General features: G+C 32.9%; 1 protein-coding gene and 1 long non-coding RNA gene across 3 annotated transcripts; one reads left to right on the forward strand and one right to left on the reverse strand.

The window, feature by feature from the left end:
* Positions 1-19020: 19020 nt before the first annotated feature.
* LOC139877639 (uncharacterized) lies at positions 19021-26093 on the reverse strand. Of its 2 annotated transcripts, none has more exons than XM_071865067.1 (10): positions 26064-26093; positions 25359-25597; positions 24057-24261; positions 23804-23894; positions 23561-23706; positions 22719-22962; positions 22496-22600; positions 21421-21603; positions 21135-21336; positions 19021-19605 (listed from the first exon to the last, which is right to left on the reverse strand). In XM_071865067.1, exons 2-10 carry the CDS (start codon positions 25570-25572, stop codon positions 19118-19120), a joined length of 1878 nt encoding a protein of 625 aa, XP_071721168.1. In that variant the 5' UTR covers positions 25573-25597; positions 26064-26093; the 3' UTR covers positions 19021-19117. The 2 variants fall into 2 exon arrangements, with proteins under 2 accessions (XP_071721168.1, XP_071721169.1); XM_071865068.1 differs by lacking the exon at positions 26064-26093 and adding an exon at positions 25997-26011.
* On the forward strand, positions 21500-26267 carry LOC139877640 (uncharacterized). The gene is made up of 3 exons (XR_011768706.1): positions 21500-21555; positions 26037-26087; positions 26191-26267. It is a non-coding gene; the product is annotated as an uncharacterized lncRNA (long non-coding RNA).
* The last annotated feature ends 45822 nt before the right edge of the window (positions 26268-72089 follow it).

The raw sequence follows: 72089 nt of genomic DNA on the forward strand, positions 1-72089 counted from the left end.
GCTCTAGCTCGGATGGGGATATCAAGCCCTATGGATCCATATATAACTACTCGCGCCCACCAGTTCTTATAACTGGCAGTTACTAGTTACCAAAGCTAAGGGATTTTTGGTTTAAACTCGGTGTAGAATTTAGTATGTACTTGTATCCATTGCGTTTAAAATAAAGTACATGTATTCTCAGCCCAAAAATATATATTGCAAAAACAATTAAAAAGGGATCAATGAAACTCACCTTAGCAGCACATAAAGTTGTTCATCGTAATGTGACCGAAACTCGGTATATCAAATAATCGTAGATCTCAACCTAGAGAACATATGTTGGTCAATAAATGTCTATCAAGCTACGTCAGGTCATAGTGTATCACAATCCTAATGCTCGAAATTGACATACAAAAGTTATTCAAAGTTGTTTCAAAAAGTCAATTTTGACAATAGTTCAACAAACGAGACGTACCTTATATAAGGATTCATTTACTCGGTTGGTAATATTCAAAAATCCATTTTATCAATCTCGTAAACAAGTTGTTTAAGTATTAATTGTAGATTCAAAAAGCAATTCCAATTAATGTCAATTATAATTCAGCTGACCATATCTTTTGATTCGTTCCTCGAAACTATTCGATATCTAAATGAAAAGTTATTGATTTTTCTCCAGCTTTCCGAAAACATGTATATCATATACCTTTTACCCGTAATATATGTATTTAATTCGTGATTTATTATAAACTGTTTAACGACGAAATTTAGCATACAAGCATGTATAAATATATACACTTGAGCACTAGTATGTATACACTATTAATTTATAAAATATAAAATATAAATGCTTACGTATTAATATTGAGATTCAATATTGTAGAAAAGTACGTAGACGTAACGGAGATGATAAACACTAAGTTTGATTCACAATTATACCCCAGAACATTACCCATAACCTCCTTGGCAATAACCCATAATTTCCTTAGCTTTAATTCACTCGAAAATCATTTTTGAAATCGTTTGAACATGACCTCGTCGTAGTATTTTATGTATAATGCTAATAAAAATAATATTAATACTACTGATAATAATAAGATTAATATTAATATTAATCTTTAATATTAATAATTATAATAATAATAATAATAATAATAATAATAATAATAATAATATAAATAATATAAATATTACGGAGTATATATCTATATCTGTGTAAGTGTGTGTGATGTTCGAGCAAAACAATTGAATTTATAGTACCTTTTCTGAAAAAGCACCCCATGCGATCGCATGGGATTTGTGCTTCAAGGCCATGTGATCGCATGGCCCTCTGATCCAGCTCACAAACTTTTAACTTTTTGTTTGTCGACATAATTTTATATAATATATATAATATATTTAATTTATATAATTAATTATATATTATATTAAATTCACATGCATAGTTGACTTGTAATTTTTGTTCCGATAAGTCGTACGTCATCACTCGACTTATGTCCCGATTTCGGTTTTTCAAATGTCCTTTCGTACGCTGAGAAAACTTGTATTTTACATTTCGTGTCACGTACCTTTGTCAAAATATAGCCTTAAATTATCCCTAAACTATACCACTCAAAGTATACCTTAAACTTTCGAGTATTTTGATCGTTTACTTCTATAAATCATCGTCTCGCTATTTGTTAATATATATATAATAACAATTCGTTTTTATGACCAAGTTAATATTATATTTTACCGTATTGTTAAATATATATTTTCAATATTAATAAACACGTTTTAAAATACATATCGCAAGTTATTCATATATCTAATTCCAACAGTTGATATTCCTTATTATTGTATGTGTCCAAATTACGTTAATTAAATAAACACTTTACCATTTATTCCGAATACCGTTAAGAATGAATGATTTCCCAAATCAACGTGGACCTTACAACAGAGACCCGTAATAATATCATAATCCTTAAGGGACTCAATAATTATCTTTTAATTCAATCGTTTGGCATAATCTTTTAACTCTGTATCTAAATATATCAATCAGATAATCAAACCAATAAGTTTAATGCACAGTATCATATACTCAACACTTTGTTACGTTTTCAAGTTATGGTATATATATGTATCTATTTACCTATAATTGTTCGCGAATCGTTGAGAACAATCGAAAGGTAATTGAATAGTTCAAAAATTTTGAGATTCAACTTTACAGACTTTGCTTATCGTGTCGGAAACGTTAAAGATTAAGTTTAAATTTGGTCAAAAATTTCTGGGTCATCACAATATTCTCCAAATTGATTACTCGAGCGCGAATCTCGTTGACTTCTTCGATTGCTCCGGGATGATTGGCGGTTGGAACAAGCGGATGAATAAGGTTTAGAATTTGAGATAGTATATAATCATGACGAGATACTCTGGAAATGAGAGAGAAAATGGTATTACGGATAGGTTCACCGGTAAATACTTCAGGTTCATCGTCAAGAGGTGAATTCGGTTGGTGGAAAAGATCGCCTTCTTCTCGTCTCCATCAGTTAAGTCGACTACGAACTCATCAGATGAATTAGGGATGGCTGATTGGTTAATTCATTCTGGTGACACTGCTTTCGGAGCTTAGGTGAAACTCCATATCGGAATAGTTGTCGGAATCCGAGGAATTCGAACTGGTTGAGGGATTCATCCCATACGATCAGATGAAGGATTTTCGATAAGAAATAGATTATAGGATGTAGATTAGTACCCTGCAATACATAATTTACATATGCATATATAATACTAAAATCCCATAAGTTACGGAGGAATCTACGAAAGCTGTCAGGCAAAGGTAACAATAACAGATACACTAAGATATGGATTTATCTATACACTGTCTATGCAATAGAGGCAATAAGACGTGTCTAGACTTTAAGGATGATAAACAAATAATTTTTCGACACTAAATAATAAGCAAAATTTTGACATGCAAACACGGTCGAAGTCCAGACTCACTAATGCATCTAAACAACTATCAGTTAGACACACTAATGCAGGACCTGGTTCGCTAAGACCACTGCTCTGATACCACCTGTAAAGACCTATCCTAATCCATAAGAACGAATACAATAACATTTGGTTACATCGCGAGGTACTTGACCTCTATATGATACATTTTACAAACACTGCATTCGTTTTTAGAAAACAAACTTTCATTACATCACAGGTTGACAGCATGCATACCATTTCATAATATATCCAACTATAATTGACTTAATAATAATCTTGATGAACTCAACGACTCAAATGCAACGTCATTTGAAATATGTCATGAATGAATCCAAGTAATATCTCTAATATGAGCAAATGCACAGCGGAAGATTTCTTTCATACCTGAGAATAAACATGCTTTAAAGTGTCAACTAAAAGGTTGGTGAGTTCATTAGTTTATCATAATCAATCATTTTCATCATTTTAATAGACCACAAGATTTTCATTTCCATTTCTCATAAATATACGTCCCATGCATAGAGACAAAAATCATTCATATGGATTGAACACCTGGTAACCGACCTTAACAAGATGCATATAAGAATATCCCCTATCATTTCGGGACATCCATCGAACATGATAAAACAACATCAAAGTACTAAAGCATCCGCTACAACGGATGGGGTTTGTTAGGCCCAATAGATCTATCTTTAGGATTCGCGTCAATTAGGCGTGCACTAATTCTCAAAATTAGTGATGTTCCCTAATTCTTAGTCTACCAAGCAAAAAGGGGCATATTCGGCTTCGATCATTCAACCATATAATGTAGTTTCGATTACTTGTGTTTATTTCGTAAAACAGTTATAAAAAGCGCATGTATTCTCAGTCCCAAAAATATATATTGCAAAAGCATTTAAAAAGGGAGTAATGAAACTCACAATACTGTATTTTGTAGTAAAAATATTCATACGACGATACTGAACAATGCAGGGTTGGCTTCGGATTCACGAACCTATATCATTTATATATATTAATACATGTAATTGTAACTGAACAAATTTATATATATATTTATCAGTTATATTATTTTTATATTAATAACATATATGTTTCCTATGTTCATTTTTATATATTAAAGATTCTATTAATAACAATGATAGTTTTAAATAATAAAGGTAATCTTTTTTTAAAAATGTAAATTTTAATACAACTAATAATTTTAATATTTTTAACAATAAGACTGATAATAATAATAGTAATAATAATAATAACTATCATATCTATAATAACAATGTTTTTACTTATAATGATAATAATAATGATATTAATACTAATAATACTTATAATAATAATAATGATAATGAAAATAATAGTTTTGATTATAATACTTAATACTTAATAATAATAATAATAATAATAATAATAATAATAATAATAATAATAATAATAATAATAATAATAATAATAATAATAGTAATAATAATAATAATTAATAAAAGAAGACTACCTTAAAGAGTGAGTTCCTAAAAAGAAATATGTGTCTTTGCCGGGGTTCGAACCCGCGACCTCTCGCTTATCAAACACACCACTAAACTAATGAGCTGCCATGTCACTTCTTGAACTAACCCACTCATTAAATCAATTAACATATAACGAAACCGTTTATTATTTTCTTTGTTTTAACATCATCTTTATTCATTCATATATATAACATCATCATCCTTTTCCTAGAACATAAACGAGATCATCAACATGAATCACGTATTATCATGTCCTCCCATCATTACTTAACATCACAATTATCATCATAATACACATATCATTATCCATCATCACTTATTATTATGGATACCACTATCATGGAACTTCTTGGACCAATAGGAAAAATAATTCTCGGTCCAACAAGCAAAAGCCCAACACTAGAAACCACGGCACCAAAAATCCATTTGCAACCCACGGCCCAACATCAACAAGAAGGGTTTTGGTTAGCAGTAAATCACGTAGCAACAAACAAGTGTATCAGGTTTGTGTTGTCATTGATTAAGAACCAAAATAGCAAACGATGGGTTTAAGTAGTGGCCCAAGTTATAGCCCGATTTCATGCAGTCCAATTATGTGATCCAATAGCAACAGATATATGCAATCGATTAATAGTAGTGGCAGGTAATAAATTGAACGGATAGGATTTTGCAGTTCAACGAGCAACAGTAGGGATCAATGAGCTTATGGTTCGAATCGTCATCAAAGAAGCAAATTAATAATCCATCAAGAGTAAAACAACATCATTAAAACAACATCCTCATAACTAGCAAATTTTCATCAAACGTCTATAATCATCTTCATTTAATCCTAATCTCGATCACTATCACTATCTAATTATCATTCCTACCATGAACATTATGATAGTCACAACCCACCAACAAACATCTATTATTAACATCACCTTTTTTTTCTCCCACTAACTTAATTTAATCGATCCCTTTTCTGTCACCATGACTTCAACAAAGTGGCTTTATATATAAAAATATAATAAAACCTCACTTGGCCGAGTCCCAAAACAGAATATGAATTTTTCGGCCCACCATGTTTAACACAAGAATAAAGTAACCCTCAGCACACAAAAAAAATAGTCAACATATGTTTTACTTAATAGCAGTCAACTTTATGGTGCTTTGTAATGGTTTCATCGGGAATGAAAACAGAAAACCAGTAGCAGTAAAAAGGCTGTAAAATCAGATATTATGTAGCGGTTGTGTATGGTTTTGAGTTTTTAATTATAGGTCTTATAGTAAACAAATAGCGGCTAGTATTGATTTTGTGGGTTTCGTGATGTTTGATTATAGAAACAGCGTAGCAATAGCAGTCTCTCGGCTGAATATCAAACATGAAAACAGAAATTCGCAGTAGTAGTATAATGATGGCTAAGGTGGTTGTTTAGGTGATGGGTTTGACGGTAGCCATAGGTGATGGTGTCGTTGGTGGTTGTGGGTTCATCGTGAGTTGACAAGAACAATGAGGAACCATGTCATTGTGATGTTTTGGGGTCGAATAATATCATGGAACAGAAATATGAAAGGTAGCAGAAAGCTTCCATGATGAATTGTGATGGTGTTCTTGGTTCACATCGAAACAGATAATAGCTATGACGGAAAAGTAACAGTAATACTTGCCTGTGGGGATGGTGGTGATGTTAACCGAACAACAAAAGCTTCGAATGTGATAGTGGTTTATTGACTTGGTTCAAACTGAAATACTAAACCAAAAACGAAAATCATAAGGATCAATGGTAGTCACTTTTTATGGTTTGTGGGTTCATGGAAGAGAGGAGGAACAAATGGTGGGTGTGAGCCGATGGTGATTAAATGGGTTTGTTGATATTGAGATGCATGAATTAGAAACCGAAACATATAATAGTAGTAATGGTTGATCATATTTGCATATTGGTGATCGATGGTATATCAAGGTGATTGTGGTGAAAGACGATGGTTGGTTGGTGATAGCCGGGAGTGATTGTTGACGGGGAAGATGATTAAGTAGTGTGGTGTGTGTGATTTCTCTCTATTATATGTATAAGTTATATAGATATATACCTAGAGATATTGGTTAGGTAAAGAAACAGAAACAAACAGTAAGTTGTTTGTTAATTTCAACTTCACGGATCAAATAGCTATTATACACTGTCGACACTTATCACGGGGTTATATATCGTGTCCATTGCTAAACAGTAAAAATATAAAAGTGTTTCTAAAAATCCCAAAATTTTAAATTAAGACCATTTATTTATTCAGGTCATTACCTGTTTGAAACCTGATCAAAAAGATTCGATAATTATTTCTTTTCTGTTCCAATTTATATGTACGGAGTACAAAAACTTAGATTGAAAAGGTAAAAAAAATATTTATCAAAACTACTATCTTTTTAATCAAATTTTGGAATAACTTTTATTTTAAAACTTCATATATATATATATATATATATATATATATATATATATATATATATATATATATATATATATATATATATATATATATATATATTAGACCTATTTTAAAATAATTAAACGTCAACCGAAAGTTACCGACATTTACCCTTTAAGCTCAAAATTAATTATGTTTAATATACACTATGTATATATATAAACAGTTTTAAATAACAAAATTTACTACGCACATAAATATATATATTAAATAATTAAATTAAATATTACAATATATATATACAAGAAATATACATATAAAATAATAGTTTTTATTACAATGTATTTTATTGTACATATTTATTTATAACAATAAATTTATATAATAGTTTATTAATGTTCATGTTATTATATATATTATACATATATTTATATATACACATATTTATATATATCCACATATTTACAAGCTATAGTTCGTGAATCATCGGGAGCAGTCGAAGGTCAATTGAATATATGAACATCGTTTCAAAATTTTCTAGACTCAACATTACATACTTTGCTTATCGTATCGAAATCATATAAAGATTAAGTTTAAATTTAGTCGAAAATTCCCGGGTCGTCACATTAGGATGATTGCATAAGTATTTGGTTAAGTTTAAACAAAAGTCAACTTTGATCAAGTCAAAGTCAACACGTTCGGGTCGGGTCCCGAACTATTTTTCTGAGGTTTTTAATCATATATAAGCATGTTAGAACAAGTTACATGTGAATCGGAGGTGCGTAGCATAGCAAACATTTTTTGTAAATTGACAAGGTAGGTCAGTCCCTGAATGCGGCTATTGTCGCGCTGCGACACAGAAAGGCCGTGCCGCGACACTGTGCGGGAACTGGTACTTGGGCTGTTTCAATTGTTCAAGTCTCATCCAAACTTCAATTTATCTTAACTCATGAACCGTAAATACCTAAAACGCATACCATACATCGTTGGAAAGGTAATTTAACGAGGAACACAACTAAACACCTTTCATCAATTAAAAACATCATTTACAAAAATCAAAATCCAAGTTGAATGCTCATTTAATGTTCATCATAAATACTTTCAAGTTCATAAATGCACATTTATGATTCGGGAATTAAATGCACACATATAATACGTCGTTTCGTAGGTAATTACGCATACAATACTACTAAACACTTACAAACAACATTGCAAGGCTTTTAATGCATCAAAGATCACATTTAAGGCCACCAAACCCTAACTAACAATCATAAAATCCTTAATCATGTTAATGAGGCTTTTCCAAGTCAACTTACATACCAAATTGAAGCTAGTGATGCTAGTAACATATTTAATACATGCACTTTTAACATCTAACAACATATGATCAACCAAAACTCAAGATCAAACACACCCATTTCAAGTTTAAGCTAGTTACATCAAAATGACAAGAACGAGCATACAAATCATATATTCATGTTAGACTTGAGCCATAGACACTAATTAACACTTTTATAAGTTGAAAACATCAAGAACAAAGAATCTAGTGATTTTAGAAAGTTACCCAAACTTGATGAAATCGGTATGGAATTGAAGAGGAAGATGCAAGGATTCCAAATATGTAATTTGTTTCAATGTTTGATTGCTAACTTTAAAATGGATGATGAATCTTTGAATTGGAGTTTTGAGAGAAAAGTTGAAAGTATTAAGAAAAATGAAAAAGGAAATGGATAATGAATGGATGAGGAAGGAGTTGACTCTTTGACCTAGTCACTCCTTTTGTCAATTGACAAAATTGGTCCCTCAAGTTTAAAGCGGGTGCGTGTATTACCTAAATGAGTTATTTTAAAACGCGTTTTAACGGAAGATGTTATAATCATATAACGGACTTTTTTATTTAACGGAAGATGTTATAATCATATAACGGACTTTAAATAAATAAACGAAAAGTAAACGGAAAAAGGCGGGATGTTACAATAACTATAACTAATTGTCGTGAACTTTTCCAATGCTTACAATGGCGAACTTGAAAATACCCCCAACTTCGGGGTATTTTGGTAATCTAGTTTTTTTTTTCATTATTTTTTAAAAACTTTTTTCCATTTCTTTTTTCCTTTCAGTTTTCATTCCTTTATATTTTAAACATTTAACTAGGCGACCATTAAAGTCTTTTTCAACGCTAAATTAATCGACTATTAACCGACTAAAACCACTTTGCATCAAAGTTTTTTTTTACTTCCTTGGTTTTTTCCTTCATTTTTCATTCCTTAGTTTTTTTAATATTTAATATTCCGACCGTTCACCGTTCCTATAAAACTTTAAATTAACCGACCGTAACCGACCAATACCACCCGACAGCGATATATATATATATATATATATATATATATATATATATATATATATATATATATATATATATATATATATATATATATATATATATATATATATATATATATATATATATATATGCATGTACATATGTATGCATATATGTATATATGGGTGAGGATCCCATTATAACCTTTTAAGGAGATAACTTTGAGAACTCCCAAATCGATCAAGAATTAAGGTGGGCGAACATTTAGGTTTTGGTCGAACATGTTCTACATGTTTGTTCTACAACATAAAATTGTTTTAACGGACTCAAGATTGTTCTAACAGACACAGAATTGTTCCAATTCACCTTTTTTTGTTTGAATTCAATTTTTTTCTCTAAATTTAGCCCGATTTCAAGTTAAGGATTTAGTGTTTTGGGTTTAGATTCCTAAACCGAAAACCCTAAAATCTAAACCGTTCGTACCCAAAACCCTAAAATCAGGGGCGGAATATATAAGGGGCAGGGCGGAGCACCCGCCCCAGCTGGATTTTTAAAAAAAAGTTTACACTAAAAAAAAAATTATTAAAAAATAAGCTTTTTTTAGTGTTCGCCCCACCTATTAATGAAAAATTTAATAAATTTATACACCCGCCCCATATGTGACCAGGTTCAAGTTCCGCCACTGCATAAAATATAAATTGTTGATATTAAACGCCAAATCTAAACCCTAAACCTATTGTGTTAAACGCTAAATCTAAACCCTAAACCTAAAGGATAAACGAACCGAACAAAGCAACACAAGCAAACAACCAACTAAATATAGTTTATAGTTTTGGTGCATGTTAATCATTTGAAGTTGAATTACTGTACCTTATGATTTTCAATTTCTTATTATTGAAAAAAATGGATGGAAATGATTATCACTTTGGGAAATATTAATCGAATAGTATATCTGAACTGGGCAGTTAAGTTTGAACTGTAACTATAATTCCAGGACAATTGTATTGTGTTATTATATCTCAATCAATAGATTACATCAAATATATATAGGCTAATACAACTTGGAGCCTAAGTCAATACTAAACCAACTTGGAGCCTAAGTCAATACTAAACCAACTTGGAGCCTAAGTCAATACTAAACCCTAAAGCCCATGGGCTTATATATGTCTAATACGCCCCCGCAAGCTAAGGGCGGGGAACTACCTGTAGCTTGGATCTCAGAAATAGAAACCAATTGGTAGGTAATGGCTTTGTAAAGATATCTGCAATCTGGTCATCCGTAGATATGAATTGTACTCTCAAATCTCCTTGAGCAACCTTTTCACGAACAAAGTGAAAGTCGACTTCTATGTGTTTTGTCCGTGCATGAAAGATAGGATTGGCTGATAAGTAGGTTGCACCTAGATTATCGCACCATAGTATAGGTGTTGAAGATGTGCGAATGCCAAGTTCACGAAGAAGAGCTTGAAGCCATGTAAGCTCAACAACTGTGTCAGCAATGGCTTTGTATTCTGATTCAGTAGAAGAACGAGAAACAGTGCGTTGTTTACGGGCAGTCCATGAGATGAGATTAGAGCCTAAATAGATAGCAAATCCCCCCGTGGATCTCCTATCATCTGGACATCCAGCCCAATCAGCATCAGAAAATGCTTCAAGAGAGGATGGTTTCTGTAGTGACCCGAACTTTTCCATGTTTATATATATTAATTGAGATTGATATTTACATGATTAAATGTTTCCAACATGTTAAGCAATCAAACTTGTTAAGACTTGATTAATTGAAATATGTTTCATATAGACAATTGACCACCCAAGTTGACCGGCGATTCACGAACGTTAAAACTTGTAAAAACGACATGACGATATATATATGGATATACATATGGTTAACATGAGATTATGATAAGTAAGTATCTCCATAAGTATATTAACAATGAGTTATATACATATAAACAAGACTACTAACTTAAGGATTTCGAAACGAGACATATATGTAACGATTATCGTTGTAACGACATTTAAATGTATATATATCATATTAAGATATATTAATATATCATAATATCATGATAATATAATAATTTAACATCTCATTAGATATAATAAACAATGGGTTAACAACATTAATTGAGATCGTTAACTTAAAGGTTTCAAAACAACACTTACATGTAACGACTAACGATGACTTAACGACTCAGTTAAAATGTATATACATGTAGTGTATTTAGATGTATTAAAATACTTTTGGAAGACTTCAAGACATATATCAAAACACTCATACTTAACGAAAATGGTTACAGTTACTTTTCCATTCTTTTCTTTCATCAGGAATTCTAGTCGTATTCTTACCCGTATTATACACAGCTTCAAAACGTACTTACTATGAGTATATACCAATAGGAACTAGCATGGGATTCCACTCTTGATTATTTCATGTATGACTAATCAATTTTAACTTCTACCATGAGCTAGTCAACTAACTAGAACTCCTTTTAACCCCACTCACCACTCACCAATTACCACTCATCATTCACTCCATTTCACTTCCAATTCTCTTTCTAATTCTCTCTCAACACACACACACACTATTATGAATGTATTTTTCCAGTAGTTAATCATCATCTTCATCAAAAATCACTTCAAGAATCAAGCTATAATCATCATAGGAAGAACACTTCAAGAACACTTCAAAAATTCCTTCAAGTTTACTAATTTACTTCCAAGCTTTCTAATCCATTCCAAGTAATCATCTAAGATCAAGAAACCTTTGTTATATACAGTAGGTTATCTTTCTTATTCAAGGTAATATTCATATTCAAACTTTGATTCAATTTCTATAACTATAAACTATCTTAATTCGAGTAAAAATCTTACTTGAACTTGTTTTTGTGTCATGATCCTACTTCAAGAACTTTCAAGCCATCCAAGATCCTTTGAAGCTAGATCATTTCTTGTCACTTCCAATAGGTTTACCTACTAAACTTGAGGTAGTAGTTATGTTCATAACATCATTCGATTCATATATATATAACTATCTTATTCGAAGGTTTAAACTCGTAATCACTAGAACATAGTTTAGTTAATTCTAAACTTGTTCGCAAACAAAAGTTAATCCTTCTAACTTGACTTTTAAAATTAACTACACACATGTTCTATATCTATATGATATGCTAACTTAATGATTTCAAACCTGGAAACACGAAAAACACCGTAAAACCGGATTTACGCCGTCGTAGTAACACCGCGGGCTGTTTTGGGTTAGTTAATTAAAAACTATGATAAACTTTGATTTAAAAGTTGTTATTCTGAGAAAATGATTTTTATTATGAACATGAAACTATATCCAAAAATTATGGTTAAACTCAAAGTTGAAGTATGTTTTCTAAAATGGTCATCTAGACGTCGTTCTTTCGACTGAAATGACTACCTTTACAAAAACGACTTGTAACTTATTTTTCTGACTATAAACCTATACTTTTCTATTTAGATTCATAAAATAGAGTTCAATATGAAACCATAGCAATTTGATTCACTCAAAACGGATTTAAAATGAAGAAGTTATGGGTAAAACAAGATTGGATAATTTTTCTCATTTTAGCTACGTGAAAATTGGTAACAAATCTATTCCAACCATAACTTAATCAACTTGTATTGTATATTATGTAATCTTGAGATACCATAGACACGTATACAATGTTTCGACCTATCATGTCGACACATCTATATATATTTCGGAACAACCATAGACACTCTATATGTGAATGTTGGAGTTAGCTATACATGGTTGAGGTTGATTTCAAAATATATATAGTTTGAGTTGTGATCAATACTGAGATACGTATACACTGGGTCGTGGATTGATTCAAGATAATATTTATCGATTTATTTCTGTACATCTAACTGTGGACAACTAGTTGTAGGTTACTAACGAGGACAGCTGACTTAATAAACTTAAAACATCAAAATATATTAAAAGTGTTGTAAATATATTTTAAACATACTTTGATATATATGTATATATTGTTATAGGTTCGTGAATCAACCAGTGGCCAAGTCTTACTTCCCGACGAAGTAAAAATCTGTGAAAGTGAGTTATAGTCCCACTTTTAAAATCTAATATTTTTGGGATGAGAATACATGCAGGTTTTATAAATGATTTACAAAATAGACACAAGTACGTGAAACTACATTCTATGATTGAATTATCGAAATCGAATATGCCCCTTTTTATTAAGTCTGGTAATCTAAGAATTAGGGAACAGACACCCTAATTGACGCGAATCCTAAAGATAGATCTATTGGGCCTAACAAACCCCATTCAAAGTACCAGATGCTTTAGTACTTCGAAATTTATATCATATCCGAAGGGTGTCCCGGAATGATGGGGATATTCTTATATATATGCATCTTGTTAATGTCGGTTACCAGGTGTTCACCATATGAATGATTTTTATCTCTATGTATGGGATGTGTATTGAAATATGAAATCTTGTGGTCTATTGTTACGATTTGATATATATAGGTTAAACCTATAACTCACCAACATTTTTGTTGACATTTAAAGCATGTTTATTCTCAGGTGAATACTAAGAGCTTCCGCTGTTGCATACTAAAATAAGGACAAGATTTGGAGTCCATGTTTGTATGATATTGTGTAAAAACTGCATTCAAGAAACTGATTTCGATGTAACATATTTGTATTGTAAACCATTATGTAATAGTCGTGTGTAAACAGGATATTTTAGATTATCATTATTTGATAATCTACGTAAAGCTTTTTAAACCTTTATTTATGAAATAAAGGTTATGGTTTGTTTTAAAAATGAATGCAGTCTTTGAAAAACGTCTCATATAGAGGTCAAAACCTCGCAACGAAATCAATTAATATGGAACGTTTTTAATCAATAAGAACGGGACATTTCAGTTTCGTGGATGAAGTACCTTGCCAATGACTATCTGTAAATGCCTGAAGAGTAGTGTCGGAGGCTCGACGAATAAGCATACCATGATTTATAGTACCATGAAGATATCTCAATATTCGTTTAACCGCACACCAATGGTTTTGAGTTGGGGCATGCATAAATTGACAGACTTTGTTGACTGCATATGCAATATCTGGCCGAGAAAGAGTAACATATTGGAGTGCACCAACAACTTGTCGATATTTGACCGGATCCGAGAATGTGGCACTATCAGCTAGATGAAGCGGGCTAGATGTAGCCATAGGAGTAGGCATAGATTTTGGCATAGATTTACAGTCAGAGAAGCCAGCTCGTTGTAAAATCTCCAATATGTACTTCCGTTGAGAAAGAATAATGTCAGAACCAAATGGCACAATTTCAACACCCAAAAAATAGTTGAGGGGGCCAATATTCTTTAAAGCAAAAGTAGAGCCAAGCTGTCGAACAAGTCTCTCAATAACATCAGGGTTGTTTCCTGTAACAATGATATCATCCACATAAACAAGAATGTACATGACATTGCCATCACGAGAATAGATAAAAAGAGATGAATCCGTTTTTGAGCTTGTAAAACCGAGATCGTGAAGTGACTTGGAGAGTCGGTGAAACCATGCTCGCGGGGCCTGCTTAAGACCATAAATCGACTTATGCAGTAGACACACGTGATCCGGCCGTTGTGGGTCAATAAAGCCTGGCGGTTGTTTCATATAAACCGTTTCCTTCAGATTGCCATGGAGAAACGCATTTTGTACATCAAGTTGTCTGAGCGGCCAATTATTTGTAACTTCAAGGGATAGGACAACCCTTATAGTTGTTGATTTGACAACAGGACTAAATGTCTCTTGAAAATCAATCCCTGGTTGTTGCCGGAAGCCTTTAGCAACAAATCTCGCTTTGTAACGAGTAATAGCACCATGTTGATCCCGTTTTAACCTGTAAACCCACTTACAATCAACAACATTAGTATTAGGAATACGAGGAACTAAAGTCCAAGTGCCATTTTTAACAAGAGCAGAATATTCTTCGGCCATTGCTTGACGCCACTCGGGATATTTGTTGGCAACGGTAAAAGAGGTGGGTTCCGTAATTGGAGTTTTTGAAGTGATGACATGATTGGATGAGGGATTGTATGGGACATGTTGTTTTGGATTTTGACGTAGATTGGAAGGACGTGGACGAGGTAGTGGTGGTGGTGGTGATTGTAATTGGGAAGTAGATTGGTAGGTACCAGATGTTGTTGTAGGAGTTGGTTCAGGAGTTGTGTGTTGAGTATTAGTAGGTGTAGGCGTGGGTGAAGGTTCTGAAGACGATGTAGTAGGACAAGGTGGCTCAGATAGTTCTTGTGATGGAATTGTATCAGCAACCACGTGTGGTGGTGCCGATGAAGTGTATGGGCATGATGTATTTGGTGATGAAGAAGGTTTTGAGACAACCGCAAACGGAAAGTGATCCTCATCAAAGCGGACATGACGAGCAATATAGAGTCGCTCACTTGATAGATCAAGGCATCTATAACCATGATGAATGGGAATGTAACCAAGGAAGACACATGAAGTTGATCTAAAATCCATTTTGTGACGATTATATGCACGAAGATGTGGAAAGCACAGGCATCCGAAAACACGAAGGAATGAGTAATCAGGGGAACGCTTGAATAGAAACTCGAAAGGTGACTTGTTTGTGGATACTCGAGTTGGCATGCGATTAATAAGATAAACAGCTGTGTCAAAAGCAAAGTGCCAAAAACGGCGAGGAACATTGCCTTGAGCAAGAAGAGTAAGACCAGATTCAACAACATGACGATTGCGACGCTCAACAAATCCGTTTTTCTCACTCGTATGAGGACAAGAATGACGATGGATGATGCCAAGAGATGAGAAAAATGAAGTCAAATTGCGAAATTCACCACCCCAGTCAGTTTGAACATTTTTTATTTTAGTATTGAATTGTCTTTCAACCATGATTACAAAACGTTTGAAAGTATCATAAACATCAGATTTTTGAGTTAAAGGATAAATCCACATGTAACGAGAGTGATGATCTACACACAACATGAAATATCGATGTCCATCAAAAGACAAAACTGGTGCAGGACCCCAAACATCACAATAAATCAAATCTAAAATTTTATTACTTCGAAATGTAGAAACAGGTAAAGATAATTTTGATGATTTTCACATTTGACAAGAACTACACAAAGTTGATAAAGATCTATTTGTAACTGGAAGACAAAATTTAGAAAGCATAAACTGTAAAAGACGCTGATGTGGATGCCCAAGCCGCCTATGCCAAATTGTAGAAGACGTACGAGCAACGGAAAAAGCAACTTTATTGAGTGGCTGAAATTGTGGAAGGTGGAGCGAGTAAAGACCATGTTCACTTGGGCCCGTGAGAAGGGTAGTGCGTGTAGACTCGTCCTTCACAACAAAATAATTAGAGTGAAATTCAAAAAAGACATGATTATCATCACAAAATTTTTGAACAGAAAGAAGATTCTTTTTGATTTCAGGAACATGAAGAATGTTGGATATAGAAAAAGTTTTACGCGGTGAGTAAATTTTAGATGAACCAATATGAAGGATAGGAAGTCCCATACCATTACCAACATGGAGCGCGTCATTGCCATGATATGCCTCAGAACTGTCCATGCTTGCTAAATCTGGAGTGACATGGCTGTTTGCACCCGTGTCTGGAAACCAAGCGTTAGATGCTCCTGTAGAAAACCCGCGACTATCTGCAAAGTTAGCCGTTGGCCTAGCACGAATAGTAGACGGGTCACGATTTGGACACTGTGATGGAATGTGCCCAATCCCACATCGATAACAAGTACCGTAAACAGTGTTTTGGTTGGATGCCCAACTAAAGTTACGACTGTCACCTCGACCACGATTGTTATAACCTCGAGAAGCTCCACGACGACGATTACCACGATTGTTGTTGTTGTTGTTATTAAGCTGACGAGCACCGTAGAAAGCCTGAGAATCTGATGGTGTGGTGGGGGTGACTTGAAGTCCAAGAGCGGCTAATTGTTGTTGTATGGCCAATAGTTGAGATTGTGGTAACGAAGAATGGTTAAGTAAATTTCCGGATCCAGTGTTGGCGGTAAAAGCTTGAGTAACAGATGGAACAGATTCACGAGTCTTACCCAACATATAATCGTGGTCACTAAGAAGAGCATGAAGTTCACTAAACGTAGTCTCAGACTGACGTGTAGCGATGTTAGACTTAAGACCATTGTACTCCTCTCTGAGACCAGAAACTGCAAGCAAGGTGAGGTCTTTATCTTTCATGGTTGCACCAATAGCTGTAAGGGCATCTGCATACTCCTGTACACGATTGATATAAGCATCAATGGTTTCATCTCCTTTCATCTTAATATTGAAAAGTTGTGTTTTCAATGTGTATTCTCGAGAGGAAGTATTGGGTGCATATGCTTTCTCTAGAGAAAGCCAAACATCACGAGAAGTTTCTCCATGTACATGTCGAAAAGAAGCTTCAGAAATCGTCGATATTATCAACATACGGACGTGCGCATCATTAGCAATCCATATTGGATAATTGGGATTATCCTTTTGAGCTACATTAGGTTCGGTTGATTTTAATTCTTTTGAAGGACAAGGAATTGTGCCGTCTACATAACCGAACATATTATTTGTAACAAGGAATGGAGTAATCATTGTCTTCCAATAGCCATAATTAGTTGGTGAAAGAGTAAAACCAAACTTGTGTGAATTATGAGAGGTTTTCTCGGCGGTTGTAAATGCTGCAATCATAACCATTTGAATTATTATCCTGCAATAGAAAAATAAACTAGATGCCTTCTTCTTCTTTTTTTTTTTTTTTTAATCTGGAAGAAGGAAAAAAAAAATAATAATAAAAAATTAGGGTTCCGGCGACTGTAGCGGCTTCCGGTAAAACGTAAATTGAAAAAGGGGTTTTGGTCGGAATTTAACAACGATTCTAACTGTGGTGGCGGTGAACAGAAGCGCACAGGAAAAATCGCAAAAATCGACGAAACAGTCAAAATCCGGCGACGGCTGTGGCGGCGCGTGGCGGCTGTGGCGGAGATGAAATTTCAGGGTTTTATTCGGTTTATCGTTGAGGTTGTAGTGGTATAGGTGGTGTTGTTTAATTTTGAGTGAAACGAAACAGATCTTAAAAGTTAAAACACGGCAGTTGAAATTGCCGGATTTGCTTTCCGGAATTGTGCCGGAATACGAGTCCCGAATTGTGTCGGGTTTTAACCTAGCTCGATACCATATAATTCCAGGACAATTGTATTGTGTTATTATATCTCAATCAATAGATTACATCAAATATATATAGGCTAATACAACTCGGAGCCTAAGTCAATACTAAACCAACTTAGAGCCTAAGTCAATACTAAACCCTAAAGCCCATGGGCTTATATATGTCTAATAGTAACAGAGTTCAAAAATGTATGTTGGGAGTTGAGACCAACAATGATACCATAATAAAATAATCTCGAGTTGCAGTTATTATATTATCAAGCTTTACCAGTTAAATTGGTGATCTTCTTTATGGTTTTGATTACAAATGTTTGATATCTAGTAATCATTTCACATTTGTTTCTGCAGAGAACTTGGATATAGAGTTAGAAATTTGAGATGCAACAATCATCTGAGCATGATGTTGGATAACTTTGGTAGTTCATTCTCTTTAATTTCTTCCTTCATGTTTTCTGTTTATTTGTAGTAAGATATATATATATATATATATATATATATATATATATATATATATATATATATATATATATACATGTTTGCAGTGTATAGAACCTTTTTTATCACGATAATTTAATCGATCATGGTTCAATAATGTTTCTTGATTATCGAGTTTATGAATACCAAATTACCAAGTATTCATTTAATGTTAGACAGGTATACAACAACCAATAATCAAAATCTCAGCTCAATAAGATTATCATGGTAATTTCATACTGATGATGAGTACATTTATGCACCCTTGTTAGGTGATGTGGTCAATCCAAACCCAAACGGGTACAACGGGTCATAATGTGGGTCCCCAACATTCATCGGTAACTGATCAACAGACTTAAACCAAGTACGAGCAAGTTTACCCGTAAAACCATAATCACCAAACAAAACATCTGTCACACCTTGTCCTTCGGTTCCAGGTAGCCAAGCGGCTACAAGTGCGTCAACGGTTCCAACAAACGGTTGCACCACTACGGGTCGACCCGTTATTAACACAACCACACATTTTAATGAGCTGCATATGTTTTTGATGGTGGTTTGGCTTTGTTCAGGGAGTGTAAGATTTGAGTTGTCTCCGAAAGTCTCTGCGTATGGTGGTTCTCCGACAACGACTATAGCGTAGTCAAACGTGTTTGACTTTAGAAAATTTGTGGTGGGATTTTCGGTGTAGATGACTTTTGTGTTTGGGTCAACTGTTTTTTTTACAGCTGAAAGGATCGTGGTACCTGCAAAGTCAAAAGATTTAGTTGCAGTCAAGATGGTAAAATGAGTAGGATGAGTCCAAATGGGTTAAGGTCCAAATGGGTTCAGGTCAAAATGGGTTCAAATGGGTTAAGGTCAAAATGGGTTCAAATGGGTTAAGGTCAAAATGGGTTCAAATGGGTTAAGGTCAAAATGGGTTCTAATCGGTTAAGGTCCAAATGGGTTCAAATGGTTTAAGGTTAAAATGGGTTCAAATGGGTTAAGGTTACAATGGGTTCAAATGTGTTGAGGTTCAAATGGGTTCAAAGCTTAAGTTTCGTGACCCGAAAAAATTTTTCAACGTTTTTCTTTCTTCTAAATTCAAAAGATTTATTTGCAGTGAAGATGGTATGACATGCAAGATGGGTTCTAATGGGTTCAGGTCAAAAGTTGAGAAAAAGATAATCTTTATGACAACTAAGGCCCCGTTTGGCTCGTGGAATTTTTTTGGATGGAATGGAATGTGTCAAAGGAATTGGAATCTGAAAGAATTGAAATTGATAAATTCCAATATTCCATGTAATGTGAAAAAATGTGTTCTATTTGACATGGAATGTAATTGAATTTCATTTTATAAAATAATTAAAAAGTTATAAAAAGAATTACGTTTCTAAATTTTGTGTTCATTTTCAGACTCACTTTAAAAAAAAAAAATAAATAAATAAATTCGCGATTTGAGAACGCAGTCGAAAACGCGCGTTTTCTGATAGGCTGCAAAAAACGCGATCCGGAAAAGCGTGTTTTCCGACGCGCTGTGAAAAAGAGCGTTTTCCGGCGTGTTGCAAGATCGCACGTTTTCGGACGCGGTGCGAGATCGCATGTTTCGTATGCGCTGCGAAAATGCGTTTTTCCGGACGCGCGTTTTTGCAGGGGATCCGGAAATCCGCGTCTCCGGATGCCCTCCGAAAACGCGCATTTCCGGGCGAAAACGCGCGTTTCCGGGCGAGGTGCGGGAACGCGCGTTTCCGGTCGCGGTGCGGGAACGAGCGTTTCTGGGCGCCCGCGAAAACGCGCGTTTCCGGGAGCCCGCGAAAACGCGCGTTTCCAGGAGCCCTGCGAAAACACGCGTTCCCAGATCCCTGCGAAAACGCGCGTATCCGGATCTCTGCGAAAAAAGCCTGCTTCCGGAGCCCTGCGCTGCGAAACACGAGTTGAAATGTACTTAAAATTTAAACGTAAATATTCGAGGATTTTTTATTTTTTCATAGATTAAATGTTGGAAGGAATTCAATTCCATCGACATCTCGAATGAATAACATTCCATAGATGAAGGAATCAAAAGATTCCAAGGAATTTAATTCCTTCAAAAATATGTGAGTCAAACGGGACGGTCTAAGGAATTCAATTCCAATTCCATCAAATTCCTTTGGGATTCCACGAGCCAAACGGGGCCTAAAGGTTTGTGACCCGAAAAACCTTTTGTCAACTTTTCTTGTTTTTTTTCCTTCTAAATTCATCTGAAAAAGGTAACGGGTCGATGTAATTCAAGACTAAGTGATTCAAATATCCGTACCATCAGTAACATTGCCCGAAACGCCTTGCCACTCGATCGTCCACCCGCCACATTGATAACCGAGATTATCGGCATGTGATCCCGCAACTAAAATCTGCGATGTTTTCTTAGGAAGCGGTAACAATGGCTGCGTTAAACGTTTACCATTCTTCAATAACACAAGTGATTTCCTCACTGCTTCTCTTGCTAAGTCTCTGTGTTCCTGCAACCAGTAGATTACATAAATTTAAAAAGACGTTTTTGCCCTCTTAATAAAAGTCAACCGGATTTAAGTTTGAGTTGTTACCTGACATCCCAAGTATTTGGCCATGGTGTAATCGGCTAACGGGTTCTCGAAAAGACCCATTGTGAATTTGACCCGTAGAATTCGTTGTACTGCATCGTCTACTCGGCTCATGGGTACGAACTTATTATTGACCAGGTAAGTCAAACCATCTATAAACTCTGTGTAGTTCATTGGAACCATGATCTGCGTTAGACCATCATTTGTTAGCGTTGGCTAATGTGGTTTGGGCAGGTTGGGTAACTGGTCAAAACGGGTCGAGTAGGGTTGACTGAAATACTGTTAGTGACTTTGACCGTTTCTAATCGATTTTCCTTTTCTTTTATGCATTTGAACCATGAGATGAAACATAATCTGAATCGAGGCAATTAAGTAAATGGGTCAAGATTAAGACCTTAAGTTGAGTTATTTTACTGTTAATAAAACTAAAATATGACTTTATCTAGAGGTGTCATAATCTTCTTGCTGTATTCATATGATGACCATCTTATATTATAAGATAATCAGCTAATTATATTATATTATAATTAGATCATTATATTATATGTATATCCTTTTGAAGTTCTTAACTTTTATTTTGTATCAGAACATATTAGTAATGTATTTCTAATATATTAAACGCGTTACTGGATAAGATTTTTGTTGCTTAGGTTATCGTAAGAGTTGTGAGTCGGGGACGAATCGGTCGGGACGAGTCGCGTGTTGACCGATGTTCACTTTTAATAATAATTATTAAGCATAATATATTCCACATAAATATAAATATAACTATATCAAATATAAAACATAGATATTTCAAACATAGATATAGATATATAGCAATAAATCTAAATTTAAAAAATATAATTGTTTTTTGCTTAACTTTCTCTTTGCCCGACTCAGCCCAACTCATATCGACTTGACCTATTTGATCCGACCTTTTAGCAATGACCAACTTTTAAGGTTTTTTGGGCGAGTCGGGATGGGCCAGTCCCCAGACCGACGTGTCGGCCGACTTTTACAACAGTGTGAATAATGATAATACACCTATTAATTAATACATTAAATAAAATATAAAAAAAGATAAGAGAAAACAAACCATGTCAATGCCAGCATTGATTCCAGCTAATATAGAGTATGTGTAATTAGCATGTGGAGGATTTGTTATCCTATCAATCCCCTGCCAATCTGATATAACAAAACCCTGAAATAATAATAAAACAATTCAAATATCATCTTCATCTTCATCTTAATAATAACTCACCTATATATGTAATAATGCAAAACATATCTAAATCAAAATTGGGTATAAGTTGACATACTTTGAATTTGAGCTTATTTTTGAGGTAGTCGGTAACAAGGTTACGATTAGCGTGCATTTTAACCCCATTCCAGCTCGAATAAGAAGTCATAATAGTAGCTACACCTTTTAGTATTGCATCATTGTATGCAGGCATGTGTATACTGAATAATGTTTTACCATCTACAATAGTATTGCCTTCATTTGTACCTAGGTGTGTTCCTCCATCTCCTATATAATGCTTAGCACAAGCTGCAACCTTTTGGCTGTATAAAAAGTTTAATGAATATCATGAACCAATTAAAATTTCCATTTTTGTGACTTAGAATAAGATAAGATGGTTTAAAGAAGGGTCCAAAGTTGGAACTTGATCTGTACACCATTAAAATTATCTATACACCATTAAACATGCATTATAATATTAGTGGGAATATTTTTTTCCCAAACTTTTTATAAGGAAATACACCTTTTTTTTAAAAAAAAGTTCACAAAATACTCTATTCGTTCGACCCAAAATACTCTATTCACAAAATACCCATTTGACCCATGACCCATTTCAACCCAAAACCATAACCATTATGACCCGTTACCCGAACCGACCCAACCTAACCCGTTTGCCAGGTATAAATTAGTACTCCTATACTTAACCAGAAGAAATGTAACTTTCTGAACTTTTCTTTTTTTTATCAAATCTATTTAACTTTCACAATTTCCCTTGAAGGTAATTGGTTTCTAATACAAACAGTGACCCGAGGTGACTTATGTTGACCTACGTTGACTCTTTTATTGACGTCGTTAGGTATATTAAAATCGAAACTAATAATCATGACTAAAGAATGTGATATGAGTAATGGTATTTCTTACCGTCCTTGTACGAAAGGAGTACCCTTTTTCGAACTATTAACAATATCTCCTTGTAACCCTGGTATGATGTCAGTCATTAGTCTAACTATTTCAGTATCTTCACTATAGCTTTCATAACAACGACCCCATCTCGGATCTCTACAGACCTGTTTAGGATAAAATTATAACTCATTTGATTAATTAATTATTAATTAACTTATATATAATAAAAAGTAAAATAACAGTAAATATTTGATTACTCACTGCAATACAAGGTGCAAAGGCATATTGTATGCCAGTTGCTCTAACTTCAAGTGCTGTTGCTGCCCCAATCTTCTTAACTAAAACAGGGTCCCTGTTCATATGTACACACACATATACAATCATATTCGGTTCATCAAATAGTTATTATACTATTAAACAAGGTTGTAAAAGTCATGAGTCGGGCGTTGACCAACGTTGACTTTTACAACAGAGATATTGAATTCTTTGCATAGATTACGTGTAGTGTACTTGCCTTGTAACTCCAAGGCCAACATTATGAGGAAAGATTGTAGATTTGTAAACGTTATTATGGCCATGGACAGCATCGATCCCATATATCATAGGTATCGCTAAAGGTGTTGATAACGCGCCCTTTTGTAAATCGTTAACCATATCGACCCATGTTTCGGGTGTTGCTTGTTTTGATGGAACACTTCCTCCTCCACTCAAAACACTCCCTAAAATCACCAATTCATCCTACTGATATTAGGGTCATGAAAGTAAATTTGGCAATGTTGACCAGAATTAAATTATGAATAAGTTGATATAGGTTGTGTTTTATCTCTAAAAAGGTCAAAATGGTTAGCTTAAAATGAAACGGGTCAAATTAACAACACGGGTCAAATGGGTTGTAAATCACCCAATTAATTATGAATGAGTTGTTATGGTTATGGTTTATCTTTAAAAAGGTCAAAATGGTTGGCTCAAAAGGAAACGGGTCAAAATAACAACACAGGTCAAACGGGTTGTAAGTCGAAGGGTGAACAATTTTTTGAGGAAAAAATTCGTGTTGATTGTGAGTTGTCTTTAAAAAAAAAAAAAATATACACGAAATAATAAAACGATTTAATCCTTTATGACAAACTATTGATTATATAAGTAATCACCTTTTTCACCCAACCCATTACATGTTGGTGATTTTAGTATCATCCAACTATCATTTTAGCTGACTGTGATTTACTAGAAAGCAGGAGTTGACTAGCGATACTTAACATAGGTTCGGTGAGTGCGGAGTGCACGCGCCATAAGAGTGAACTAGACACTGGCGCACGGTAATGGCGGGGTCAAGGGGGTTGCGCCCCCTTGCGGGGTCCAAGGGGCAGCACCCTTGGCGGGGTCCAAGGAAACATTTAAAAGAAAACGTTTTCCCACTCCTTTTCAACCGTCATAACCGTTCAGAAATAATAACCGCCTAAATTGCCTTATATCATCAGTTTTGGAAAACTGCTTTCATTATCTTTTTTCAATTTCACACAGAAACGTACATACAAATCTATACACTAAATCGCGTTCTTCTTGTCTGGAAACGATTTGCATTTCTAGTCTTATCCCAATTGAAATTTCGTGTAACCAGAGACAAGGAGGGTCGGAATATTCAATTAGGAAAGTGTTTCACGATTCTAGAAATATCCGGATTATCTGTTTACATACCCTGTTTCTAACATTACAACATGTTAATCTTTTCCTCCAATGTCACCACCACTAATAAAACATAAGCTAAAATAATTAAGAGTGAATTCGTATCATAAAATTCAGTTTTGGATAATTTGTATACCTATGAAATACTTCTTCATGACCTCATTTGACGCTACAGATCGTTCGATTTGAGTCATTTGACCAATCTTTTCCTCTAAACTCATCCTCTTCATCAAGTCATTAATCCGAACAGCTAAAGGTTGTTTCGGATCTTTGTATAACATGTACTCTGCTTCAGCCATTGTAGCCCAACAACACATCACCATAATCACCAAAACCAAAAATTTCCCCATACTTTTAACTTCAACAATAACAGTTCTGCAGTTACAGGCAAACAAAAATATCAAATCAGGTCAATTTGTACCAAAAAAATATGAAAAATAACTTTAGCACCAAGAATGTGACATGAAGATAAATGTAGCATGTGATGTAATAACTTTTTAACATTTTGTTGAAAGCATATTGCAATAAAGTTCAAAACTTTAGTTGAAATTTGAGGTGGGTTATAGATGACTTAATTTATTGCACAACACAATTTAGTTAAAGACATTACAGGAAAGAACTGGTGCACCAATGGCTACAAAAGATCCAAGGACATAAGCCATCTTTGTGCACCAAGACTCGATGGCTACAACAAAGATTGGTTCAGTGACTCGAACCCATGACTTAAGTAAGATACAAAGTATTTTGAGCTCATTGTTAGGTTAAAGTTTACACCTTTTGATCAATAATGTAGTTGTATTTTGGGAATATTAAGCTTGCAGAAAGAGGGGTGAGTACTTACAGGGGATGCAGATAAAGGGACAAGGTTTGTTTTGGTTGTAGAGATTTTCTATTATTTTGAATATATATAAAATAAAATATAAATATAAATTTATTTTCAATTTTTCTTAATTTGAAAAATATTGCAGGTTGGCTTGATTGCTGGATAGTCTGTTCTTGGGGGCCACTAAGTTGGAGGTTTTCTTGAATGGTCAGACAATCGCGGGTTAAACGATATTTGCCCTTTTTATTGACTAAAGTTTTGTCTTTGATATTCATATAAAGATCCATAATCGATTTAACTAACGATACATCTTTCCTGGTGAGACAAATAGTCAAAAACAATCGAATACAATCACGAAATATAATCGATTTAGATTTAGATTTAGATTGGGCAGTCTAATAAATTTAAAAGTTAATGTTAAATACGTAAAAAAATAGGCTCTTATAAACATTAAGTTTTTCAATACAGATAAAAACATAATACTAGTAATTACAACTTAAAATCTTTGCCCAAATGATACTTAGTCATGCCAAATCAAACAATTTAAAATGGTGTTTGTTTTTTAAAATATTTTTGCCCGAAGATCGGTGGTTTCTGTAAAAAAATATGACTTCAAGGTTTGTATGCTGAATAGTAAAAATTGTTTGTTGTTTTTATGTCTACAGCAGTTATAAGTATATTTCTAAGTCTACCAAGTTTCAGGTGGTGTTTGTTTTTCAGTCTGCAGATCTTATAATATCTTACGTCTGCACGCTCACAGGCGTTTTTACTGTATACAGTTTATTTTTCTGAAAACATAAGATAAAATAATGTCTTATTATTTTTGCAGCCTCGCAGACTTAGAATTGTGCTTCTAAGTGCTGCAGACATAAAAACAAACGGTCTTCATTATTTAGCATAAAGACATTTAGGCCACATCTTCTTTACAGACATTGTTCGCATATCTTCAGACAAAAACATCTTTAAAACAAACAGCACCTCAGACAAAATAAGACATTATTTTATTTTATGTCTTTAGAAAATAATTAGTGTACAATAAAAACGTCTGCGGACGCACAGTAATAAGACATAATAACATCAACAGACTGAAAAACAAACTACACCTAAATGTTTGATTTGATTTGTTTAATTTGAGTAGGGCTCGTTGTTGAATTCTTTTGTACCGGTTGCATTTGTTGATCTTCGAATCTGTTCTAATGTTATCGTTATTTTACTAATATATATTTTTTTGATATTTTGTCATGCCATATAAATAAATGAATTGTTATATGTCTTTAAAGTTTCAGGTCCTTAAAAAATTATGTTATATACATATATATTGGACTTTTTTGCTCCGTTGATCCTTCATATATAAATGAAATTGCAATCCGAGTCTCTCAAGTTTTTTTTGGGTATTTTCGAGTCCTTAAAATTGCAAAATTTTGCAATCTGAGTCCCTCAGTCTAACTTCCGTCTAAATTGGCCGTTAACCTTTAACATGTGCCATGCATGTGAGGGTAAAATCGTCTTTTTACTCTTTTCTTTTACTTTTTTGCTTCGTTAGTTCTTCGTTTATACACAAAATTGCAATTCGAGTCCCTCAACTTTTTAATTCGAATTATTATCTGTTTTTTTGTCTTTAATTCATACTTTTTATCTTTGATTCGACTTTTTATCATCATCATCTCTCATCTCCTTCTTCCGTATTCCGTTCTCCGTCGCCGTCTCCTACACCAACTCCGTTTTCAACCGCAACTTCGTCATTAGACTCGTCGGAATTACTGTTGTTGATAATGTCATCATCGTCATCTTCTAACTTTCTCCGGCGCTTCGCATTGCCGTCAAGGAACGGGTATGGTTTGTTCGATTTAAACCGCTTGTTAGTTCATGTTTTTCGTCATCTTGTTTGTTCACCATCGTCATCATCTTCATCGAATCATCGTCAAATCTGTGACGACCCGAAAATTTTCGACCAAATTTAAACTTAATCTTAATATGAAATCGACACGATAAGCAAAGTTTGTAATATTGAATCTCGAAAATTTTGAACTGTGTTCATGTATACAATTGACCTTTGACCAGTTCCGACGATTCACGAATAATTAATTGTAACTTGATAGGTATATATATATATATATATATATATATATATATATATATATATATATATATATATACATACATACATACATATATATATAAATAATAATTGGAAACATAATTTTAAATATTGTATTTATTTATGTAACGTAAAATAAAAATAGGATATTATAATAATTATTATTTAAAAAGAATCTATATATATATATATATATATATATATATATATATATATATATATATATATATAGTTTCGAACTTATTTGGAAAATGATTGTAACACTCAATTATCAATCGACTGATAATAAACAAGTTATAAACGAACTTAGGTGATTTTAAAATAAACAGTGATCCGAAAATGAGTTCTATAAATTTTAGGCTTACTAAAAATGTATTTAGGACATAGTTATTAAATTTTAACGCTTTTTACATTTACCCAGAATTGAGAGGGACAGTTGATGTAATTTTTATTTAATAAATTAAGGATCGAATTTTATACCATAATGACCAAAATAAATAAATATAGTTAATTTAAAAATATGGGATTTTTCTGAACACTTTTATCCGCCACGAATTTCGCACGATACACAGTCCGTGAAAACTGTCGGTAACTAAACTCCAATTGATAGGCTGCCTCACTGTTTTAAATTTCCAATTGATTCATTCACTAGCACGTTTTAAATTTTATATTGTATTATAAATATTATTATATAATTTTAAGTTACTGTTTTTGTTCAGTTGTTTCCACTATCTCTATTTTATATATACATGAGTATAATGATAGCCAGGCAGTAACCATTTTCATTTGTATCAACTCCTATTGTTTTTGGGTTGTGCTACTGTTCGAGTAAAACCCACATCACCTTGTTTCTCTCCCAATCTTTTACGACTGCAAACTCTGAACCATCACCATCCTTCTTCAATACAAGAACACCCTCACCACACTCTCTCCCTTCTAGTCTCGTTCGATTACCATATCACCAACCCAACATCAAAACCATTGGCCTTATCATCATTCCTCAAACCCACCATCAACTTTACAACCACCATCATCATCTTACAATTTTACTATTCGGTTTCCTGCTTCTATTTGAATCATGAACTGTGACGATCGCTCCAAATCCATATGGACAATACGTCATTCATTGATTTCATTGCGAGGTATTTGACCTCTATATGATACGTTTTGTAAACATTGCATTATTTTGAAAAGGCACACCATAAATGAATATTTAAATCAAAGATTTTCGACATCTGATGATTTCTACATATAGACAATCACTGTAAATAATAGTTTACAATAGTACTTCCATTGACAATGCAGTCAAAATAAGATACATGGTGATGATTTGGTGAATGCAACGTTTCCTTGAAAAATATGCCATGTATGACTCCATGCACATAGCTTGTCTAACATATAAGCAAACAGCGAAAGACTTCTAGGAAACCTGAGAATAAACATGCTAACAAGTGTCAACACAAAGGTTGGTGAGTTCATAGTTTTAGTGTTTCGCATATCTGTATATAAAAGTGGATCACAAGATTTCAGTTGTTTCATCCAGAAACGTTTATCAATAGATTATATAAAAATGGATCACAAGATTTCAGTTGTTTCATCCAGAAACGTTTATCAATAGATTCTATAAAAGTGGATCACAAGATTTCAGTTGTTTCATCTAGAAACGTTTATCAAAAGTTTGTCAATAGATTCTACGTGTTAGGTACCCGAGAAGGAGTAAAACGTGTTTCCTAGCCTTAAGGAGGATCCTTTATACGAGGGCTATATAAAGGATCCAAGGCTCCCTAGATTAGCTAAGCTTAGCTACTGTTATGTAGAGATATTCAAGAGAGCCGTGGAAAGTCAATCTTGACTGATTGACTTTCTCTCTCAATCTTTATGGTTAATCTTCACATTCATTGATATTCATGTGTCAAGGGTCCTATCAATTGGTTTCAGAGCCTAACCTTCAACGAAACGAAGGAGATCCTATTGAATATCATGAATGTTTTCCCTTCACCTTCAAACCTTCAAACACAAAACACATACATCTTCAACATACCTTCAACCTACCTTCAACCAAAACCTTCAAATCTTCATCATCTTCATCATGAAGATATGAAGATCTTCAAATTTTTTCGAAAAATTTTCGAAAAGTTTTTCGATACCGACTCTCACCAAAACACAAACACAACTAAATGAGATTTATTCATTACCGAATCTCATTTTACCGAATCTAACCGAAACTTATTCAACATCAAATAACTCACAATAAACCAATTCTGAGATTATTTCATTATTATATTCAGATCACAGTAATACAAATTCACAAAACTCATATTCATTTAATCCTCCTGCTACAGTAACAGTTCGTGTTCTTCATACAGCAAAATTTTCAAACTTAATTTTATTGATTCTCAACATGAATTGAATACAGCAACACGATCTCTAGACTACTTCTAAGCTTCGTTGATTATCAATTCATCAAAACAGATTCAGATTCGAGCTAATACAATTTGAGTTCATCATTTTTCAAACACGAAGTGATTTTGGCCTCTAGATCATCTCAGCAAGTTATACATCGAATTATTCATTGATTTGGATTCCTGAAGGAATCAAAGTGAGATAACATTCAAAAATCGAATTTCAATTTTGTGTTCTTCATGGAGTTTTTTCTCTGTTCGTGGTTGATTCTGGTAGATTGGAGCTGTTATGGATCGATTTCCTTCATTAATGATGTTAATCGCTGCATTTGAAAGATATTGTAATCGATTTCAAGCATTAATTTGCTCAAATTGATTTTTGTGTTCATATGAACAAGATGAAGATGGCGGTTATTCCTTGAATCAGATTCGGTATATTGAACTTGCTAACTGATTTGGTTTGTTAGACGATTAGGTATGGCTGTTATGATTTTGATTCAGTATATCTCAGTTCTTGCTTCTGTATTGGTATGGTGATGATCATTCGGTATTGCATTCGGTATGAACTCGGTATTGCATTCGATTATTATATAGATCTAATTAGGTATTGCAGTAACAGAGATAATTGATACTGGATTTAGCCTACCGAATGTACTATCGGGTATGCATCTCTTATTGGGCTTCATGCTTTTGTTGGGCCATCAATCTCACATGGCCTAATATGATGGTAGCATGTTGGGCCTACCGAATTTCATCTTGGGCTTACACTACCGAATCTACAAGTCCATTAAGCGAATTTCAGTTACACTACTGAATCTGCCATGTATTTGATAGAATTTTCACTTTCAGTCCCTACAGTGTTTGAAACTTTTGCAAGATCAGTCCCTTACCGAATCTGACTCATTTTTTGACAGTTTTGACCCCTGAAGCTTATCAGAATTTTCAGGATTAGTCCTTTACTGAATCTGGACCTCCAAAGCATATTTTTCCGATATTTTTGAGGCTCGAATTCACACGGCTTTTCTCATACGCGTTATTTACAATATTTTGGGGATTTTCCTAGCACGTCAACCATTTTATACAATGAAGCTCTTATTTCATGCGAGCATCATTGTGGGGGAGATATGTATATCGTTGATGTGTGTGTGACTTCTATACATGTACGGTATAGGACTCGGACTTCAAAGAAAGAATTGTTTGTTTGGGGGGGAGCTAGAGACTCGAAGAAGATCCTACATCATATGGGGAGTTTTCTTATGACTAGTATCGAAAATACTCTTTGGAACAATGAAAGTTCAAGAGGCGTGTCTCGGTATTGAAACCGACGGTATTTACGTCATGACACTTTGATGGGAGCCCATGTACTTTGAGGGGGGAGCTTCTAAAGTTTCAAAACGACTTCTCAATGCAAGCAAATTCTAAAGACATATCACAACTAAGTCAAGGGAGGGATTGATAGTGTGACAACCCGGAAATTTCCAACCAAATTTAAACTTTAATCTTTATATGTTTCCGACACGATAAGCAATATTTGTTAAGTTAAATTTCAAGAATTTTAAACTATGTTCATACATTCATTCAACCTCGACCAAGTTCCAACGATTCACGAACCATTAAACGAATATGATTATATATGTATATGTGTATATATATTATAACTTGAAACGTAAACAAAATATTAGATTAAATACTTTATATGATTGTATCTGTTTCAAAATATTTATCAATGGAATTAGAAGATAAGATCAAATGATTGAATTATCAGATATATTGAATTATGATTACAAGTCTCTGTTGAAAGGCCCACGTTGATTTAAGAAATCTTTCCATTTTAACAATATTCGGAAAATGGTAAAGTGATTTATAAATAAGAACAAATTGTCTATCATTGAGAACTAGACAAAGGATAGTGGAAGATTGAATCTCATAAAGACTCGATTGATCTATTTAGTTTCAAACGTACAAAAACGTTTTCAGTTTAAAAAGAACTTTATTATTAAAACGTATATAACTTTTATAAATATCTAGAACCACTTTTGACAACTCATTACTTAACTAGTATGATAAAGATAACGATATTTATATTTTATTTTATATATATAACGATTTAAATTAATATTATATATATTTATACGCGTATTATACGTACATAGTTTTATACTTTTACTATACTTAAACTTTACCTTTACTTTATTTTTACTTTACTTTAACTTTAATAATTCACTTTAATAATTCATACTTTAATAATTCACTTTAATAATTCATACTTTAATAATTCACTTTAATAATTCATACTTTAATAATTCATACTTTAATAATTCACTTTAATAATTCAAAAATCTATTATAAATAGAATTCAATAGGTTTCATTATTTCATAGAAACTTGAAAATATTTTTCTCTAAACTCTCTCAATTGATTTACATATATATATTTACTCCGTATTATTTCAAGATATTATTAGTATACATAAAATATTACGACGGAGTGCTGTCCGAGTGATTTCGAAATTTTTTTTCGAGTGGGATAGGATTAAGGAAATTATGGGTTATAGCTATGGAGGTGATTGAGTATGGTTCATGGGTATGCTCGTGAGGTCAATATAGTGTTTATCATTTCCGTTGCGTCTACGTACCTTTCCTGCAATATTGAATCTCAATATTGATACGTGAGTACTCATAATTGAACTTTTACATACTAATAGTGTATCCCTGACTAGTGCTCAAGTATTTAGGATTATGCATGCTTGTACTTTTGATATTGCCCTTAGACAGGTTAGGTTGAATGTTGAATTAGTTACACTTGCGGTTGAGATAAGGTATAAGATATGCATGTCCTTGGAAAACTAGCGGAAAATTAAGAACTTTTCATTTAGATATCGAATGGTTTCGATGAACGGATTAGAAGTTATAATCAATTGAATTTTCGATATTTTTATTAAAAATGATTATTATTATCGTCGTTTTTATCGTCGTTCTAGTTTTATCTTATTATTATCATTATTATTATCTTTATCAATAAAAGGGATTTATCATTAAAAATTGTTATTTTTTTTATTATTACTATCGTTATTATCGTTAAAGTTATAATTAGTATTATTATCATTATCCAATTATTATTATTATTATTATTATTATTATTATTATTATTATTATTATTATTGGTATTATTATTATTATTATTATTATTATTATTATTATTATTATTATTATTATTATTATTATTATTAATATATATATCATTATTTAAAAATGGTTATTGTTATTGTTATTATTATTATTACTATATTATCATTAAGATAATTATTAGTATTATCGTTAATAATGTTATAGTAACTATCATTATTAATATTAGTGTAATTAAAACAAATATCTGTAACACCTAATTATTTTGATTACTATTATTATCATTATTATGAACACGATATAAAAGACGATTAAAAGCTATTAAATGAAACGATTAGGAAATAATGGGTAAGAGTATCATGATGAAATTAAAATATTATAAGATATTGATTTAGATAAAATTATCGTTCTTATTATTTTTATCATTACTATTATTATTAAAAGTATCGTTAGTATTAAAACTATCATTTTAACAAAAATTATCATTTTAATAGAAATGTCATTGTTACTATAAAATATCATTATTATTATTATTATTTTAAATAGAATTATTATTTTAAAGATAATATTAAAAATTATCGTAAATATTAAAGTTATCATAATTAGAATTATCATTTTATCTAATGTCATCTTAGTAATTATAAATATTGATATTTTTATAATAATAATTATTATTACAAAATAATACAACCTTTACTTACTATCATTATAGATATTATTTTATCAAATAAATATGTGATACAAACATATTTTACTACGTGTAATAACTTACTTTAATAATACCTATCATATTATCTTTATGATATTAAATGAACCCTATAAATTTTATTACTTAATATATATAAAAGTATATTTTATTATATAAATTTAATATAAAATTTTATTTATTAATAAATAAATTATATTATTTACTCTAATAAATCTTTTAAAAAAATTTAAAAATATAAAACAACGATATTTAAACTATATATTAATCATGTATAGATTTTTGGAAATTATTTTGAGTCAAATTTACTTTTGTTGACTTTTGCATATTAGTCTCGAGCATTAGGATTGTGGTACACTATGACTTGACCTAATTTGTTAGACAAATATTGACCAACACATAAATATATATAATTAATTTAGGTTCGTGAATCCGAGGCCAACCTTGCACTTGTTCAATGACGTTATATGTATTTTTACTACGAAATACAGTATGGTGAGTTTCATTTGCCTTTTTACCCTTTATATTTTTGGGACTGAGAATACATGCGCTTTTATAAATGTTTGACGAAATAGACACAAGTAATTGAAACTACATTCTATGGTTGAATTATCGAAATTGAATATGCCCCTTTTTATTAAAGTCTGGTAATCTAAGAATTAGGGAACAGACACCCTAATTGACGCGAATCCTAAAGATAGATCTATTGGGCCTAACAAACCCTATCCAAAGTACCGGATGCTTTAGTACTTCGAAATTTATATCATGTCCGAAGGAGGATCCCGGAATGATAGGGGATATTCTTATATGTATCTAGTTAATGTCGGTTACCAGGTGTTCACCATATGAATGATTATTTTTGTCTCTATGCATGGGACGTATATTTATGAGAACTGGAAATGAAATTCTTGTGGTCTATTAAAATGATGGAAATAAATGATTATGATAAACTAATGAACTCACCAACCTTTTGGTTGACACTTTAAAGCATGTTTATTCTCAGGTGTTAAAGAAATCTTCCGCTGTGCATTTGCTCATTTTAAAGATATTACTTGGAGTCTTTCATAGCATATTTCGAAGAACGTTGCCTTTGAGTTATTGAGTTCATCAAAGATTATTATTAAATCAATTTATAGTTGGATAGTGGATATTATGAAATGGTATGCATGCCTGTCAATTTTCGATGTAAAGAAAGATTGTCTTTTAAAAACGAATGCAATGTTTGTAAAATGTATCATATAGAGGTCAAATACCTCGCAATGTAATCAACTATTGTGAATCGTTTATAATGTATATGAACGGGTCCTTTCAGTTGGTATCAGAGCGGTGGTCTTAGCGAACCAGGTCTGCATTAGTGTGTCTAACTGATAAGTTGATAGGATGCATTAGTGAGTCTGGACTTCGACCGTGTCTGCATGTCAAAAGTTTTGCTTATCATTTTGTGTCGAAAATTAACTACTTATCATTCTCAGAAAATTACCTGCTTATCATTTTTAGTCTAAGACACGTCTTGCTGCATTGATTGCATGAATAGTGTATAGACAAAAATTCATATCTTAGCATATCTGCTAAATCATATCTTATCGTATCTGTTACTTTAAACTTTGCCTGACATATCCCGCAAAGTCCTCCGTAATCTACGAAATCTTTTGATCTATATATATATATATATATATATATATATATATATATATATATATATATATATATATATATAACATCCCGCCTTTTTCCATTTACTTTTCCGTTATACTAATATAAAGTCCGTTATATGTTTATAACATCTCCCGTTGATACGCGTTTTAAATTATCTCGTTTAGGTAATTCACGCACCCGAACGAAAGTTGAGGGACTAAACTTGACAAGGGATCAAACCCTTGACTAGGTCAAAGGGTCAAACCCCTTTCACTCATTCATTATCATCTCCATCTCTCTCTCTTTCTCTCTAGCAAGAACACACACACCATTACCAAATTCATTCAATCATCATCTAAATCCGATCTAGGAGGCTTACAACAAAATAAATTACATATTCGTAATCCTCTCTTCATCCTCTTCATTTTGGTACCAACTTCATCTCGTTTGGGTAACATTTCTAAAACTCTAGATTTCTCTAAATTCGTGTTTTTGACTTGAAATGGTGTTAGTTAGTGTCTATGGCTCATTGTGATGTCGTGTGTGTAATTTATATGCTCGATCTCGTTGTTTTAGTGTAACTAGCATGAACTTGAATTTTGGTGCGTTGTTCTTGAATTTTGGATGATCATATGTTGTTAGATGTTAAAAGTTCATGTTCTAATTGTGTTCCTAGTATCACTAGCTTCAATTTGATGTGTAGGTTGATTAAGAAAACTTCAAAAACATGATTATTGATGTTGAGATGTTTGATTAGGGTTTGATAGTTCTTGACATGAATTTTTGGATGCTTGAATGTCATGAAATATTAATTGTTAGTGTTTAGTAGTAATGTATGCTTCATTACCTTCAAAACGGCATATCATATGTGTGAATTGGTTTCCCGAAACTCAAAATGCAATTGATGAACTTGAAACTTTGAAAATGGACTTTTATTGCTCACTTGATGAGATTTCGGCTATTGTAAATGATGTTATTGATTGACCATAAGTGCTTAGTTGTATTCCTCGTCAAAATACCTTTCCAACGATATATGATAGGCATTATAAGTGTTTGCGGGTCAATTGTTGTGTTAGAATTGATTTTGGCTCGTGCACACTTGTGGAAAAACAGAAACAGACCTGCACAGATGGTGGCGCGGCGCGCCCCATCCCCGCGCGGCGCGCAGATGTGCCTGGTCAGATTCTGACCTCCTCGTCCCATTTCACGTGAAATGTTTGATGACCTACGGACCTCCGATTCACATGAAACTTGTTTTAATACACTTGTATATGAATAATTAGCATAGAAAAATAGTCCGGGACCCGACCCGAACGTGTTGACTTTTTCGTTGACTTTGACCGACCAAAGTTTGACTTTTTGTCAAACTTAACCAAATGATTATGCAACCTTCCTAACTTGTTTATATACTTATACCTTGCATGAAACTTGACAATTTGATTTCACATGCTACATAATCGAGTCGTAACGAGCCATAGGACTAATTGAACATCTTTGACCTATCGTGTTTACCGTTATTGATACGACCTATTTGTTTAGGTCAAGACTAGCACTATCCTTCGCACACGTTATTTTGTGAAGTACTTTTCGTACGTGCACTCAAGGTGAGATCATAGTCCCACTCTTACTCTTTTTGAACTTACATTTGGGATGAGAAAACATAAACATTTCTTTTACTAAGTGAACACAAGTACAGGAAAACAAACATTCTACATACGAGTTTAGAACAAAATCCTCAATTCGATTATCATTAGTTACACTTGCCGGGTGTAAGCGAGAACTTATGTTGTATGGATCCATATGGGTTTGACAAACCCTCATTCAAACGGTTCGCTACCGTTTACGAATGAAATATATTTTCGAGAAACAGTGTATGTTCTAGCACTAAGTGATGGGGTTCAATGGAAGGAAATGTTAAGCATTGATAATTGGGTGCTCGTGAAACAAACTTTTGGAATGTATTACTATTATTTCATTGATGCAAATCTTGTGGTTCACTTGTACTTACTTACTTAAACCTATGATTTCACCAACGTTTTCGTTGACAGATTTCTATGTTTTTCTCAGGTCCTTGAACGATACATGATACATGCTTCCGCTCATTATTTTGATACTTGCATTGGATGTCGAGTATACATGCATACATGGAGCGTCTTTTGGATACTTTTAAATTGTGTCGCATAAGTTTCATTTGTACTTAAAACTTTGTATCGTAACTTGTGGTGGAACTATTCTTGTAAACTTGAACAATCTTTACATTTGAAATGAATGCGACATATCTTTTGGTCAAACGTTGTTTTAAAGACTTATGACCACGTAACGGGACCTAAGTAGACGGCGCCGTCAATGACGATTTGGTCGGGTCGCTACAGATGGTATCAGAGCGTTGGTTGTAGGGATTTAGAGTTCATTGGTGTCAACCTCGAGTCATAGGGTACATTGATGAGTCTAGACTACAACCGGCATATAGACTTGAAGTAGGAATTACTTGACTACTTGTGCATTTATACTCGAACGCTTCTACTCATATCTACTCTTAGTTCATCTTAATCTCACGTTGTTTAATTTGATTGACGCGCCACCTTGACTATATGAAATGATGTCGAATGCACATATGAATCAGGGTAATATAATTTCCGGGATTATATTACGGTGACTCATATGAACGTTCCGACATTATGACATAAAGAATTTAAGGCGAGTCGAGGAAAAACTTCTCTTTATCTTTATTCTATATCACGGTTAGTATTATTGAGAATACTAATCAATGATATTCTTGTGTCTTGAAGGAACAATGGCTCCTCGTCGTGTACGCCGCAATGAAACTCCCAAACAAGCTCTCGAACGGATGATAGCTACCGCCGTAGATGCGGCCATGGCCGGTCACTCATCTAACAACAATAATAATAACAACAACAACAACAACAACAACAACAATGGAGCCGGAAACTCAAACGAGGGATGCTCCTATAAAGCTTTCATGGGGTGCAAACCTCACACTTTTGATGGAACCGGGGGACCGGTCGTGCTCACCCGATGGTTTGAGCAAACGGAAGCCGTCTTTAGCATAAGCGGTTGTCGGGACCAAGACAAGGTCAAATACTCCACTCACACTTTCTCCGGAATTGCTCTAACATGGTGGAACACCTATGTTCAATCGGTGGGTACCGATGAGGCTCATGCCCTCTCTTGGGCCGATCTAAAGGAAAAGATGATTGTTGAATATTTTCCGCGCGAAGAAACCCGAAAGCTTGAGGAAGAACTAAGAGTTTTGAAAGCGGTCGGAAACGATCTTAAAGCTTATAATCAACGCTTCGCCGAACTATCCTTGATGTGTCCTAATCTTGTTAACCCCGAATCTCAAAGGATTGAGCTCTACATGCTCGGTCTTCCAAAAAGCATCAAACAAGGGGTGATGTCATCCAAACCCACTACTCATCAAGCCGCTATGAACATGGCTCGCCAACTAATTGAAACGGTTGACGAAATCGTAGTTCCGGCACCTAAGGCCGAGGATAAATCGGGCGGCAACAAAAGAAAGTGGGAACCCTCCCAATCAAGCAACAACAACTTTGCTAAGAAGCCTTACACCTCCGACGGCAAGAAAGGTTATGCCGGGAACCTACCTCTTTGCAACAAATGCAACAAACATCACTTTGGCGAATGTAGTAAGTTAATTTGCCACCGGTGCCAAGGAGTTGGTCATAAGGCCAACGATTATAAAAGTGCCACTCCCGTCGCTCGAAAGTGGCCCAATGCACCAAAGACGGGCACTTGTTACGAATGTGGTCAAACGGGTCATTATAGAAATGCATGACCAAAGAAGAAAGATAACCCCAATACGCGCGGCCGAGCTTTCAACATAAACACCGAGGAAGCCCGGGATGACACTGAACTAGTCACGGGTACGTTTCTTCTCAATAATTCTTATGTCTCTTGCTTATTCGATTCAGGTGCCGATAAATGCTTTGTATCCAAGACTTTGACTCATTCTTTTAGCACTCCACCTCTTCCATTAGATACCACTTATACCATTGAAGTGGCTAACGGGAAACTATTAAGTGCCGACACATATTACCGGGGGTGTACGATAAACATTTTGGGTAAGGAATTTGAAATTGATTTGATACCCATGGAACTAGGAAGCTTTGATGTAATAATCGGTATGAATTGGTTAGTCAAAACGAAATCTCACATTCTTTGTGATCTTAACGCAATCCGAATTCCTATCAAGAATGGTGAACCTTTGATCGTCTATGGCGATAAGAGTTGCACCGGACTCAACCTTGTTTCGTGTATTAAAGTTAGAAAACTACTCCGTAAGGGTTGTTTTGCGATCCTTGCTCACGTTAAGAAAGTCGAGTCCGATGAGAAGCACATCGATGATGTGCCAATTGTTAGTGACTATTCCGATGTATTTCCCGACGAATTGCCGGGTCTTCCGCCTCATCGACCGGTTGAATTCCAAATCGATCTTATTCCGGGAGCCGCACCCGTAGCACGTGCACCATATAGACTCGGTACATCTGAAATGCAAGAATTGCAAAGTCAAATCCAAGAACTACTTGATCGTGGTTTTATCCAACCTAGCCATTCACCTTGGGGCGCTCCGATTTTGTTTGTTAAAAAGAAAGACGGATCCCTACGAATGTGCATTGATTATCGTGAACTAAATAAATTGACGGTTAAGAACCGATATCCTCTTCCTCGCATCGATGACCTCTTTGATCAACTACAAGGGTCTTGTGTATATTCGAAAATCGATCTCCGCTCGGGTTATCATCAATTGAGGGTTAAGGGGGAAGATGTCTCCAAAACCGCTTTCCGAACTCGTTATGGTAGTTATGAATTCCTTGTCATGCCATTTGGTCTCACTAACGCACCGGCGGTGTTCATGGATCTTATGAACCGCGTGTGCAAACCGTATCTCGATAAATTCGTTATTGTGTTCATCGATGACATATTGATCTATTCTAAAAATGAAGAAGAGCACGAACAACATCTCCGACTTGTGCTTGAACTTTTAAGACAAGAACAACTCTATGCCAAATTCTCCAAGTGTGAATTTTGGTTAAAGGAAGTTCAATTTCTTGGTCATGTTGTAAGTGACCAAGGTATTAAAGTCGATCCAACGAAAATCGAAGCCATTAGCAAATGGGAGACTCCTACTACTCCTACTCACATTCGTCAATTTTTGGGTCTCGCCGGGTACTATCGTAGATTCATCGAAAACTTCTCTTTGGTTGCACGTCCTCTAACCGCATTGACTCACAAGGGAAAGAAATTCATTTGGGCGACCGAACATGAATCCGCATTCCAAATCTTGAAAACGAAGCTAACCACCGCTCCTATCTTGTCACTTCCCGAAGGCAATGATGACTTTGTTGTATATTGCGATGCCTCAAAACATGGTTTTGGGTGTGTATTGATGCAACGAACGAAAGTCATTGCTTATGCTTCTCGACAACTCAAAATTCATGAACGAAACTATACGACCCATGATCTCGAACTCGGAGCCGTTGTCTTCGCACTTAAAATGTGGAGACACTATCTTTATGGAACCAAGAGTACTATCTTCACCGATCACAAAAGCCTTCAACACATTTTCGATCAAAAGCAACTAAACATGAGACAATGAAGGTGGATTGAAACCTTAAACGATTACGATTGCGAGCTTCGTTACCATCCCGGGAAGGCAAATGTAGTAGCCGATGCCTTAAGTCGAAAAGAAAGAGCGGTGCCTCTCCGTGTCCGAGCTTTAAACATCACCATTCACACCAACCTTAATAGCCAAATTCGGGTAGCCCAAGATGAGGCTCTCAAGGATGAAAACATCTCTCTCGAACACTTGAACGTCCTCACCTCTCGATTCGAAGTTAAAGAAACCGGACTCCGATATTTCGCCGGAAGAATTTGGGTGCCTAGTTATGGGGATCTACGAAGCCTTATTTTAGATGAAGCCCATAGGTCACGATACTCGATTCACCCCGGTGCCAATAAGATGTACCACGACCTTAAACAACTATATTGGTGGCCGAACATCAAAAGGGACGTAGCTACTTATGTTTCCAAGTGTTTGACATGTTCCAAAGTCAAAGCCGAACACCAAAGACCGTCCAGACTACTTCGACAACCCGAGATCCCGCAATGGAAGTGGGAAAGGATAACGATGGATTTTATCACCAAACTACCAAAAACGACGGGCGGTTATGATACCATTTGGGTTATTGTTGACCGTCTCACCAAATCCGCACACTTCCTGGCCATGAAAGAAACGGACAAAATGGAGAAACTTGCACAACTTTACATTAAGGAGATCGTAGCCCGACACGGTGTACCTTTATCGATTATCTCCGACCGAGATGGCCGTTTCGTTTCTAGATTTTGGCGTACATTGCAAGAAGCGTTGGGAACGCGTTTAGACATGAGCACCGCATATCATCCTCAAACCGATGGACAAAGCGAACGTACAATTCAAACCTTAGAGGACATGTTACGAGCTTGCGTGGTTGATTTCAGAAAAGCTTGGGACAAGCACTTACCTCTCGCCGAGTTCTCTTACAACAATAGTTATCACGCGAGTATTAAAGCCGCACCTTTTGAAGCGCTATATGGCCGCAAATGTCGTTCACCTCTTTGTTGGGCCGAGGTAGGCGACGTGCAAATCACCGGACCCGAACTCATTCACGAAACCACCGAGAAAATCGTTCAAATTCGAGATAGGCTTAGGACGGCCCGAAGTCGTCAAAAGAGCTATACCGACAAACGACGCAACGATCTTGAATTTCAAGTCGGTGACCGAGTAATGTTAAAAGTCGCACCTTGGAAGGGTGTAATCCGTTTTGGGAAACGCGGGAAGCTAAATCCGCGGTATATTGGCCCTTTCGAAATCTTGGAGCGTATTGGAACCGTTGCTTATCGTTTAGATCTTCCGCCTCGATTGAACTCCGTTCATCCTACCTTCCATGTATCTAACTTGAAAAAGTGTCTTGCCGAACCCGATATCGTCATCCCTCTCGAAGAACTTACTATTGATGACAAACTTCATTTCGTGGAGGAACCGGTTGAAATTGTGGACACCTCCGTCAAGACATTGAAACAAAGCCGAATCCCGATTGTCAAGGTTCGTTGGAATGCCAAAAGAGGACCCGAGTTTACTTGGGAAAGACAAGATCAAATGCAAAGGAAGTATCCTCATCTATTCGTGAATTCGGAAACGCAAGATCTCGAGGAAGAAACAACGACTACTACGCCTACATAAATTTCGGGACGAAATTTCTTTTAAGGAGTAGGTAATGTAACATCCCGCCTTTTTCCATTTACTTTTCCGTTATACTAATATAAAGTCCGTTATATGTTTATAACATCTCCCGTTGATACGCGTTTTAAATTATCTCGTTTAGGTAATTCACGCACCCGAACGAAAGTTGAGGGACTAAACTTGACAAGGGATCAAACCCTTGACTAGGTCAAAGGGTCAAACCCCTTTCACTCATTCATTATCATCTCCATCTCTCTCTCTTTCTCTCTAGCAAGAACACACACACCATTACCAAATTCATTCAATCATCATCTAAATCCGATCTAGGAGGCTTACAACAAAATAAATTACATATTCGTAATCCTCTCTTCATCCTCTTCATTTTGGTACCAACTTCATCTCGTTTGGGTAACATTTCTAAAACTCTAGATTTCTCTAAATTCGTGTTTTTGACTTGAAATGGTGTTAGTTAGTGTCTATGGCTCATTGTGATGTCGTGTGTGTAATTTATATGCTCGATCTCGTTGTTTTAGTGTAACTAGCATGAATTTGAATTTTGGTGCGTTGTTCTTGAATTTTGGATGATCATATGTTGTTAGATGTTAAAAGTTCATGTTCTAATTGTGTTCCTAGTATCACTAGCTTCAATTTGATGTGTAGGTTGATTAAGAAAACTTCAAAAACATGATTATTGATGTTGAGATGTTTGATTAGGGTTTGATAGTTCTTGACATGAATTTTTGGATGCTTGAATGTCATGGAATATTAATTGTTAGTGTTTAGTAGTAATGTATGCTTCATTACCTTCAAAACGGCATATCATATGTGTGAATTGGTTTCCCGAAACTCAAAATGCAATTGATGAACTTGAAACTTTGAAAATGGACTTTTATTGCTCACTTGATGAGATTTCGGCTATTGTAAATGATGTTATTGATTGACCATAAGTGCTTAGTTGTATTCCTCGTCAAAATACCTTTCCAACGATATATGATAGGCATTATAAGTGTTTGCGGGTCAATTGTTGTGTTAGAATTGATTTTGGCTCGTGCACACTTGTGGAAAAACAGAAACAGACCTGCACAGATGGTGGCGCGGCGCGCCCCATCCCCGCGCGGCGCGCAGATGTGCCTGGTCAGATTCTGACCTCCTCGTCCCATTTCACGTGAAATGTTTGATGACCTACGGACCTCCGATTCACATGAAACTTGTTTTAATACACTTGTATATGAATAATTAGCATAGAAAAATAGTCCGGGACCCGACCCGAACGTGTTGACTTTTTCGTTGACTTTGACCGACCAAAGTTTGACTTTTTGTCAAACTTAACCAAATGATTATGCAACCTTCCTAACTTGTTTATATACTTGTACCTTGCATGAAACTTGACAATTTGATTTCACATGCTACATAATCGAGTCGTAACGAGCCATAGGACTAATTGAACATCTTTGACCTATCGTGTTTACCGTTATTGATACGACCTATTTGTTTAGGTCAAGACTAGCACTATCCTTCGCACACGTTATTTTGTGAAGTACTTTTCGTACGTGCACTCAAGGTGAGATCATAGTCCCACTCTTACTCTTTTTGAACTTACATTTGGGATGAGAAAACATAAACATTTCTTTTACTAAGTGAACACAAGTACAGGAAAACAAACATTCTACATACGAGTTTAGAACAAAATCCTCAATTCGATTATCATTAGTTACACTTGCCGGGTGTAAGCGAGAACTTATGTTGTATGGATCCATATGGGTTTGACAAACCCTCATTCAAACGGTTCGCTACCGTTTACGAATGAAATATATTTTCGAGAAACAGTGTATGTTCTAGCACTAAGTGATGGGGTTCAATGGAAGGAAATGTTAAGCATTGATAATTGGGTGCTCGTGAAACAAACTTTTGGAATGTATTACTATTATTTCATTGATGCAAATCTTGTGGTTCACTTGTACTTACTTACTTAAACCTATGATTTCACCAACGTTTTCGTTGACAGATTTCTATGTTTTTCTCAGGTCCTTGAACGATACATGATACATGCTTCCGCTCATTATTTTGATACTTGCATTGGATGTCGAGTATACATGCATACATGGAGCGTCTTTTGGATACTTTTAAATTGTGTCGCATAAGTTTCATTTGTACTTAAAACTTTGTATCGTAACTTGTGGTGGAACTATTCTTGTAAACTTGAACAATCTTTACATTTGAAATGAATGCGACATATCTTTTGGTCAAACGTTGTTTTAAAGACTTATGACCACGTAACGGGACCTAAGTAGACGGCGCCGTCAATGACGATTTGGTCGGGTCGCTACAATATATATATATATATATATATATATATATATATATATATATATATATATATATATATATATTCTATGTAATTAGAATACCATCCGTTAGCCAAAATCATTTCATATAAAAAAAAAAATCCTTTATCCAATCGTACGAAATGGAATTCGTCATCAGTTCAAGTCACTCAGATTCCGAAATGGAATCCCATTCATGCTCCGAAAGCAGTGTGACCGGAATAGATCAACCAATCAGTCATCACCTATTCTGGATGAATTAGGGATGTGTTCGTAGCCTCCTCAATCATTGGAGACAAGAAGAAGGTGATCCCTTCCATCCACCACATTGCCCTCTTGACGAAGAACCTGAAGCACTTACCGGCGAACCTGTCCGAAACACCATGTTCTCGCTCATTTCCAGAGTATCTCGTCACGATTATATATTACATCAAATTTTAGATTTTATTTATCCGCTCGTCCGAACCGACAATCACCCCGGTGTAATAGAAGAAGTCAACGAGCTTCGCGCTCGGGTAGTGGCTTTGGAGAATATGGTGCAGAGATTACAAACACCAGCAGCATCAGCAGCATAACCAGTACCACCATCATCAACGCCAACAGTACCATTACCACCACCAACCACAATCGCGTCGTAAACCTCAACTTCACAATCTGCCCCACGAGCATCAACGTCATACGCACCATAGATACCAAGGAGTACCAACAACAATAACTGACGAAGTATTAATTCATAACTTCATTGGAGAAACATTATGCGGCGATTATGTAATCTCTAAAGTCTTAGAGATTATCTAATCTAGCCCTAACCATAAATCAGTTAAGCGAACCAAAAATGATAGAAGGAAGAGTAGAAACCCTGACAAAAATGGTGTGCGATTAACAAGCTAAACTTGCGTTACCAACAGCATCAGCAGTACCGTCAGAGTTACCAGCATCTTCAGTACAGTCAACATCCGAATCAACAACACCGATAACATCACAAACTCCGTCAGTTCAAGAATCACTGTGGACATCATTACGAATCAATAACGTGTATATTGTATCAACGAGTTATGAAGAATTAACTCATTCCCTCTCAAGAAATTATATGTATATTATATATATATATATATATATATATATATATATATATATATATATATTGAAATAAATATTTCCGTGCTAAACTATTGTGTGTGAATCTTAACTACTCGGTTAATTTATATTACAAATATGCAATAATGTACGTCCTTCGGCCGCAACTTAACCAGCGTTAACTACAATCTCTGTCGCAATTCAACAAATTCCAATTCATAATAAATCAAGTATATATTTGATTTTACACTTTCATCATCGATGTACCCGAAACTTTTCAGATAACATCATTCGTACTTTGCGAAATTCACAAGAATTCCACGAACCGAACATCATACATCAACAAATAACAAAGTATTGATTCATAATTTCAATGTCATTAAAGAAATACTGCGTAAAAGTTATGTACTTTTTAAAGCCTTTAGGGATTATTAAATTCTAGTTTCAACCGTAAATCAAATGAGTTTAATTTAACATTAACTCATTAAATCTATGTTACATCTGAAGAAAATATACATATATATATATATTTTCATAAAGACTGTAATAAAATTCTTTTGTACAAAATATTAATTGTGAAATTTTTTTTTTAACGGGTAGGTAATACCCGAGAGATATATAAATTCAAAAATAATATATTACATTCTTCGAATCTGATTCAGCAAATTATCCATTATACTCCGTACTTTCACAACAATATACATTCTTTTATAGAAATCAAAACAACCATACTCATTCAAAATTTAATTACATATTCTGATTTTGAAATCTCAAAATTCAACTCGAGATATGACCAAAATCATCACTCTTAGATCCTTACATCTTTCACAAGCTATATTTTGACTTCAAAACTGTGTTAGAACATCAAATGTATGTTAACGATTACAATCTGTGTTCAAACCCTTCGAAAATTTCTGAAGACACTTCGAATGATGGGCAATCGAGATGATGATCCAACCACATGTTACCCACAGTTATGTACCCGAAAAACTCTTGAAACCAAAGTAAAAGTTTAAACAACGTATCCGCGTCAGATTCTTTGGCATTTATTAGCAAAAATAACTTTGCGATTCCTATTCAAAGTAGCCAGTTTTGTCACAGCTCCAGCAAGTCAACTTCGACTTTTCAGTCAGACTAACCTTATTATAACCTTGAGATATACACCATCGTTACCAGGGAACCTTTTACATTCCACCACATTATTAGCAGATGTACCAACAACTTCATTACCCTTTGAATTTAGCCTCTCCAAAAAGTCATTATAATTATTTATTGAAACCCCATCATTTACTCATTCGCATCTTGTAATGAGAATTGCCATACGAATTATTGGGAATTAGCAATCAGTATTTTGAAATCTCGCAGCATGTCTACGCCAACAGTTATATGTGTATATATAACGTCTATCTTCTGGACTTAATTTGAATGTGAAGTTCTGAAAAACACTCCGAACTAAGAATTGGTTCTCCGAAAATGGAAAAAATGCTGATGAAGCAGCAAAAACTAAAAACGACTTTAAACGGTAAAAGCTGAATGATAATGATGAAGTGTGCTGGCAAAGCGCAGAAAAAGAGAAGTTTTGGAACTGGAAAACGGATTGAGCAAAGTAGGAAGGAGGCTTTGGACAAATTACAAAGACTGAACCTGACTTCAAAGGATCCAAATGATTCAGTACCTGCTGAAGTCATTAACGAATACCTTGCTCCTGACTCTAAACCCCCGCGAACAATATTCTTCATCATCCTCTGATATTAGAAATTCTAAAATATCATCATATCTTTCATTATAAATATCCTCCATATTTCTGAAGATATTTTCTTAATTTTTCTTATTTGAAATCATTTACCTCTTCGCACTATCTGTATTACATCATAAAAGAAACTATTTTAGTTTCTAAATTCTGAAACATTCAAGTTTAAAATAGGAATATTTTGAAGTAGTGTTGGGAACTGAAGCATGAATTAGTATAATATAATGACACTTGATCAACGTGATTATATTACAGTAAGTCATGCTGAGTTTCTAAATGGAACGTGATGATTCACAGATCATAATATCATCATGTGCCATGTTATACGACTCTTGTATTCTATTTAACCTCTAAAATATCAAGAAAATATTTCTTGATGATTCGGCCTTTTCCAAGGTATTCTAGTAATTTGACAAGTCAAGATCGTGCCATCACAATTTCCTTCCTAGAACATTAACAATGTTAATTCCGAAATTCATATCTGTGAATTCTGGACCATTACAAGCGGTGCTTAATCGCAAGAAGAAGAAATAAAAGGACAAAACTCCAAAATAAAAATTGGGGTATAAATTGCAGCAAATAAAAGAGAGCATTAACTGTGAATGATAATGATTATAGAAGACAGAAGCAGAGACTTTGAAATATAAGGGAACATATAAAGCCCAACGATAAACCAGAAATTATAAACCATATATATCGATGCATATAGCAATATAAAGACACGGGAGAACTAGAAACACTATAAACCCAAGAGTATAGTAGAAGTAAATAGATTCTTCCGGCGGTAGATGAAAAAGAAGAATGACCGATATGAAAGTTAGAAGTATATCGAGAATCAGAACTGGATGGAGCATATTGATGAATACTTTAAAATATGAGTTAAGGGGGAAAGAATAGACGGTGATGAAACATGACTAGGAACTTAGAAATCAATAGATTTAACTCACACAATGGCGGAATAAGTGAATCAAACCCTCTAGTGAATAGGTTAATTTTTTTTGATTAATTTAGTCAAACCACAACTAAATCAAGTGTGATTAAATCAACACCTAGAGCTATTATTCACCACCTGGGTGATTTGGTCTGAGAGAAAATTGGAGGAGCTCACTAGATCTGAGTGTGTATAACAAATGAGAGGCTTAACCTAAAATGAAGAACATAAGACTTTATATACCCCTGATGTTGACTCACCCATACGATTCATTCATCATACGTACGAGTTGGCTTCATCAGCCGTACGGGTGATCACTCACTCGTGTCTTCTCATTTAGGTTGTAATTGTGACTTAGTTCAGCATCAACCGTGCGTATGAGCCTGTCAGCCGTACTAGTGAGGCTTCACTCATACGTCTAACTAAGTCTAACATAGTCAAATATCTAAATCTCATTCCTGCAGTTCCTGTAATCACATACAAACACGGATAGGATAATAACGAGCAATCATGGTGGCCTGTAAACTGTTGTACCTGCAATGGACGTGGGTAGATGTCTAGGGACTTGCATAAAATGCATCAACAGAAGGTGTGAGTTGTAAGGAAACGAAGGAGGTGAATTTATAAGAAAATCTCCGACAGAACAATTAAAATGGACGATCGCATTTAAAGCGGATCATAATTCCCTTGATTACAGGAGAGTCAAATCTTATTAAGAAGATTTTCTTCAAATCCCTTGAAATCTGGGAATCAATCATATCTACGTTAAATGATAAGATTAATCTACACTTACTCATTTCACTCTTCTATGTTAGCTTCATTCGTACTCTTCATATAAATGGATTGTTTATCCAAATTATTCGCTGATGATAAAACTCTAATTTTTAGCCCGTATGCATCATGAAAACATACTTATTATCATTCACGACCTTTCCACTCAAATTTCGGGACGAAATTTCTTTAACGGGTAGGTACTGTGACAACCCGAAAATTTCCAACCAAATTTAAACTTTAATCTTTATATGTTTCCGACACGATAAGCAATATTTGTTAAGTTAAATTTCAAGAATTTTAAATTATGTTCATACATTCATTCAACCTCGACCAAGTTCCAACGATTCACGAACCATTAAACGAATATGATTATATATGTATATGTGTATATATATTATAACTTGAAACGTAAACAAAATATTAGATTAAATACTTTATATGATTGTATCTGTTTCAAAATATTTATCAATGGAATTAGAAGATAAGATCAAATGATTGAATTATCAGATATATTGAATTATGATTACAAGTCTCTGTTGAAAGGCCCACGTTGATTTGAGAAATCTTTCCATTTTAACAATATTCGGAAAATGATAAAGTGATTTATAAATAAGAACAAATTGTCAATCATTGAGAACTAGACAAAGGATAGTGGAAGATTGAATCTCATAAAGACTCGATTGATCTATTTAGTTTCAAACGTACAAAAACATTTTCAGTTTAAAAAGAACTTTATTATTAAAACGTATATAACTTTTATAAATATCTAGAACCACTTTTGACAACTCATTACTTAACTAGTATGATAAAGATAACGATATTTATATTTATATTTTATATATATAACAATTTAAATTAATATTATATATATTTATACGCGTATTATACGTACATAGTTTTATACTTTTACTATACTTAAACTTTACCTTTACTTTATTTTTACTTTACTTTAACTTTAATAATTCACTTTAATAATTCATACTTTAATAATTCACTTTAATAATTCATACTTTAATAATTCACTTTAATAATTCATACTTTAATAATTCACTTTAATAATTCATACCTTAATAATTCACTTTAATAATTCAAAAATCTATTATAAATAGAATTCAATAGGTTTCATTATTTCATAGAAACTTGAAAATATTTTTCTTTAAACTCTCTCAATCGATTTACATATATATATTTACTCCGTATTATTTCAAGATATTATTAGTATACATAAAATATTACGACGGAGTGCTGTCCGAGTGATTTCGAAATTGTTTTTCGAGTGGGATAGGATTAAGGAAATTATGGGTTATAGCTATGGAGGTGATTGAGTATGGTTCATGGGTATGCTCGTGAGGTCAATATAGTGTTTATCATTTCCGTTGCGTCTACGTACCTTTCCTGCAATATTGAATCTCAATATTGATACGTGAGTACTCATAATTTAACTTTTACATACTAATAGTGTATCCCTGACTAGTGCTCGAGTATTTAGGATTATGCATGCTTGTACTTTTGATATTGCCCTTAGACAGGTTAGGTTGAATGTTGAATTAGTTACACTTGCGGTTGAGATAAGGTATAAGATATGCATGTCCTTGGAAAACTAGCGAAAAATTAAGAACTTTTCATTTAGATATCGAATGGTTTCGATGAACGGATTAGAAGTTATAATCAATTGAATTTTCGATATTTTTATTAAAAATGATTATTATTATCGTCGTTTTTATCGTCGTTCTAGTTTTATCTTATTATTATCATTATTATTATCTTTATCAATAAAAAGGATTTATCATTAAAAATTGTTATTTTTTTATTATTACTATCGTTATTATCGTTAAAGTTATAATTAGTATTATTATCATTATCCAATTATTATTATTATTATTATTATTATTATTATTATTATTATTATTATTATTATTATTATTATTATTATTATTATTATTATTATTGGTATTATTATTATTATTATCATTATTAATATATATATCATTATTTAAAAATGGTTATTGTTATTGTTATTATTATTATTACTATATTATCATTAAGATAATTATTAGTATTATCGTTAATAATGTTATAGTAACTATCATTATTAATATTAGTGTAATTAAAACAAATATTTGTAACACCTAATTATTTTGATTACTATTATTATCATTATTATGAACACGATATAAAAGATGATTAAAAGCTATGAAACGAAACGATTAGGAAATAATGGGTAAGAGTATCATGATGAAATTAAAATATTATAAGATATTGATTTAGATAAAATTATCGTTCTTATTATTTTTATCATTACTATTATTATTAAAAGTATCGTTAGTATTAAAACTATCATTTTAACAAAAATTATCATTTTAATAGAAATATCATTGTTACTATATTATTATTTTAAATAGAATTATTATTTTAAAGATAATATTAAAAATTATCGTAAATATTAAAGTTATCATAATTAGAATTATCATTTTATCTAATGTCATCTTAGTAATTATAAATATTGATATTTTTATAATAATAATTATTATTACAAAATAATACAACTTTTACTTACTATCATTATAGATATTATTTTATCAAATAAATATGTGATACAAACATATTTTACTACGTGTAATAACTTACTTTAATAATACCTATCATATTATCTTTATGATATTAAATGAACCCTATAAATTTTATTACTTAATATATATAAAAGTATATTTTATTATATAAATTTAATATAAAATTTTATTTATTAATAAATAAATTATATTATTTACTCTAATAAATCTTTTAAAAAAATTTAAAAATATAAAACAACGATATTTAAACTATATATTAATCATGTATAGATTTTTGGAAATTATTTTGAGTCAAGTTTACTTTTGTTGACTTTTGCATATTAGTCTCGAGCATTAGGATTGTGGTACACTATGACTTGACCTAATTTGTTAGACAAATATTGACCAACACATAAATATATATAATTAATTTAGGTTAGTGAATTCGAGGCCAACCTTGCACTTGTTCAATGACGTTATATGTATTTTTACTACGAAATACAGTATGGTGAGTTTCATTTGCCTTTTTACCCTTTATATTTTTGGGACTGAGAATACATGCGCTTTTATAAATGTTTGATGAAATAGACACAAGTAATTGAAACTACATTCTATGGTTGAATTATCGAAATCGAATATGCCCCTTTTTATTAAAGTCTGGTAATCTAAGAATTAGAGAACAGACACCCTAATTGACGCGAATCCTAAAGATAGATCTATTGGGCCTAACAAACCCCATCCAAAGTACCGGATGCTTTAGTACTTCGAAATTTATATCATGTCCGAAGGAGGATCCCGGAATGATAGGGGATATTCTTATATGTATCTAGTTAATGTCGGTTACCAGGTGTTCACCATATGAATGATTATTTTTGTCTCTATGCATGGGACGTATATTTATGAGAACTGGAAATGAAATTCTTGTGGTCTATTAAAATGATGGAAATAAATGATTATGATAAACTAATGAACTCACCAACCTTTTGGTTGACACTTTAAAGCATGTTTAAGAAATCTTCCGCTGTGCATTTGCTCATTTTAAAGATATTACTTGGAGTCTTTCATATCATATTTCGAAGAACGTTGCATTTGAGTTATTGAGTTCATCAAAGATTATTATTAAATCAATTTATAGTTGGATAGTGGATATTATGAAATGGTATGCATGCCTGTCAATTTTCGATGTAAAGAAAGATTGTCTTTTAAAAACGAATGCAATGTTTGTAAAATGTATCATATAGAGGTTAAATACCTCGCAATGTAATCAACTATTGTGAATCGTTTATAATGTATATGAACGGGTCCTTTTAGATAGTAACATATTTAGTTTGTGATGTGTTCTTCAATGCGCATTCCGCTGTGCACACTCAAAGACCGTTGAAAGAGCAAAGATATCACGATGAAGTTCAAGTCTCAAACAAAGTCTAAAGAAGATTGTTAGCGTGACAATTCGAGGATCTAGGGGGAGGTTAAAGCGTAATGATTGACCAAGACGATGTTAGAGATGCGAATTCATTTGATGATTCAAAGTAAAGATTTCAAGATCTTCATCAACGGCCATGCATCATTCGGGGGAGAGTTAGTTAGCAATAGTTGATTCTTTCCTTGTAATGTTGTATGTTTTACTAGGGAGTTATTTTTTGGAAACCCGTCTCACTCCTTGGGGGAGATTGTTAGGTACCCGAGAAGGAGTAAAACGTGTTTCCTAGCCTTAAGGAGGATCCTTTATACGAGGGCCATATAAAGGATCCAAGGCTCCCTAGATTAGCTAAGCTTAGCCACTGTTATGTAGAGATATTCAAGAGAGCCGTGGAAAGTCAATCTTGACTGATTGACTTTCTCTCTCAATCTTTATGGTTAATCTTCACATTCATTGATATTCATGTGTTAAGGGTCCTATTACTACGTAACAGAGTACCCTGGTAACTAAGCTTTAACGTTATAATGATAAATACCCCATTCGTTTTAATACACGCAAACCAACGTGTCCTAAACTCAAATAACACACGTCCGTTAAAAGGCTAGCGCTCTAGCTCGGACAGGGATGTCAAGCCCTATGGATCCATATACTGTTATTCGCGCCCACCAGTCCATATCCTATGTACTGGCAGCTACTAGTTATCAAAGCTAAGGGATTTTCGGTTCAAACTCAGTGTAGAATTAAGTATGTACTTGTATCCATTGCGTTTAAAATAAATTGCATGTATTCTCAGCCCAAAAATATATATTGCAAAAGCAATTAAAAAGGGATCAATGAAACTCACAGTTTAATATTGATATACAATATTGCAGGAAAGCACGTAGACGCATCGGAGATGATAAACACGAGGTTTGATTCACAAAAATACCCCCGAACATTACCCATAATTTCCTTGGCAATAACCCATATTTTCCTTAGCTCTAGCTCGCTCGGAAACTCTTTTTGAAAATTACTTGGACAGCACTCCGTCGTAATATTTTATGTACATTATTATTTTTGTATCGCAAAAATAATAACACTAATAATAATAAAAAAAATAAGATTAATAATATTCTTAATAATAATAATAATAATAATAATAATAATAATAATAATAATAATAATAAATAAATAATATTACGGAGTATATATATATATTTGTGTATGTGTGTGATTCAAATCGAGCGAAAACATTGGAATTTATAGAGGTGGCCTGACAAACACTGCCATGCGATCGCATGGGTTTGAAGGCCTGTGGCCATGCGATCGCATGGCCTCCCCTTCCAGCTCACATATTGTTTGTCATCAAGCTTGTCGACATATTTTAAAAATAATATATATTATATATAATTTATATTAATTATATATATAATATATTATATTCACGTGCATAGTTGACTTAAAATTTTCATTCCGATAAGTCGTACGTCGTCACTCGACTTATATCCCGGTTCCGGTTTTTCGAACATCCTTTCGTATACTGAGATAACTTGTACTTTAAGTTTCGTGAATCGTACATTTGTCAAAATATAGTCTTAAATCATCCATAAACTATACCACTCGAGGTATAACTTATACATTTGAGTGTTTTGGTCATTTACTTCTATAGATCATTGTCTCGCTATTTGTTAATATATATATATATATATATATTCATTTTGAAATAGTGTTTTACTGTAGCAATTCACTGTAGCAAAGTCAATTTTACTGTCACAAATAGTGATATTCGAAAACACTGTAGCATTTTGGGTATTGTAGCAATTTGAAAATACTGTAGCAAATTAGTGTTTTACTTGTTCATCTTAAACGTTTTAGTTCACTTATCTAAATATCAATCGAGTTAACAAATGAATGTTACTATCGTTTACTAAATAACTTGAAATTATATATATGTATATATATGTATATATCTTTATTTGATATAAATAAATCACTTTTTAAATACACATTGGAAGTTATTTATAATTAATTTTAATAAAAAATATTTCAACTTATCATATATATTCAAACAAATATTTAAACCAAAAAGTTTAATGTACGGTATCAAATAATTAATACATTGTTACTTTTTCAAGTTATAGTATATATGTATCTATTTACATATAATTGTTCGCGAATCGTCGAAAACAACCGAAGGGTATTTAAATATATAAAAGTAGTTTCAAAAATTTTGGGATTCAGTTTTACAGACTTTGCTTATCGTGTCGGAAATGTTAATCATACAAAGATTAAGTTTAAATTTAGTCAGAAATTTTCGGGTCATCACATGAACCCACCACTAATATTTATCAAGCTCTTTCTCTTATATTTACAAAACATTACAAACAACTTTTATCGTCATCTCCGTCTATCACCACACTCAACAAGACCCATCGATCACCATTATCTTCGTCAATCACCCTAACCATCAAAATCATCGAAACCCACATGGGTTGCTACTACTACCTTCGGTTCATTGTGTACCCAAGTTGAAACCAAAACCACCAAGCTCGAACCACTCTTTAAAACTGTGACTGCTGTATGTCTACTTCTGTTTCTGGTTCCTATTCGATTCACCATTACAACACCCTACCATATAATTAAAGTCACCTGCCACCGTTTCTATGCTTGTTACGAGAACCACCATCAACAACCTTCACCCACTACTTCTACTTTCTGTTTATTGTTCGAAGACCCAATTAAAACAACTATCTTCTTCTTCACCATAACCTTCAAACTAATCGAATACCACGACCACGACCCCGTTACATCTGTGAATGTTATTATTTTGTTTTTGTCCGTAAACCACCACAACCAAAACCGTTTTAACCCATTGAATCACCACCTTCACCTTCGTTGAAACCACCACCATCGACCCCAACTGCCACCACAAAAACACACCATGACACCACTCCCCAACCCCCATAACCATCACCTTATTTTTCTTTTCTCTTCGTTCTTTCGACGGCTGTTACCTTCTGTTAAACTCACGATCCAAAAATTGAAACAATTAAGTTCTGTACACTTGATACTTTATATTATCTATCCTGGTGGTAGTCGATGAAAAAGAAGCGAGATGTTAGATATAATATTGATGGTATGTTGATAATTATATTGACATATTGATGAAGATGATGATTGATGTTGTTGTTTCTTTAATATTCATGGATAGAACCAAACCCCGCAAAGTCTAACATCCAGTTGTTTATTTTTTTTTAAACTCACGAATTAAATTCAATTAATTTGGGCCATGAATCTGTTTTGGCTATTAGACCGTGAATTGTGTGTACTTGTTGGGTCAGGATCCAGTTTGCTGTTGGGCCAAATGATGAGAGATGATGGGCTGTTAGTTTCAGAAGAAGAAACATAAATATTGGTTAAATAAATATAAGTTGGGAGTTAAGACAGAAAAACTGATCAGAGTAGATGGTTAAGAGAGTTGTTGGGGAGCGAGAGTAGATGGTTAAATTATTTTTTTTTATCAAACTTATCATTATTATTATTATTATTATTATTATTATTATTATTATTATTATTATTATTATTATTATTATTATTATTATTATTATTATTATTATTATTATTATTATTATCATTAAACATGATTTTATTATTATTATTAGTATTATGACTATTTTTACTAGTATTATCATTATTATAAGTATCATTATTTTTACTATCATTATTATTACTACTACAAATAAAATGACTAATATTATTATCAAAATTATTATTATCAATATCATTATTAAATCTAATTATTAGTATTATTATCCTTATTTTAGTATTATTTTAATTATTAATATTACAAACAAAAGAGATTTATATATAAAGAGTATATTACATACTATATTTTTATATGAAATATTATTAGCTATAATAATAACTAAATTACATATAGTGTATAAATATATTTTAGGTAATAATATAAACACATATAAAAGTATATATACATATATAAATATAACAATTGAAATAATATATATTATTAAAATTAATATATAATTTGTTCGATTTCAATTATATGTGTTGATATATATATATACTTAATATAGGTTCGTGAATCCAAGGCCAAACCTTGCATTGTTCAATATCGTCATATGTATTTTTACTACAAAATACAGTATAGTGAGTTTCATTACTCCCTTTTTAAATGCTTTTGCAATATATATTTTTAGGACTGAGAATACATGCGCTTTTATAAATGTTTGACGAAATAGACACAAATAATTGAAACTACATTCTATGGTTGAATGATCGAAGCCGAATATGCCCCTTTTGCTTGGTAGCCTAAGAATTAGTAAACCGATCTACTAATTGACGTGAATCCTAAAGATAGATCTATTGGGCCTAACAAACTCCATCCATGGTTGCGGATGCTTTAGTACTTCGATGTTGTTTTATCATGTCCGATGGATGTCCCGGAATGATAGGGGATATTCTTATATGCATCTTGTTAATGTCGGTTACCAGGTGTTCAATCCATATGAATGATTTTTGTCTCTATGCATGGGACGTATATTTATGAGAAATGAAAATGAAAATCTTGTGGTCTATTAAAATGATGAAAATGATTATTTATGTTAAACTAATGAACTCATCAACCTTTTGGTTGACACTGTAAAGCATGTTTATTCTCAGGTATGAAAGAAATCTTCCGCTGTGCATTTGCTCATTTTAGAGATATTACTTGGAGTCATTCATGACATATTTCAAAAGACGTTGCATTCGAGTCGTTGAGTTCATCAAGATTATTATTAAGTCAATTATAGTTGGATATATTATGAAATGGTATGCATGCAGTCAACTTTCGATGAAATGAAAGTTTGTCTTTTAAAAACGAATGCAATGTTTGTAAAATGTATCATATAGAGGTCAAATACCTCGCGATGTAATCAACTATTGAGAATCGTTTATAATGTATATGAATGGGTCCTTTCAGTTGGTATCAGAGCGGTGGTCTTAGCGAACCAGGTCTGCATTAGTGTGTCTAACTGATAAGTCGTTAGGATGCATTAGTGGGTCTGGACTTCGACCGTGTCTGCATGTCAAAAGTTTTGCTTATCATTTTTGTCGGAAATGGCCTATTTATTATTCTTAGTCTAGACACATCTTATTGCATTGATTGCATGAATAGTGTATAGACAAAATCCATATCTTAGCGTATCTGCTAAATCATATCATAGCGTATCTGTTACTGTAAACGTTGTCTGAAATATTCCGTAAGTTCCTCCGTAATCTACGAAATCTTTTGTTCTAAATATATAGATATTTTATGTAATTAGAATATCATCTGATATCCGAAAATTATTTGATATCGAAAAATCCTTTATGGAACTCGCTACTAGTTCAAGTCCCTCGGATTCCGATATGGAGTTTCACTCGAGCTCCGAAAGTAGCGTCACCGGAATGGATCAACTAATCAGTCATCCCCAATTCATCTGATGAGTTCATAGTCGACTTAATTAACGGAAACGAGAAGAAGGCAATTCCCTTCCACCAACCGAATTCACCTCTTGGTGAAGAACCTGAAGCACTTACCGGCGAACCTGTCCGAAACACCATATTCACCCTCATTTCCAGGATATCCCACAACGATTATATGATATCCCAAATTCTGAACCTTATTCATTCGCTCGTTCCTACCGACAATCATTTCGGAGTAACAACAGAAGTCAACGAGCTTCACGCCCGAGTTGTAACCTTGGAAAATATGGTGCAAAACGTACCAGCTTCAACAACATCACTGGCACCAACAGTACCACCAACATCAACACCAGTACCACCAACAGCCCAAGTTTCAACATCACAAGCCTCAACATCTCATTCTGTACCTCGAGTATAATCATCGTTCTACATGACGTTCTACATCATTTATCTTCGTTCGACATGGCGATTATGTAATCTCTAATGTTTTAGAGATTATATATTATTGTTCTAACGGTGAATCAAATGAGTCTAATATCATATTGACTCATAAAATCCATGATTACATCTGAAGAAAATATATATGTATATATGTTTTCATAAAGATTGTAATTAAAAATTCTTTTGTACAAACTGATTATGGTGAAAATATTTTAACGGGTAAGTGATACCCGAGAAATATTTAGATTTCACATTAATAAGTTACACTGTACATTCTTCGAATCTGATTCAACGGTCATTTACTATCCTACTTACATCCACAGATATACTAATCCGTTCACCACAGAATAACCATTTTCATTCAATTTCATATTTGGATTTTGACTTATCAGAACCCAATAAGTGGCATAATGAAGAAAACATTGGACAAAATAAAATTTGTTAGAAACAAACAAATTAACTATGAGAAATTTTGTTAAGAATCCACGCTAACAAAATTCTAGCTAACTGTACCTAGCTAACTATTAATTCCTTATTATACATTTATTTATCGCAATTTATTTATCGCAATTTTAATTCTCGCAATTTTATTTATCGTCATTTAATTTCTGTTATTTATTTTACGCATTTTAAATATCGGGACACGTATACAAGGTTTTGACATATCATATCGACGCATCTATATATATTATTTGGAATAACCATAGACACTCTATATGCAGCAATGATAGAGTTAGCTATACAGGGTTGAGGTTGATTCTTAAATAATTTATATACTTTGAGTTGTGATCGAGTCTGAGACATGTATATAATGGGTCACGACACGTATTAATTAATTCGAATATTATATATTGAACTATATATGAATTATTGAATTGATAACTGTGGACTACCAACTGTGAACTACCAACATTGGACAATTAAAATAAATTAAAATATTGATTATAACATATGAAACTAAACAATTCTTCAAGTTTGCCACTTGATTTCATCTTAAACCTCATTTGTATCTTGACGATTACAACCTGCGTACAAACCTTTCATGATTCTTGAAAACACCTCAATCGAGAGGATGAACCAACCACACTTCATCTACGGGAGAAAAGATCGATGCATATAGTTATGCACCTGAAAACACTCAGAACCTGAGTAAACGTTTAACACGTATCTGTGATAGCTCCTTTGGCGTTGTTATTACCGAAAATAACTTTGCAATCTCTTTCAAAAGTAGCCAATTTTGTCACAGCTCCAGCAAGACAACTTCGAATTTTCCTCCAGAGTAACTCTATTATAACCCTGATGTATACGATTACCTTTTCCATCATTGTTACCAGGGAACCGTTTATATTCCACTACATTAGTAGTAAATTTACCAACAACTTTATTGATCTTGACTTTCCGAAAAATCATTATTTTTATCGAAACCCCATCATATACTCATCCGCATCTGGTAATGAGAATTGTCATACCAATTACGGAGAATTAGCAATCAGTATTTTGAATCTCGCAGCATTTCTACGTCAACAGTTATATGTATACATATAACCTCTATCTTCTAGAATTACGATCTTCAATTCTGAAATTTTGAAAAGCACCCAGTCTACGAATCAATACTCCAAATTTTGAAAAAAAGCTGAATGAAGCAGTAGAAACTGTAGACAACCGTAAACGACCTTAATCGTCGGAAGTTTGATGATAAAGAATAGTATGTTGGCAAAACTCAGAAAAGTTGGTACCGAAAAGCGGATTATACGAAACTATGAAGGAGGTTATGGATAAATCACAAAGAATAAACCTGCCTTCAAAGAATCCAAATGATTCAGTATCTGCTGAAGTCATTAATGAATACCTTGCTCCTGACTCTAAACCTTTACGAACAAATCTCTTCATCATCCATCGATATTAGAAATTCTAAGATATTATCGTATCCTCTAATATAAATATCCTCGATAATTCTGAAGATATTTTCATAACTATTCTTATCTGAAATCATTTATCTTTTCGCAATATCAGTGTTACATCAGAAAGGAAACTGTTTTAGTTTCTAAATTCTGAAAAATTCGAATTTAAAATATGAATGTTTTTGAAGTAGTGTTGGGAACTGAAGCATGAGTTAGTATAATATAATGACACTTGATCAACGTGATTATATTACAGTAAGTCATGCTGAGTTTCTAATGGAATGTGATGATTCACAGGTCATAACGTCATCATGTGCCATGTTACACGACTCTTACATTCTATCTAATCTCTAAACATATCAAGAACATATTTTCTTGATAGTTCTATCTTTTCACATGAATTCTGGTAACTTAACCAATCAAAATCATGCTATTACAATCTCTCTCTTAGAACATTAGTCATGTTCATTCGAAACTTCATACCTACGAATTCCGGACCATTATTCGCTTGACTTAAAGTCGGAAGAGAAAACAAAAGTATGAAACCCCAAAATATAAAGGAAACGAAGGGGATGAATTTATAGTGAAATATCCGACAGAGCAATCGAAATAGATCATAGCATTTAACCAAAGTGGATTCTAATTTCCATAAGAATCAAATCTTATTACGAAGATTTTCTCTAAATTGTAGTGACCCGAACTTTTCCATGTTTATATATATAATAAATGAAATTGTTATTTACATGATTAAGTGTTTCCAACATGTTAAGCAATCAAACTTGTTAAGACTTGATTAATTGAAATAGGTTTCATATAGACAATTGACCACCCAAGTTGACCGGTGATTCACGAACGTGAAAACTTGTAAAAACTATATGATGACATATATATGGATATATATATATATATATATATATATATATATATATATATATATATATATATATATATATATATATATATAGTTAACATGATATTATGATAAGTAAACATATCATTAAGTATATTAACAATGAACTACATATGTAAAAGCAAGACTACTAACTTAATGATTTTGAAACGAGACATATATGTAACGATTATCGTTGTAACGACATTTAATGTATATATATCATATTAAGAGATATTCATACATCATAATATTATGATAATATAATAATTTAAAATCTCATTTGATATTATAAACATTGGGTTAACAACATTTAACAAGATCGTTAACCTAAAGGTTTCAAAACAACACTTACATGTAACGACTAACGATGACTTAACGACTCAGTTAAAATGTATATACATGTAGTGTTTTAATATGTATTCATACACTTTTGAAAGACTTCAAGACACTTATCAAAATACTTCTACTTAACAAAAATGCTTACAATTACATCCTCGTTCAGTTTCATCAACAATTCTACTCGTATGCACCCGTATTCGTACTCGTACAATACACAGTTTTTAGATGTATGTACTATTAGTATATACACTCCAATGATTAGCTCTTAGCAGCCCATGTGAGTCACCTAACACATATGGGAACTATCATTTGGCAACTAGCATGAAATATCTCATAAAATTACAAAAATATGAGTAATCATTCATGACTTATTTACATGAAAACAAAATTACATATCCTTTATATCTAATCCATACACCAACGACCAAAAACACCTAAAAACACTTTCATTCTTCAATTTTATTCATCTAATTGATCTCTCTCAAGTTCTATCTTCAAGTTCTAAGTGTTCTTCATAAATTCTACAAGTTCTAGTTTCATAAAATCAAGAATACTTCCAAGTTTGCTAGCTTACTTCCAATCTTGTAGAGTGATCATCTAACCTCAAGAAATCTTTCTTATTTACAGTAAGATATCTTTCTAATATAAGGTAATACTCATATTCAAACTTTGATTCAATTTCTATAACTATAACAATCTTATTTCGAGTGGAAATCTTACTTGAACTTGTTTTCGTGTCATGATTCTACTTCAAGAACTTTCACGTCATCCAAGATCCTTTGAAGCTAGATCCATTTATCTCTTTTTCAGTAGGTTTATCCACAAAACTTGAGGTAGTAATGATGTTCATAACATCATTCGATTCATACATATAAAGCTATCTTATTCGAAGGTTTAAACTTGAAATCACTAGAACATAGTTTAGTTAATTCTAAACTTGTTCTCAAACAAAAGTTAATCCTTCTAACTTGACTTTTAAAATCAACTAAACACATGTTCTATATCTATATGATATGCTAACTTAATGATTTAAAACCTGGAAACACAAAAAACACCGTAAAACTGGACATACGCCGTCGTAGTAACACCGCGGACTGTTTTGGGTTTGATAATTAAAAACTATGATAAAATTTTATTTAAAAGTTGTTCTTCTGGGAAAATGATTTTTCTTATGAACATGAAACTATATCCAAAAATCATGGTTAAACTCAAAGTGGAAGTATGTTTTTCAAAATGGTCATCAAGACGCGTTCTTTCGACTGAAATGACTACCTCTTACAAAAATGACTTGTAACTTATATTTCTGACTATAAACCTATACTTTTTCTGTTTAGATTCATAAAATATAGTTCAATATGAAACCATAGCAATTTGATTCACTCAAAACGGATTTAAAATGAAGAAGTTATGGGTAAAACAAGATTGGATAATTTTTCTTGTTGTAGCAACGTGAAAATTGGTAACAAATCTATATTAATCATATCCTAGCTAACTTATATTGTATTATACATGTATTATAGTATATTATGTAATCTTGGGATACCATAGACACGTATGCAACTGTTTTGACATATCATATCGACCCATGTGTATATATTATTTGGAACAACCATAGACACTCTATATGCAGTAATGTGGGAGTTAGCTATACAGGGTTGAGGTTGATTCCAAAAATATATATACTTTGAGTTGTGATCTAGCCTGAGACGTGTATACACTGGGTCGTGGATTGATTCAAGATAATATATATCAATTTTTTTCTGTACATCTAACGTTGGACAACTAGTTGTAGGTTACTAACGAGGACAGTTGACTTAATAAACTTAAAACATCAAAATGTATTAAAAGTGTTGTAAATATATTTTGAATATACTTTGATATATATGTACATATTTGTTATAGGTTCGTGAATCGACCAGTGGCCAAGTCTTACTTCCCGACGAAGTAAAAATCTGTGAAAGTGAGTTATAGTACGACTTTTAAAATCTAATATTTTTGGGATGAGAATACATGCAGGTTTTATAAATGATTTACAAAATAGATACAAGTACGTGAAACTACATTCTACGGTTGAATTATCGAAATCAAATATGCCCCTTTTTATTAAGTCTGGTAATCTAAGAATTAGGGAACAGACACCCTAATTGACGCGAATCCTGAAGATAGATCTATTGGGCCTAACAAACCCCATCCAAAGTACCGGATGCTTTAGTACTTTGAAATTTATATCATATCCGAAGGGTGTCCCGGAATGATGGGGATATTCTTACATATGCATCTTGTTAATGTCGGTTACCAGGTGTTCACCATATGAATGATTTTTATCTCTATGTATGGGATGTGTATTGAAATATGAAATCTTGTGGTCTATTGTTACGATTTGATATATATAGGTTAAACCTATAACTCACCAACATTTTTGTTGACGTTTAAAGCATGTTTATTCTCAGGTGAATATTAAGAGCTTCCGCTGTTGCATACTAAAATAAGGACAAGATTTGAAGTCCATGTTTGTATGATATTGTGTAAAAACTGTATTCAAGAAACATATGTCGATGTAATATATTTCTATTGTAAACCATTATGTAATGGTCGTGTGTATACAGTATATTTTAGATTATCATTATTTAATAATCTAGTAATGTTTTTTTTAAAACCTTTATTGATAAAATAAAGGTTATGGTTGTTTTAAAAATGAATGCAGTCTTTGAAAAACGTCTCATATAGAGGTCAAAACCTCGTAACGAAATCAATTAATATGGAACGTTTATAATCAATATGAACGGGACATTTTATAAATCCCTTGAATTCCGGAAATTTACCGTGAATACATCACCGGTTAAGACGAACATGCAATTATTCATTTCACTCTTTTGTGATCGCTTCATTCGTACTCATCGAATAATCGAACTATTTTATCCTTATTACTCAATGGTGATAAAACTCTAATTTCTAACTCATATGAGTCATGAAAACATGTTTATTTTTAGCAATGACCATCCCAATCAAATTTAGGGATGAAATTTCTTTAACGGGTAGGTACTGTGATGACCCGGAAATTTTCGACCAAATTTAAACTTAATCTTAATATGAAATCGACATGATAAGCAAAGTCTTTAATATTGAAGTCTCGAAAATTTTGAACTGTGTTCATGTATACAATTGACCTTTGACCAGTTCTGACGATTCACGAACAATTAATTGTAACTTGATAGGTGTATATATATATATATATATATATATATATAAATAATAATTGGAAACATAATTTTAAATATTGTATTTATTTATGTAACGTAAAATAAAAATAGGATATTATAATAATTATTATTTAAAAAGTATAAATATATATATATATATATATATATATATATATATATATATATATATATATATATATATATATATATATATATATATATATATATATATATATATATATATATATATATATATATATATATAGTTTCAAACTTATTTGGAAAATGATTGTAACACTCAATTATCAATCGATTGATAATAAACAAGTTATAAACGAACTTAGGTGATTTTAAAATAAACGGTGATCCGAAAATGAGTTCTATAAATTTTAGGCTTACTAAAAATGTATTTAGGACCTAGTTTTTAAATTTTAACACTTTTTACATTTTACCCAGAATTGAGAGGGACAGTTGATGTAATTTTTATTTAACAAATTAAGGATCGATTTTTATACCATAATGACCAAAATAAATAAATATAGTTAATTTAAAAATATGGAATTTTTCTGAACACTTTTATCCGTCACGGATTTCGCACGATACACAGTCTGTGAAAACTGTCGGTAACTAAACTCCAATTGTTAGGCTGCCTCACTGTTTTAAATTTCCAATTGATTCATTCACTAACACGTTTTAAATTTTATATTGTATTATAAATATTATTATATAATTTTAAGTTACTGTTTTTGTTCAGTTGTTTCCACTATCTCTATTTTATATATACATGAGTATAATGATAGCCAGGCAGTAACCATTTTCATTTGTATCAACTCCTATTGTTTTTGGGTTCAGCTACTATTCGAGTAAAACCCACATCACCTTGTTTCTCTCCCAATCTTTTACGACTGCAAACTCTGAACCATCATCATCCTTCTTCAATACAAGAACACCCTCACCACACTCTCTCCCTTCTAGTCTCGTTCGATTACCATATCACCAACCCAACATCAAAACCATCGGCCTTATCATCATTCCTCAAACCCACCATCAACTTTACAACCACCATCATCATCTTATAATTTTACTATTCGGTTTCCTGCTTCTATTTGAATCATGAACCCACCACTAACATTTATCAAGCTCTTTCTCTTATATTTACAAAACATTAGAAACAACTTTTATCGTTATCTCCGTCTATCACCACACTCAACAAGACCCATCGGTCACCATTATCTTCGTCAATCACCCTAACCATCAAAATCATCGAAACCCACATGGGTTGCTACTACTACCTTCGGTTCATTGTGTACCCAAGGTGAAACCAAAACCACCAAGATCGAACCACTCTTTAAAACTGTGACTGTTGTACGTCTACTTATGTTTCTGGTTCCTATTCAATTCACCATTACAACACCCTACCATATAATTAAAGTCACCTGCTACCGTTTCTATGCTTGTTATGAGAACCACCATCAACAACCTTCACCCACTACTTCTACTTCTATTTTCTGTTTATTGTTCGAAGACCTAATTAAAACAACTATCTTCTTCTTCACCATAACCTTCAAACTAATCGGATACCACGACCACCACCCCGTTACATTTGTGAATGTTATTATTTTGTTTTTGTCCGTAAACCACCACAACCAAAACCATATTTAACCCATTGAATCACCACCTTCACCTTCGTGGAAACCACCACCATCGACCCTCAACTGCCACCACAAAAACACACCATGACACCACTCCCAACCCCCATAACCATCACCTTATTTTTCTTCTCTCTTCGTTCTTTCGACGGCTGTTACCTTCTGTTAAACTCACGATCTAAAAACTGAAACAATTAAGTTCTGTACACTTGCTACTTTATATTATCTATCCTGGTGGTAGTCAATGAAAAAGAAGCGAGATGTTAGATATAATATTGATGGTATGTTGATAATTATATTGACATAATGATGAAGATGATGATTGATGTTGTTGTTTCTTTAATATTCCTGGATAGAACCAAACCCCACAAAGTCTAACATCCAGTTGTTTTTTGTTTTTTAACTCACGAATTAAATTCAATTAATTTGGGCCATGAATCTATTTTGGCTATTGGACCGTGAATTGTGTGTACTTGTTGGGTCAGGATCCAGTTTGCTGTTGGGCCAAATGATGAGAGATGATGGGCTGTTAGTTTCAGAAGAAGAAACAGAAATATTGGTTAAATAAATATAAGTTGGGAGTTAAGACAGAAAAACTGATCAGAGTAGATGGTTAAGGGAGTTGTTGGTGAGCGAGAGGTCGTGGGTTCGAGCTCGGACAGCGACGTTTTTATTTTAAAAAGCCTAGTCTCTTGAGGTAGTATTATTATTATAATCTTTATTATTATTGTTATTATTTATTATTACTAATAATTAATATTATGTTTATGATAAAAATGAAAATAGATATAGTTTATATTAAGAAATATTAAGAAAAATGATTATGGTTATGATCATAGTTAAGGTAATTACAATCGAAAAAAATAATAATTATATGCACGATTATAAATAAGATATATATATATATATATATATATATATATATATATATATATATATATAGATATATTTATGAATATAATTATAATTAGGTCATGATTAAATGAGTTATCATTATTATTAAAAGTATCATTTTTATTAAAAACTATCATTTTTTTAAAGTTATCACTATGATTAAAATTATTGTTATATTTAAAATTATTTTTTTATCAAACTTATCATTATTATTATTATTAAAGGTATCATTATTATTATTATTATTATCATTATTATTATTATTATTATTATTATTATTATTATTATTATTATTATTATTATTATTATTATTATTATTATTATTATTATCGTTAAACATGATTTTATTATTATTATTATTAGTATTATGACTATTTTTACTAGTATTATCATTATTATAAGTATCATTATTTTTACTATCATTATTATTACTACTACAAATAAAATGACTAATATTATTATCAAAATTATTATTATCAATATCATTATTAAATCTAATTATTAGTATTATTATCCTTATTTTAGTATTATTATAATTATTAATATTACAAACAAAAGAGATTTATATATAAAGAGTATATTACATACTATATTTTTATATGGAATATTATTAACTATAATAATAACTAAATTACATATAGTGTATAAATATATTTTAGGTAATAATATAAACACATATAAAAGTATATATACATATATAAATATAACAATTGAAATAATATATATTATTAAAATTAATATATAATTTGTTCGATTTCAATTATATGTGTTGATATATATATACTTAATATAGGTTCGTGAATCCGAGGCCAAACCTTGCATTGTTCAATATCATCATATGTATTTTTACTACAAAATACAGTATAGTGAGTTTCATTACTCCCTTTTTAAATGCTTTTGCAATATATATTTTTGGGACTAAGAATACATGCGCTTTTATAAATGTTTGACGAAATAGACACAAGTAATTGAAACTACATTCTATGGTTGAATGATCGAAGCCGAATATGCCCCTTTTGCTTGGTAGCCTAAGAATTAGTAAACCGATCTACTAATTGACGTGAATCCTAAAGATAGATCTATTGGGCCTAACAAACCCCATCCATGGTTGCGGATGCTTTAGTACTTCGATGTTGTTTTATTATGTCCGATGGATGTCCCGGAATGATAGGGGATATTCTTATATGCATCTTGTTAATGTCGGTTACCAGGTGTTTAATCCATATGAAAGATTTTTGTCTCTATGCATGGGACGTATATTTATGAGAAATGAAAATGAAAATCTTGTGGTCTATTAAAATAATGGAAATGATTATTTATGTTAAACTAATGAACTCACCAACGTTTTGGTTGACACTGTAAAGCATGTTTATTCTCAGGTATGAAAGAAATCTTCCGCTGTGCATTTGCTCATTTTAGAGATATTACTTGGAGTCATTCATGACATATTTCAAAAGACGTTGCATTCGAGTCGTTGATTTCATCAAGATTATTATTAAGTCAATTATAGTTGGATATATTATGAAATGGTATGCATGCCGTCAACTTTCGATGAAATGAAAGTTTGTCTTTTAAAAACGAATGCAATGTTTGTAAAATGTATCATATAGAGGTCAAATAACTCGCGATGTAATCAACTATTGAGAATCGTTTATAATGTATATGAACGGGTCCTTTCAAAATCATCGTCAAATCATCATCGGCAGATTTAAAGTTCGTTCAGATTCGAAATCAGGAAGCAAAATTTTTTTCCTAGGTGGTTGTTCGTCATCATCTTATGTTCTAGGTAAGAAATTAAGTGTTAAGCATCAAATTAATGATAAAAAGTCGAATCAAAGATTTGAAGTATGAATTAAAGATAAAAGAACGAATAAAAATTCGAATTAAAAAGTTGAGGGACTCGGATTGCAATTTTGTGTATAAACGAAGGACCACGAAGCAAAATGTCAAAGAAAAGAGTAAAAAGACGATTTTACCCTCACATGCATGGCACATGTCAAAGGTTAACGGCCAATTTAGACGAAAGTTAGATGGAGGGACTCGGATTGCAAAATTTTGCAATTTTAAGGACTCGAAAATCCAAAAAAAACTTGAGGGACTTGGATTGCAATTTCGTGTATAATTGAAGGACCAACGGAGCAAAAAAGTCTATATATTAAACGAATTCAGGGATAAATAATTTTAAGAGTACAAACGGGATAAGCAAAATCACATTTTTATTTTTAATTTTTTATTTAATTTTTTTAGATTCATAAATTTGTATCAAATTGCTCTCATAATATATATTTTTATAAGCCAAATCATTCGAAATCATTCAAAATCGATGATGAATGATAATAATCAGGATGAATGATTAGTTTATCATTTAACAAGTGATGATTGATAAATTAATCATTCATCACTCGTTTGATGAATGTGTTGGTTAATAATCCAAGTATAATATTCAAAAGTTAATCACTTTGTTTTGATGATGACACAAAAGAGATAAGTGCTTAATCACATGCAAGACAACGTGAGTTCATAAGCATACACCATCTCTAGCAAAAGACCAATACATAAATAATTAACTTGAAAAAACTACTATGCGACTGCACCACGGTTGACTGTGAGCCTGACCGTGGATGCCCTGTACCAACGGCTACACCATTTTCAAAACTGTTGATCGGCGGTCTGAAATGTCCCGTTCTTATTGATTAAAAACGTTCCATATTAATTGATTTCGTTGCGAGGTTTTGACCTCTATATGAGACGTTTTTCAAAGACTGCATTCATTTTAAAACAAACCATAACCTTTATTTCATCAATAAAGGTTTAAAAAGCTTTACGTAGATTATCAAATAATGATAATCTAAAATATCCTGTTTACACACGACCATTACATAATGGTTTACAATACAAATATGTTACAACAAAATAAGTTTCTTGAATGCAGTTTTTACACAATATCATACAAGCATGGACTCCAATTCTCGTCCTTATTTAAGTATGCGACAGCGGAAGCTCTTAATAATCACCTGAGAATAAACATGCTTAAAACGTCAACAAAAATGTTGGTGAGTTATAGGTTTAACCTATATATATCAAATCATAATAATAGACCACAAGATTTCATATTTCAATACACATCCCATACATAGAGATAAAAATCATTCATATGGTGAACATCTGGTAACCGACAATGACAAGATGCATATATAAGAATATCCCCATCATTCCGGGACACCCTTCGGAT

The sequence above is a fragment of the Rutidosis leptorrhynchoides genome, chromosome 11 (assembly GCF_046630445.1).
Source record: "Rutidosis leptorrhynchoides isolate AG116_Rl617_1_P2 chromosome 11, CSIRO_AGI_Rlap_v1, whole genome shotgun sequence".
Taxonomy (NCBI): domain Eukaryota; kingdom Viridiplantae; phylum Streptophyta; class Magnoliopsida; order Asterales; family Asteraceae; genus Rutidosis; species Rutidosis leptorrhynchoides.

Bases quoted from the DNA above. Each gene is read 5' to 3' on its own strand.
- LOC139877639 (XM_071865067.1), bottom strand. From the start codon at position 25,572: ATGGGGAAATTTTTGGTTTTGGTGATTATGGTGATGTGTTGTTGGGCT. The intron at 22,601-22,718 runs GTATGTCAACTT...TTATTATTTCAG, and splicing joins AAAATAAGCTCAAATTCAAA to GGTTTTGTTATATCAGATTG. The intron at 21,337-21,420 runs GTAACAACTCAA...TACTGGTTGCAG, and splicing joins CCAAATACTTGGGATGTCAG to GAACACAGAGACTTAGCAAG.